The sequence below is a fragment of the Megascapheus bottae genome, chromosome 19 (genome assembly GCF_031878675.1).
Source record: "Megascapheus bottae isolate mThoBot1 chromosome 19, mThoBot2.hap1, whole genome shotgun sequence".
Classification (NCBI taxonomy): Eukaryota; Metazoa; Chordata; class Mammalia; order Rodentia; family Geomyidae; genus Megascapheus; species Megascapheus bottae.
Genome location: NC_143527.1, coordinates 36,315,109 through 36,387,197, shown reverse-complemented (window position 1 = coordinate 36,387,197; position 72,089 = coordinate 36,315,109). Strand labels below are relative to the sequence as shown.

At 36.4% G+C, this 72,089-nt stretch overlaps 1 protein-coding gene across 3 annotated transcripts; it reads left to right on the top strand.

Annotated features, from left to right (window-relative positions):
- Positions 1–14,462: 14,462 nt before the first annotated feature.
- On the top strand, positions 14,463–68,060 carry Rbbp8 (RB binding protein 8, endonuclease). 3 transcript variants are annotated; one of them, XM_090353344.1, is made up of 19 exons: positions 14,463–14,669; positions 18,988–19,181; positions 27,182–27,224; positions 32,609–32,704; positions 34,623–34,735; positions 40,966–41,032; positions 44,784–44,968; positions 48,443–48,547; positions 50,179–50,255; positions 52,245–52,357; positions 53,555–54,437; positions 54,519–54,642; positions 57,094–57,182; positions 58,308–58,422; positions 60,684–60,827; positions 61,773–61,842; positions 64,625–64,721; positions 65,478–65,619; positions 67,684–68,060. In XM_090353344.1, the coding sequence occupies exons 2-19, from the start codon at positions 19,073–19,075 to the stop codon at positions 67,779–67,781; spliced, it is 2,670 nt and encodes an 889-aa protein (XP_090209470.1). In that variant the 5' UTR covers positions 14,463–14,669; positions 18,988–19,072; the 3' UTR covers positions 67,782–68,060. The 3 variants fall into 3 exon arrangements, with proteins under 3 accessions (XP_090209470.1, XP_090209471.1, XP_090209473.1); XM_090353345.1 differs by lacking the exon at positions 14,463–14,669 and adding an exon at positions 18,214–18,229; XM_090353347.1 differs by lacking the exons at positions 14,463–14,669; positions 18,988–19,181; positions 27,182–27,224 and having other exon boundaries at positions 32,660–32,746.
- Positions 68,061–72,089: the final 4,029 nt, after the last annotated feature.

Genomic DNA, 72,089 nt, shown 5'->3' with positions numbered 1-72,089 from the left:
GGTTAGTACTCTACCATTTAAACCACAGAGCTCCATTTTATGGCTTACTTTTTAGGTTCAATTTCTTAGCTTCAAACCATGATCACCAGTTCTAGCTATTATTACAGGCCTGAATCGCTGGAGCTCAGCTTGTTGGCTTTGCTTTAGTTACATATACCTAGATATAGTTTAGGATTTGCCTAAGAGGTTAAAACTCCAAAACTTGATTTGAACCAATAAGAAAATTTGAATATGTTTATGAAGACCAGAGCAGTACAACTCAAACTCATTTTATAGAGTATAGAGCCTATTTTTAAAGGGATAAGCTCTTAAAAAAATGTTTTGTAAGGGTTGGGAGTTTAGCCTAGTGGTAGAGTGCTTGCCTAGCATGCACGAAGACCCAGGTTCAATTCCTTGGAACCACATACATAGAAAAAGAGCCAGAAATGATGCTGTGACTGAAGTCCAAGGACAATGTTCAAGCCCAGGACTGGCCAAAAAAAAAGAAAAGAAAAAAAAAGTTGGAAGTGATGCTGTGGCTCAAGTGGTAGAGCTCTAGCCTTGAGGAAGACCCAAGGACAGTGCTCAGGCCCTGAGTTCAGTCACCAGGACTGAAAAAAAAAAAAGACTAAGTTGGGGATTTATCATAGTGGTAAAATGCTTGTCTGTTAGGTACAAGACACTGGGTTCCCACATAATCCGACTAAATTAAAAATTAATTTCAAAGAAGCCTTTGTAAACATATCTTGAGAGCAATATATCAAGATGATTGAAGTTTAACTGCTTTAAAAAATTCAGATTTCCATCATACACAGTACAATTGGCAGAAAATACAATCTACTAATCAACTAATCTAATCAACTAATCTACTAATTCAAATACTCTATATGTGTCTATTCATTACCTGAGGTTTCCGAAAGGTATTTGTATCTGTTATCTTATCTGACATCAAATTAGTTATCCAAGGATGTCCATATGCTATAAAGATCATGCTATTTCCATTGCTGATTGAATTACTTCCTCAGGACTTTAGAATGTATTTATTCCCCAAAAAGATTGTTTTACAATTAAATTTATTGTAGCTAATATTAAATTATATTGCATTGTCGTAATATAAGTCAAGATAATGAAAAGTGAATCCAAACTATATTCAATATAAAAGGTGTCACAGAGTAAGATTTGACAGTTTCTAAGGATATTTATCTCACAATGACTGGTAAGCAAATATCACACAGGAGCTTTTCATAAAACAGTGAGAAGGAAGCTCTAGACTACTGTGTCAAATATCCTAAGAGCCAATCTATCAGCAAATCTTTCAACAAATGAAAAGTGGAGAATTAGTTGAATTAGAAACAACTAATAAATCTTATAATATAAAGTGAACCTATACAGCTATTGCTATCAACTTCAATTTCCTGAAAGATGTTTAATTGAAATACATAAAAGCTTTTCCAAAAAACATGGTATAATTTAATTTAAATCCATGGTAGGTGAATTTGATTTTCCTCTTACATTATAGAGATTCTATGTAGATGGGATACTAAAAAAGTACTGCCTAACCAATATCGACTATTAATTATATAGTGTTCTACTTCTTTGAGCCACAGCATCACTTCCAGTTTTCTGGTGTTTAATTGGAGATAAGAGTCTCATGGACTTTCCTGCCCAGGTTAACTTTGAACTCATATCCTGTAATCTTAGCATCCTGAGTAGCTAGTGCTACAGCTGTGAACCACCATCCCCCCGCTAAAGTTATATTCTTATTAAAACTACCTTGTTTCCAGGCATTGATAGCTCACACATATAGTCCTAGCTACTCAGAAGACTTAGATCTGAGGACCATGGTTCAAAGCCAGTAAGGGCAAGAAAGTCCATGAGCTTTATATGTCCAATTAACTACCAAAGGGCTGGAAGTGCAATGTGGCTCAAATGGCAAAGCACCAGCCTTGGGTGAAAAAGCTAAGACCCCAGTATTAGCACAAACACACACACACACACACACACACACACACACACACACACACACACAAAACAAAGATAAAACCTACTTTGTTAGAGATATAAGTAATATAGCCTATATAATCAGTCATTTAACTAGCATTTTATTTCTAGTTGCTTATTTCATATATTCAGAGTAGATATTACTAGAAGCAACTGAAAAGAAAGAAATTTAAGTGTTTTTTAAGTGTTTTAAAAACATCTCTACATACACAACTAATTTGTATAGTTTAGGATAATTCGGAACAAAACTATGAATAAAAACCTAACTGGGAAATAGTATCTTATTTTGTTAAAGATGGTATGATAGTTTTTGCTTATAATCCCAGCTACTTGGAAGTGCAGACAGAAGGACAATCATCTGATGATCTGGAAAAAGGCAAGAAAGCTTATCTGAAAAGCAATTAAAACCAAAAAAGCTGGAGGTATGGCTCAAGTGATAGAGCACTTGACTAGCAATTTCTAAGCTCTGAATTCAAGCTTAACACCATTTCCTCTTCCCCCGAAAACAAAAAACTTACAACATTGTAAGTAACCAGAAAATTGTACTTGGAAAGTAATATACCACTGCATATAAGTCCTTCAAATCTAACCCATTAACACTATCAGAAAAATAATCTTGAATGAATGTACTCAGCTAATCTTGGGTAGGCATCATCAACCTTACAAACAACTTCATACAATTATTCTGTCTACCCTTCACCCCAAACTTTCACAAATTTTAAATTTCCATTATTCAAAATAGTGAAATGGAAGTCCTGTGCTTCTATTTTATCTCAGTGAAGATTTACGCATGGAAAACAAACTTGAGTCCTATAATATATGTAAAAGTTCTTTACTTACAAAGGCATCTAGGAACTGGAGTGAGAGATTATCAGGAAACAGAAAAGGAAGGAAATCAATACAAGACTGAATGTTTTATTTCATTTTCAAACACACAAGCCTTGTGTGTTTTAGGAGTGGTGAAACTACTCAGAGTTGCCTGCCAGAGGGCAGAAGAGAGAAGCACATATGTGCCAATTCTGACTTCCGTGAGTTAAGGGTGGCCTCATGCATAATTAATTTCTTACATTCGTTCCAGAGAAGGCCCTAGGCCACAGTCAGGTGAAGGACTGTCAGGTTTCACCTGCAGGAATCTGGTTGCTACTAAAATGGTAGAACAATCAAGGCCCCAAAAGCATCCAGTATATCATATGATAGAACAAATATTTTCTTTCTTTCTTTTTTTCTTTTGTTCTTTCTTTCTTTCTTTTTGTCAGTTGTGGGGCTTGAACTCTGGGCCTGGGTGCTGTTCCTGAGCCCTTCAATTCAAGGTTAGGGCTCTACCACTTGAACCATAAATATTTTCTTTTATTATGCTCTTTCTTTAGCTTTACCAGTATAAATTTTAATACACAAAACAACAGAAATGGACTTTCTGAGAAATGGAAAGTAAGGAACTCTAGCCTATTTTTTGTCTGATGTATTTGATCCATTCCCACAGAACCTGAGATGTACTGGAACTTGATATTTTGTGAGAAAAGTGTTTTCTAATAAACCACAATTCATTTCTTGAATTTTAAAGAGCAAAACAAACAATACATACTACAATACATTTAGACCCAGTATCGATGCAAAGATGATCATTTAAGTTTATATAAAACCAAACTGACCACACTGGACCCTCAAGTAACACTTTTCATTGTAGTGAGACATAGATTTTTATTGGAACAAGTTTGTTTTGGACTATGTCCAAGAAGGTTTAATTACAAGAAGTAATTCATTATATCTTACAATGTGATCTTGGAGCTTGGTTTTGAAGAATACATTATGTGAAAGCTCTAGTGAATCAGACTAAAATGGAAACACTGAACAAGCTAGTCATATGCTTTAATTGAGTAAATGTTATTTTTGTTTGTGTAATGTACAACGTTAGAGAAAGTTAAGGAATAAATTGGTGTAAAAACATTTTAAAAATCTGACAAAGCGGGGCTGGGAGTTTGGCCTAGTGGTGGAGTGCTTGCCTAGCATGCACAAAGACCTGGGTTTGATTCCTCGGTACCCCACATACATGGCAAAAAGCTGGAAGTGGTGCTGAGGCTCAAGTGGTAGAGTGCTAGCCTTGAGAAAGTCCAAGGATAGTGCTCAAGCCCTGAGCTCAAGCCCACGACTGGCAAAAAAAAAAAAAAATGACAAAGCATATCTTCTCATTTAACTTCTGTTATAATAATTAAATATCTGAGCTTAAACAACTCTTGGGTTGCAAAGTAGCCAGTGAAATAAATAAGAATAAGAAAATGGAGCTAAAGAGTACATAGCAAATAAGAACGACTGGAAACATGTGCTGCTGAACAAAGCCTCAAAGTAAGAAAGAGAAGAATATTGGCTTAGATCAAAATATATCAGCATTTGTAATATTTCCTTCCTTGAACTTAAGCTGCATAAGCTACATATCACTATTAAATAAGGATTTCTTATATATACTAGTCCCTAAAATGAAATTCATTTTCCTTTCTACATAATTTTTTAAAAATATAAACTTCTTAATCTTCAATTGGCTGTACAAGGGGGTTACAATTTAACATGCCATTTTTGTGTTCCTTTCTATATAATTTTGATGTTCTGGATAATTGTGATGTTCTGCATAATTTTGAATTTCATTGAATGAAAATAACATCAATCATGTAATACTCTCTGCCTTACTGAAACTTAAACCAAATAAGGTAATATGCTGTACATCTATATTCAAACATGTCCAGCTTTTTCTGAGTAGTTTATGTGGGATAATGGTCTCACCAACTTTCTTGCCCAGTCTGGTTTTGAACTGCACTCCTCAGATCTCAGCCCCTTGGATAGCTAGGATTACAGGCCTGAGCCACCAGCTCCCAGTTACATTGGGTAATGATTTAATAGTTTAAAAGGCCTTTAATTTCATTCAGTTCTATCAACAATTCTTTGAAATATCCAACATAGGTGTGTGCATGTTTGTCACTTTGTTAATAAAAATCCAAAGAAACATTATATCTTATTTTGTTAGAATTAATAGAATTTATCAGCAAATTCAGTGAGGCTGTTACTTTCTCAATGTGGTGGTATGGATTTGTTCCACCACAGCAAGCCCAAGTCTTCTTTAAGAAATTTCAAATGGGGCTGGAAATGTGGTTTAGTGGTAGAGTGCATGGATAACAAAAGAGCATTTAAATCTTCCCTGTTTGGTTAGTTTATATTTAAAATGCCTTAAAACTTTTGACCATATGATGCATCACACAAATCAAAATACATTTTTGAGAGTCAAAGGTAGTTCTAGTAAGAATTAAAGTAGAATAGATATTAACTGAGACTATGCCTGGTATGACTGACCATGTGGTTCACCTCACCTAAGAAGTCTACTAGACATGGGCAGAGGAAAACTATTTCACCCTTGGGATCTTAAATATCCAACAAAAGTGTGAAGTGGATCATGGCACAATTTGACACAAAAACTAAATACTTATGATTATAGCAAAAAAAAGTACTGGCTAAAACTCAAGGTCTCCTTAACTTTTTAAGGGTGTGTGTGTGTGTGTGTGTGTGTGTGTGTGTGTGTGTGTGTGTGTGCATGCACACACACACACATGCCATTATTGTAGCCGTAACTGATAGTCTTTATCTTGCTTAGCTTGATTACATACTGGGTTGGTGCTCTATCACTTGAGACACAGTACCAATTCAGCTTCTTGTTAGATGGAGTCTTGAAGACTTTTCAGCAGGGCCTGGCTCTGAATAGGGATCTTTTTATCTGACTCATAAGCAGCTAGGATTACATGTGTGAGCCACTTGGTACTGTGTGTGTGTGTGTGTGTGTGTGTGTGTGTGTGTGTGTGTGTGTGTGTCTGGCCTGGGCCTGGGCCTTGTCCCTGAGCTTTTGACAAGTCTAGTGCTGTACATCTTGAGTCACAACTCCACTTCTGGGTGTTTTGGTTTATGTTTTTGTTTTGGGGGTGGTGCTGGTTAATTAGGGATAAGACACTAATGGACATCACTGCCTAGGCAGTTCTCAAATCTCAGCTTCCTGAGTAGCTAAGATTACAGGCATGAGGAACTGCTAAAGGGCTATTTTGTAATTGTACATATTTATGCAGAAAAATGCAATAATTAAATTCATGTATGCAATGTATAGTAATCAAGTTAGGGTAATTTACATATCTAGCTCCTTAAATATTTATTCCTTGTACTAGGAAACTTCAAACTCCTCTCTTCTAGTTCTTAGTTCTAGTCCCTACCTTCCAGTTAAATCTTCCCTATGAAATGAAATAGCTCAGTAAATGATGGTTAAAAACAAATGAAACTACTCTAATAGTCCATTGTAATTTTAGCTATATATTTTTCAGAATAAATAAAGCTTTTTTATCTATGTTGGAACTTGGCCAGACTATATGATCCTATTTGTAATTGAAACGATATATAATCGTTAAATGTATCTTTAAAACAATTATAAAACTATTAAATCCACTTGGAATCTTGGCACTATCAAGTCATACCATAAACCAAGCATTTTGGCACTTAGAGCAACATCATGAGTGATATATTCTTCAATCCACATTTACTAATTACTATAAACAATTTTATAAAAATTAAATCAACTGTTCACTTAAGTTGATACAAATACTGACAGTGTACTTCCCTTTAAAGTTTCTCTTCCTATTATTTCCAACAACATTTTCCTTTTCTTTTCTTTTGTGAATCATGGGGCTAGAATTCTGGGCGCTGTCCCTGAGCTCTTCAACTCAAGGCTACAACTCTACCCCTGGGCCTGGGCGTTGTCCCTGGGCTCTTTAGCTCAAGGCTACCACCTTATCCCTTGAGCCACAGCTCCACTTCACCTTTTCTAATGATTAATTGGATATGCGTCTCACATTCTTTAGTTCCTGGACTAGCTTTTGAACCAAAATCCTCAGATCTCAGCCTCCTGAGTAGGTAGGATTATAGGTGTAAGCCGATTCCATCAACTTTTTGTGCTGTTCTTAAAACAACTCTGATCACCTTAATTTATCAGTATTAGTGCTCACATAAGAGGTGCTGAAAATTTAAACTGATAGTACTGGATTTAAGCAATCACTTTTTCTTTTTTGGCAGTATTGGAGTTTGAACTCAAGGCTCTGCATTGGCTAGGTGAGTAATCCCCCAGTGATTATTTTTGCAATAGGAGTTTCATTTTTTTCCTTAAGCACCCTTCTGAACCAATATCTACTTAAATTTCTCAAGAGGATAGCATGGGAGGTGCATGCCACCCTATCTAGCTACTAATAAAGAAAAGATTTCACAACCACCTTCACCCTCCCACTCCATCCCCGCCACTGGCCTTAAACCTGACACTTCTATAAGACTTTCTAGTACTTAGTGTAATCACTTACTTTAAAGTTTTAGGTATAGCTATAAAGTTATTCAGTGTTAGGGAAGAGAAAGGGATGACATGGATAATGCAGAGAGGTGAGAAAAATCCAAAGAATTACCATTACTGAGAATCAGACACTATGTCTTATTCCAGCTTCATCTTGGTTCTACTTTGTTTATTCAACATTAGTGCGTAATTATATGTGGTAAGCCTATGATGTCCAAAAAAAATAGTCACTTGCCACATGTAGCCTTGAGCACTTGAAATGTGTCTAATCAGAACTGAGAACTAGTATGGGGGAAAAAAAGAGTGTAAAAAGCTTCATTAACTTTTAATAAATTACATTTAAAAATTTTAGATGACTTGAGTTAAATAAAACATTTATTTCACCTGCTCCTTTTTATTTTTTATTTTATATTTATTTTTTGTAGATCATGAGATTTGAACTTGGCCTGGGTGCTGTCCCTAAGCTCTTCAGCTCAAGGCTACCACCCTACCCTTAAGCCAAGCCCCCACTTCCCATTTTCTAGAGATTAATTGGAGATACAAGTCTCAGGTCCTTTTGTGCCCCAGCAGTCTCTGAACCTTGACCTTCAGATCTCAGCCCTTCTGAGTAGCTAGGATTACAAATGTGAGCCACTGCACCCGGCTTCCTTTTTATTTTTTAAATGTGACTCCTAGAACATTGGAAATTACATATGCGTTTCTGAGATAATGCTGTGTTAAGACTGATAAGAACTAGAAAATTTAAGAAAATTAAAGAAAGTATTCTCTGATATTGAGAAGTCCATAGCCTAGATGAAAAAAAGGGAAACTGAAAATAATGTCAATGTAATGCATCAGTGCACTGAAAAGCTATGTATTGAGGAGTATGGGAGAATGAGAAAGACCATTTGTGGAGGAGACTTGGAAGGAGGTAAAGAGAAATACTAGGTTAATCTACTGGAACTGCCTGAGCTAAATCTTTTTTTTTTTTTTTTAATTTAAGCCTGGCACTGGTGGCTCACACCTGTAATCCTAGCTACTCAGGAGGCTGAGATCTGAGGATTGCGGTTCAAAGCCAACACAGGCACAAAAGTTCGTAAGACTCTTATCTCCACCACTAGAAAACCGGAAGTGATGCTGTTGCTCAAGGCTACTGCCCTGTCTCAGAGTTCAAGCCTCAAAACTGACCCCCCCCCCCAAAAAAAGAAATTAAATTTCTGAGCCAAATCTTAAAGGATATGTACAAATGTGAAAAATGGATTGGATGAGCAAAAAAAAAAAGGTGCTGAACAATAAATACTTTTTCTATTGATAAAAGATGATAATATTCAAGGCTAAGAAAGGTTTCTGTAACATTTTAAAGGGATTTAATTTTAACTTTTGGCAAAGGAGGATTTTAAGCAAATAGTAATAAGATTACACATCAAGGTTTAGATCTGAGGCAGCTGTGTGGAGACCAAATTAAAGGGAATAAGACATCAGAAAGGCAGACATCTAGGTAAGAAATAGGGCTGGAGCCAAGGCAGGAAGAGCAGGGAAGGAAAGAAAATACGAACTTTAAGAGATAATATCAGTGGAGTATTGTGACTGACTTTGTCCTGATTTTATGGAACGGTATTAGGATGTTCTAAGGTGATGGAATACTCTATAATGCTTTGAAGAAGGAAACATGATGTCCTGGCAGATTGCTTTTGTTTTTGTTGTTGTCTGTTTGTTTTGCTGGTCCTTGGGCTTGAACTTAAGACCTGCGTTCTATCCTTGAGCCTCCTTGTGCTCAATGCTAACAGTCTACCACTTTAACCACAGCACCACTTCCAACTTTTTCTCAGTAGTTTATTGGAGATGAGAGTCTCATGGACTTTCTTGTCCCAAGTTGGCTTTGAACCATGATCCACAGATCTCAGCTTCCTGAGTAGCTAGAATTACAGGCATGAGCCACCAGTTCCCAGCAGTCCTGGCAGATTTTAAGGATGAATCTGACTGTCATTGAAGAATATGTTATAAGTGGAAAGAGTAGGGGGAAAGGGTTAATTTTTGTCAGTCTTGGGAGCTTAACCTCAGGGTCTGGGTGTGTTATCTTTTACTCAAGCCTAGTGCTCTACCTCTACCACTTTGAGCCACTACTCTACTTCTGGTTTTTTAGTTAATTGGAGATGAAAATCTCACAGGGACTACTCTGCCCAAGGTCCTTTGAACTGCAATGCTCAGATCTTAGCCCCCTGAGAACTAGGATTATGGGCATGAGCCACCAGTGCCTGGCAATGTTTTTAAATGGAAGGTATTGATGGTGAGGTGACTGCTGGGTAACATTAGGTAGATGAAATGAGGTGGTGAGAAGCATTTGAATTACAGTTATATTTTTAATATGCAATGTGAACTGCCTAGTTCTCAAGGTTGGGAAAGGAACAGGGGAAGCTTAAAAGGCTAACATCTTTTGACTTAGTTGTCTCATTAATCAAACTAGCTTTTCAACTATAGTTAAAATATTATACAAAGGAGCTTGAAGAATGTAATGAAGATTTGGAAGAGAGCAAAAGAAACAGAAGCAGCTGACCTAAGGCTATTTTATTTCATGGGTAGCATGAAGTTTAAAACCATGTAATTTTAGTGTTATCACTCTAACCTAATACATGATTTTCCCCCTTCACAACAATATAGGAGTTAATCATAGACTGTAAAATTAAGTTTCACTTATAAAATGTCTTGAGTTAGATAGCTTCGTTGTTGTTGGAGACTGGGATTCGAACTGAGTATCTGAGGCTTACTTTCACTCATTGGTTGGTGCTGTATAACTTAAGCCATGTCTCCAAGCCCAAGTTGGATAGATTTAAAATCTACACAGAGTTCCTCAAATTTTAAGAACCCTAGAGTTTTACTGCTATCACACAACTTTCTTAAAATTGTGGTTAAATACATATTAATAGATTTTTACCACCTTAGCCAATTCTCCAGTTTGAAAATTGAATATACCAACTGGAGACTTCCAATGGGTTGTAGATGTGCAGAGCTTTATATTCCCAGCTCTGAAGATGGCAATGCTGAGCATGAGATAATGAGTTGCAACTTCTGTTGCCTTTGAATGAAAATAGCTTTATTATGTTATCATAGTATATAATAAAAGTTCTGATGCCTCTACTGATAATGGAGCTACATCTCAATAAACCCAGGATGAAAATACTTTAATGTATTTTCAGTGGTTAGTGCCTTTAACACACACCTATGAATGTCCTAGTTTAGCCATACGATTCTGTAGGGCATTAACTGGGGGAAGGAAGAAAGGGTATATGCCTAGCTATGGCTGACCAGTATCATGACAGAGAATTTCACTGCCTGTGGCTAGCCTGGGGAAAGATAAAAGGCCAAAATTTGAAGTTTGGTTTCTATTGAACACACATATTCCCTTCATACATAAAGAAAAAAATCATAAATCCAACAGTCCTGAGTCAGGGACCATCTGTATTCAGTTTCTAGGTATTTCAAAATCAAAACCATTTGAAAAGTAGTTTTAAGGTACAAAATATGAAAAACTTATAAAATGTTCAGAGTGACTGCTTTTCTGATAAAGATATTTTTGTTGCTGTTTCAACAGATCTTTGGGATATCATAATTTATTCCGATGGTAGATTATAAAACTCTTTATTGAGGGCAGATACCTATGATTATGATCACTATTTCTAAGTTAAAGAGATCATTATACAATGTTACAAGATAATTATTTTGTTGCTTGTGTGTTGAGAGTCAAAACAGACTGTCTTCAAATTCTCAGTGTTCTTGCCTCTACTTCCTGAGTGCTAGGATTATAATTGTATGCTACCATAACCAGCAATCTGAAAATATTTGAAGGTATCCAAAGATTTTCTTTTTTCTTTTTCCCTTACAGGAATCCATCAATGCAGAATTTATTTATTTATTCAGAGTACTGGTTCTGTGACAGGCTTTGGGTTACAGAGCTAGTGGGAACAAAGGATAAAATGGTGAACAAAATATGGGGAATCAAATTAAGAGTGAAACTGAGTTAATTAAAACTGGAAAAGATGAGCTGTATGATAGTGAGGTCAAGGATGCTATAAAAGCAACTAAGAGATTGAAACAAAAATAAGATGATTAGTGAACAAATAAGCCAAAGGTAAGAGTAGGTTTGGTAGAGAATTCCAGATAGGAAACAGAATGCAGACTAAAAGGCAAGTGATGGGGTTTGGAGGCATGGCTCAGGTGGCAGGATGCCTGCCAATGAGAAATAAGCATTGGATACTGAGTTTGAGTCCCAATCTCTGATAAAAGAGAAATGTAAAGAAAAAGCAAGTGAAGTTAAGAGCAGAAAACAGAAATGAGGCTGGAGAAGTAGGAGAAGCAGACTATAGGGGCTTTCAAGAGCAACAGGAAGCCACTGAGGGATTTGTGTAGTATAACAACATGATCAGATCTACTTTTCAGGATCACAATTGCTATACTGGAGAAAAGTCTCAAAGTAAGCAGATTTTAAGGTGTGGGAGAAGATACTATGTTTTTATTAACTTTTTTTTTATTCCTTAAAAATGTCTTGAAGTCTAGAGGTGGTGGCTCACACCTGTAATCCTAGCTATTAAGGAGGCTGAGATCTGAGAATCATGGTTCAAAGCCAGCCTGAGCATCAAAATCCATGAAACCCTTATCTCCAATTTACCACCAGAAAACTGGAAGTTAGCGCTGTGGCTCAAGTAGTAGAGTGCTAGTCATGAGCTGAAGAGCTCAGGGATAGCCCAGGCCCAGGGATAGGACGGTTGCCTTGAGCTGAAGAGCTCAGGGACTGAGGCTAGGCCCAGAGTTCAAGCCCCACAACTGTTAAAAAATTAAAAAAGAGTCTAAAATTTTATAATATTCAGACTGTTAGCTCAGTTGTACTAATAGTAACTAGTTTATTAATTTTTTAAATGTAGGATCTTGCTATGTAGCCCAAGTCAGCCTCAGACTCACTATGTAACCCAGACTGGCATCAGGCTCGTGGTCTTTCTGTCTCTGCTTCCCAAGTGCTAGGATTACTTGCTGTACCACTAGCCTGCCTACCAAATTGATTTTTATTAAGCATATGTTATATAATATAAAGATTGCACTATATGGCTTACATATATTTGTTTAATCTTTATACCTTATGAGGTTTGTCCTGTGAGAATCCCCATTTTGCAAGAAAAATGTGACACAGGCTAAGTAAGCTATTAATCCAAGACCATTATGTCAGGAAGTATTACTGCAGGGAGGATTTAATGCTAGGAGGTCTGGCTCCAAATCCTGTACCTTACTCATTAGACTCTATACGATTTTATTATTTTTAGTAATACACATGCATAATTTAAAATTTGATTTGTGAGCCAAACTAAAATAGATACTCAAGTATTCTCCTGAAAACCAGAGAAGAAAAAGATTTAAATCAGGTGTAATGGGTTGGATATAGAAAGTTGTCTAGCTGTAGATTAGATAAAAAGATAAAAAGAATTTGAGACAATTGAAATAGTGATAAACACAAGGAGATAGATTTAGAAGACACTTGGTAAATATGATTAACAGGATTTGGTGATATATTGAATAAAGGCAGGCTACTTTGGGTTCTAATTTGCATAAATGGATTACAATATAATTGTAAGGAGTTAGCTTCTACTCAGTTTTTCTGCAGACAATTATAGTTCTTTCAATAATACTACACTGATCTCAGATTCTTCCCCAACACTTAATAGTCCAGTTCTCCATTTCTCTTGTAAGAATTTATACAAACTTCACTCTGCCAATTATCCATTCTATGTTGGATAGGTGAGCTTGAGACATCCCTTGGTGCTATGTAGAGACACTAGGTTTGATCTCTAGCTCCACACACACACACAAAATAAAAAACAAAAACAAAAAGGCATAACCATTTTTATTTCCCTTTAAAAATGAGTTATGATGAAAGTTATAAAACTGGGAGATTCATTACTGTAATGAGGTAACCAATGTTCAGCAGACCTTCTTTAAAGATAACAATGTCTGGATACATCGGTAGGGCATTGGTATACAATGTTGCAAGGAAAAACACTTAACCACCCCGATCAGTATCAATCCCCTCAAACTAAATTAGGGTACATTATTAATCCTTAAGATCCAGGATAGGTGCAAAAAACTACTTTTCCACCTGGTATAGATGGTTTTATAAACATTACTAAAATGTTAAGCTTATAATAGTATCGTCAGCCCTTGCAAGCAGACTTATTACAGATGTGAACTGACACAGATGCCTAGACACACCTGCCATTCTAGTGGCCCAGGAAGCTGAGACCTGAGGGTCTCGACTAGAAGCCAGGAGGGGCAGAAAGTCCGAGAGATTATCTGCAATTGCCAGCAAAAAGCTAAAGTGGAGCTGTGGTTCAAGCGCTAGAGAGCTATCCTTCAGAGGAAAAAAGCTGAGTGCAGGCAGTGCTGGGTTCTTGAGTTCCAGCCCCAGTACCAGACCCCCCCTCCCCCTCCCCCCCAAAAAAAGCATTGTGGCTTTTCCATTCTTTTTGGATACACTTCGTTATGGTATGAAAGTCACTTCTTTGAAAGTCACTTCTTTGAAACTCGAGATAAGCAGGTAAGCCTCCTCCTGCCAGTTTGAATAGCAAATAACAGCCAACAGGAAAATTTGACTGATAAACAAAACACAAGAACACGTTACCTAACAGGATGTTGGCCCAACACATAACACTGGTCATTAGGATTCCTTCTTATTCCAGGTCTACCTAGAGACATCTCTTTGGACCTCAGCGAAAGAAACTTCCTTTGGGAAAGGTGGCGTCAGGGCCACTCGCGGGCCTGAGCTGAGGCCGGAAGGAGCGTCCATTCCCATTCCATTCAGCCAGGGTCACTCACGCCCGGTTTCCCGTCCGCGTGCGTGAGTCAGACAGTTAAAGACAACTTTTCACCCGACACCCCGAACTTGGAGTTTCCCCCCGCCATTTCTCCAGCGCACCTCAGAGGCGCGCGGCTGCCGTCGCCGAGGTCTCTGGGAGGCCGACGAGAGCGGCTCTCTTCCACTACAGACCCGCGCCTCCGATCGCCCCCGGGCGGGGGGGGGGGTTGGGGGCGGAGAAAGGGGCGTGGCGCCAGGGAACTCCCGCGTGACGTCACGCGACGTCGCAGGCCTCCCGCGCGAGGTGGGGCGGGGGCGGCAGCCTCGGAGCCGGGCTGGGCTGGCCGCCCTCCGGCCTTCCCCCACCCCGGGAGGCACAGGCCTCCTCACCCGGCTGTCTGGCGAGGGAACGGGACAAAAGGAGACCCGCGAGCTGTCCATCTCCTCGCACCCCTGGAGGGGGGGGGCGTTCGCTTCCCTCCCGGAGTTTCCGGGAGTGTCAAAGGAACTTCGGTAGCTGTAAGTAAATGGCATCTCCTCTCTCCCCTCCCTCTACGCCGAGCTGGAGGTCCTGGCGGCTACTTCCGGTCCGCGGCTGTGAGACTGGCCGGGTTTGTGGGAGCTGTCAGGCCCTCGGGTGCCGTTGGCGGACGCAGGCTGGCTGGCCGGGAGGTAAATTCTGTGGAAAAAGACCGCACGGTCCCTAACACCTCGGCGCCTCCGGTCGCCCGGTCCATCCGCGCTTGCGCCTAGCGCTGGGCGCGCCTTTCCAGCGCGCGGTCTCCTTCACGGCGTTCACGCGCGAGCCTGAGGAGAGGCTGCTGCCGGACGGGCAGGAGTGAGCCCCACGGCGCCTCTGCCTTGCTTCCCTGTGAGGGAAGGTTCGGATACTCCGTGCGGATTTTCTGGACTCAGCCGTGTGAGGGGGGGGTCCCTGTGGGGTTGATTGACAAGCGGCCCCCGGGGGAGGTGGTCCCCGGTGCCACCGGCAACCGGCTCCGACAGCGCTAGCCTTGCAGCGCGCAAAGCGACTTGGCAGTCTTGCAGCGAATAACGGTCCCAGGCCGAAAGCTGTGCTCAGAATGTTCTGGACCTGCAGAGTAGGCGGAAGGGGCCTGGGGAGCCCGAGTTTGCAAGCTTGGTGGATTAATATTGATGTTCCTAAGTTTTTATTTTAAAGCATTTTTTAATAGAGTACCTCAAGATAGCGACATTGCTTTAAAAAAAAAAACAAACTTTCGTTTACAGTATTGTGCATGCGTGCACGAGTCAGTATTGGGACTTGAACTCCAGATTTGGGCTCCGTCCCTTAGATTTTTCAGCTCAAGGCTGGTACTCTACTGCTTGAGCCACAGCTCTGCTTCCCGTTTTCTGGTGGGTGACTGGAGATAAAGAATGTCATGGGCGGGGCCGGGAGTTTGGCCTAGTGGTAGAGTGCTTGCCTAGCATGCACCAAGACCCAGGTTCGATTCCTTGGTACCACATGCATAGCAAAAAGCTGGAAGTGGTGCTGAGGCTCAAGTGGTAGAGCTCTAGCCTTGAGAAAGTCCAAGGACAGTGCTCAGGCCCTGAGCCCAAGCCCGGGACTGGCAAAAAAAAAAAAAAAAAAAAAAAAAAATGAATGTCATGGGCATTCCTGGCTGTGTTGGCTTTGAACTAAGGTTTTCAGATCACAGATCTCTTGATTAGCTAAGATTACCACCCGAGCCCAGCTAGTAATGAAGCTATTTAAGCTACTTAATAGGAATAGCATGCTTTTTGTTAGCGTAGTTTATGTTTTTGCTACAGGAATCTATATTGTGGATTCAACCTGAATCCTAGTCATAACATAACCATGTTCTTGGGCAAGTGACTTAATTTACTGTATCTTTTCTTCAACTCTAAAATGAAATTAATAATGTTTTAGAATTGTTCTGATGATTGAAATAACGAATATAAAATGGCATTGCTGTTTTTTACATACAATAATGATTTTTTTGAGTTAACAACAGTACAGACCCATTAATTTATCTGACTTTAAAAAGAAGTTGGGGGCTAGGAGTTTGGCCTAGTGGTTGAGTGCATGCCCAACATGCACGAAGACCCGGGTTCAATTCCTCCGTACCACATACATAGAAAAAAGCCGAAAATGGTGCTGAGGCTCACTCAGAGCCTTGAGAAAGTCCAAGGACAGTGCTCAGGCACTGAGCTCAAGCCCAGGCAGGAGTGACAAAAAGTAGTTGGACACAGTCTCTTTAGAAAAATCCTCACCTAAACTCACTTAAAACAGGTGTGTTGGTATTGGGGCTTGTGTTCAGGACCTTAACTCTCTCTTGGCTTTTTTTTTTTAAGCTGGTGCTCTGCCACTTATGCCACCCTCCACTTCCAGCTTTTTGCTGGTTAATTGGAGATTCAAGTTTCACAAACTTTTTTTGTGCAGGCTGGCTTCTTATCTGGATTCTCAGAAGCCTTTTGACTATCTAGGGTTGTAGATCTGAGCCACCAGTATCTGTCTTGAAAAAGAAAAGAAACTAAAACAGAAATAGACATTAAACAAGGGATTAGGCCATATGCTTTTGGTCACTAAACTCAGTGAAGCTCCACTGTTTTTGTTTTATATCTCCATTCAGCACTTCTTTTGTCTGCTGATTCTGGTTGACATTGGAATTCTGGGCTTCCAGTTCTTTGCTCAGCAATTTTACTCATAACTTGTTCTCCACCACTAGAGCCACACCTCCCGTCCCCCCATCCAACCAACAAATGATGGTTTTAGCTGAGTACTTTTAAGGCAGTTATAGAGAATATATTGGCTTACCTTTAAGTATACACACACTTATACATATACACACACATACACATACACACATATGCCTTAAGGTGGGGAACCTTTTTCTGCTAAGGACCATTTCCGTCTTTACAAATCCTTACTGGCAATACAAAATAATCAATACCAGAAGACTGGCTATAATCTGAGAGGAAGCTAACAGGTCTGTCCTGTTATATTCTAAATGGTGTGTTATCACAGGCCTTATATGGCCTGAGAGCCAAATGTTCTCCACAACTGCACAGACAAAAACCTTTATGATGGGTCAGGAGTTTGGCCTAGTGGTAGATTGCTTGCCTAGCATGCACGAAGACCCGGGTTCGATTCCTTGGTACCACATACTTAGAAAAAGCCAGAAGTGGTGCTGAGGCTCAAGTGGTAGAGTTCTAGCCTTGAGGAAAATCCAAGGGCAGTGCTTAGGCCCTGAGCTCAAGCCCAGGACTGGCAAAAAAACAAAAAAAACCCTTTATGATGGTAATTAGGCCATTATTTTACATGAGAAGACTGATACTAATTTTCTAAGTCTGAAATCCAATTATGCACAGTTTTGCTATCTTTTGAAAATTTTAATTACAGTTTTTAAAAGAAACTTATAGTACCTTACTGCTTACCAATTGGTTGCATACAAACTTGTCCTGTGTAGAAATTTTCTTGCTTATTTTACCTCCATCAACTACCTCAGTGTAAGGTTAGCAAGAGACCCTTAAGTCAGTTTGAACACTTGCTGACAGTGGCTAGGTGTAGAAATTGAGCTTAGTAAACTTGCTGGTAAATTTACTCCTGTCCCTACTTTTTTTTTTTTTGAGCTAGGATCTTACTATGCAGCTCAAGCCAACTTGAAATTTGGAGTATTCTTGCCTTGTTTTATACATTTAATGGTAGTTAATCAGTTTGTTTAGTTTAAGAACACACATTAGAACATTAATTAATCCATCTGAATTTTTTAACATCTGTTACTTTTCAGAGGCTACATAAGTAATACATTTAGTTATTTCCCTTTTGTTTGAAAGAACCATAAAGTAAATTACCCTAAATCACCTTGTTCCTTATTTCTTTGATCATAGATCTTTGCTATATCTGTCTCTAACTTCTCCTGTTCTCAAAAAGATATACAGATCCTTCTATCTGTCTATGTCAACACTTGTCCTTTTTTTTTTTTTTTTCCCCTGTGCAGGTCCTGGGACTTGATCTCAGGACTGGAACTATCCATGAACTTTTTTGGTCAAAGCTAGCACTCTACCACTCAAGACACAGCTCCACTTTTGGCTTTTTTCTGGTAATTATTTGGAGACAAGTCTCATGGACTTTCCTTCCCAGAATGGCTTTGAAACACGATCCTCAGATTTTAGCCTTCTGAGTTGCTAGGATTATAGGAGTGAGCCATCAATTCCCAGGCTTGTCTTGTTCTTTTATGACATGTTTCTGTATATGTATATGTGTGTGTGTGTGTGTGTGTGTGTGTGTGTGTGTGTGTGTTAAATCAGGAATATTTAAGAATATTTTGTTTTCTGGTTTTTAGATTAGTAAAGTGTTGTACTCCACATCAATTCAAAAGTTAAAAAAAATGTATTTTCATCCTGAGCATTCCTCTTGAGCACAAAAGCCAAATGTTTTACCAAATCCTTAGGCTTTGTTGTTGTTGTTTTTTGTTTTGTGGGTTTTTTTGGACAGGGTCTCATTATATAGTTCAGGCAGGCTTCAAACTCTTAATCCTTCTGTCTCTAGCCCCAAAATGCTGGATTAAAGGCTTGTGAGATCAAGCCTAGCCACTAAAGTCTTTTATAGATCATGTCTCTTATTATCCTAGTCCTTTACAATTTAACATAGTTAGATAATTATTCATTTCTAGGTGGCATAAAGAAATTTTCCTGAAATTTTACATAAAGGCCAAATAACTAAAATTATAGCTTTTCTTGATATTAACTTCTTTTATCACTTGGCCCCTCCCCACCAAAATTCTCAAAATGACTGTAGGTAAATAACAGAATCTTAACAGCAGGGCAGTGTTATTTATGTTGTATTCTATCATTTCAGCTATCCAAAGACAACTTCATATCTATATAATGTAACAGGAAAGGCCAGAACTCATTAAGTGGAAGCGTGGAGCCTTCTAAGCAAGATGAATGTCTCTGGAAGCAATTGTGGAAGCCCTACTTCCGCAGATGTATCTAGTGACTTCAAGGAACTTTGGACAAAACTAAAGGAGTATCATGATAAAGAAGTACAAGGTAAAATCTATTCTTAAACATTTCATTATTTTGTTGGAATATTAATAGCAAAAATAGATAGTTTTGCACGTTTTTGGTCTGCTACTGATACCGAGGCTTGGACTGAGGGCCTTGAGCTCTTCCTTGCTTTTTTCCTTTAAGGACGGTGCTGTAATATTTGAGCCACATCTTCATTTCTAGTTTTTGCTGGTTAATTGGACATTTGAGAGACTCATGGCTTTGAACTGTGATTCTTAGATCTCAGCTTGGTGATTATCTAGGGTGAACAGGCATGAGCCTCCACCATCGGGTTTAGTTTTACATATATTATAGAAGATAGACATTACCTTGTTGAGGTTCAAATGTCCTATCTTTTAAAAAAATTATTTTAATGTATAGAGGAGTTAGAGTTATATTCACCAGATAGAAGGTGCATTACTTCTCATACATTGATACCCCTTTTCATGTTTTTGTCCCTTTTTCATGTTTTTGTCCCCATTTCTCTTCCCCCACCCCTCCCCTCATTTTTCCCTTCCTATTTCAAATAAACAAGTAAACATCTATATAATATACCAGGTAACAAAGTGGGATACTGTAACAATATGAGATTAACCAAAGGGCAACACAAGAGAAGAGAGAAAAACATAATACATTAAGAATTGGGCTGGGAGTTTGGCCTAGTGGTTAAAGTGCTCGCCTAGTATGCAGGAAGACCCAGGTTCGATTCCTTGGTACCACATATATAGAAAAAAGCCAGAAGTGGTGCTGAGGCTCAAGTGGTAGAGCTCTAGCCTTGAGAAAGTCCAAGGACAGTGCTCAGGCCCTGAGCTCAAGTCCAGGACTGGCAAAAAAAAAAAAAGAATAACAGTCACTCATAATTAAGCTCTTGTTTCCATGTCCTGAAGATCCATTAATTTGGCCTCATCCTATATGGCCTTGTGTATCCAGAGTTTGAGCTATTGTAATCCTCTGCTAGGAGAGTCCTAGGTTTGTACTAATTATTTCAAATGAGGGAAACCATTGAGCCTGTGTTCCTTTGAGTCTGGCTTACTTCACTTAATATGACTTTTTCTAAGTCTTTCCATTTCCTTACAAATGGGGTGATGTCATTCTTTCTGATGGCAGCATAGAATTCCATTGTGTATAAATACCACATCTTGTTGATCCACTCATCAACTGAGGGGCATCTGGGTTGGTTCCATATTTTTGCTATGGTAAATAGTGCTGCAGTGAACATCGATGTGCTAGTGGATTTAGTATGTCCTTGTTTCAGGACAATTGGGTAAATGCAAAGTAGTGGAATTGCTGGGTCATAGGGGAGTTCTGTGTTTAGACTTTGAGGAACCACCATACTGCTTTCCATAGTAGCTGAATGAGTTTACACTCCCACCAGCAGTGTAGTAGCAATTCCTCCTGGCCACATCCCTGCCAGCACCTATTGTTATTAGATTTCTTGTTCATGGTCATTCTAACTGGAGTGAAATGGAATCTCAAAGTTGTTTTGATTTGCATTTCCTTTATGACCAGAGATGTGGAGCATTTCTTCATGTGTCTATAGGCCATTCTTATTTCTTCTTCAGAGAAGTTTCTCTTTAAGTCTTTGGCCCGTCTTTTAATGGAACGATTGTTTCTTTGAAGATTTGTTTTGGAGAGATTCAATTTTTTGAGCTATAGACTCATTTTAGATATGAGGCCTTTGTCTGTTGTATGGTTAGTGAAGATCATCTCCTACTCTGTGGGCTTTCTATTTTAACTTGCTAGAGATTCCTCTGCCTTACAGAAGCTTTGCAATTTAATGCGGTCCCATTTGTCAAAACTTTCTTTAATTTGTTGTGTTTCTGGGTCTTTATTAAGAAAGTTTTGACTGTGCCAAGGAAGCCTAGTGTATCTGCTATTCCTTCTGGTAAAGTTTTTAGGGTGTCTGCTTTTACCTCGAGATCTTTGATCCATTTGGAATTAATCCTGGTGCAGGGTGACATAGAAGGATCCAGCTTTAGCTTTCTGCAGGTGGTTAATGGACATGCCCCCTTTTTTAAAAATAATTTTTTAAATTGTGATTAATAGAAGGGTTACATTATATTCACCAGATAGAAGATGCATAACTTCACAAACATTGATACCCTTTCTCATGACATGGTCCCCATTTTCCTCCCACCCTCTTCCACGCTTATCTTAATTTCCCCCCTTCCCTATCCATTTTCAAATAACCAATTAAGCACATATAAAATATGTCAGATAACAAGGTGAAATATTGTAACAATATGGGATAACCAAGGGATGGCAAAAGAGATGAGAGATAACAGTACATTAAGGACAACAGTCACTCATTATATGGCTTTTGTTTCCTTATCCTGGAGGTCCTTACATTTAGTGTCATACTATTTGGCCTAACGTCTCTAGATTTTGTTCTATTGTAAATTTCTGCTAGGAGAGCCCAAGGTTTCTACTGATTATGACAAATGAGGGAAACTCTTGGGCCTAAGTTCCTTTGAGTCTTGCTTACTTCACTAAATGATTTTTTTCTAAGTCTTTCCATTCTCTTACAAATGGGGTGATGTCGTTCTTTCTGACAGCAGCATAGAATTCCATTGTGTATAAATACCACATCTTGTTGATCCACTCATCAACTGAGGGACATCTGGGTTGGTTCCATATCTTTGCTATGGTAAATAGTGCTACAATGAACATTGTTGTGCTAGTGGATTTAGTATGCTCTTGTTTCTAGACGGTTGGGTAAATGCCAAGTCGTGGAATTGCTGGGTCATAGGGGAGCTCTATGTTTAGTCTTTTGAGGAACTGCCATACTGCTTTCCATAGTGGTTGGACGAGTTTGCACTCCCACCAACAGTGTAGTAGTGATCCCTCCTGGCCACATCCCCTCCAGCATCTGTTGTTGTTAGATTTCTTGATCCTGGCCATTCTAACTGGAATGAGGCGGAATCAGAGTTGTTTTGATTTGTATTTCTTTTATGGCCAGAGATTGGACATGTCCCTTTTTGAGTGTGTATGCCAGTCCTAGAGCTTGAGTTCAGGGCCTAGGCACTGTCTCTAAGTTTTATTTTTTTGTGTGTGCAAGGTTAGCACTTTATCACTTGCAGGAGGAGGGCTGGGGGGGCAGGTAGTTTATTGGAGATAAGCTTCTCATACTTTCTGTGCAGGCTGATCCTCACATCTCAGCTTTTTGAGTAGTTAGGATTACCATGTGACCTACTGGCACCCAGCAGGACATAGCTTTTTAAGGGAGCAGTGAGGCCCAGTAGTTCCTTCCTTTTTTTTCTTCTGCTTCCCCATCATGAGATGCACACATTGCTCTGCAGGGTGTTGCCCATATTGCCATTATACTCACCAGAGGTTCAAAGCAATGGGCTTACTCAGCTTTGAATGGTAGCCTTCAGGTTTTGGAGCCATGAACTGGATATGTGGCTCAAGTAGTAAAGTACTAGCCATAGGCAAAAGAGACAAGAGGGACTGTCAGGCCCTGAATTCAAGCCCAGTACTTGCATAAAAACAATGTAATATACACTGAAATGAAAGCTATCATTTTGCTGGGTGCTGGTGACTCATACCTGTAAACTTAGTTATTTAAGAGGTTGAAATCTGGGGATACAGTTAGCAATCCCACAGTAAAAACTATGAAACTCTTCTGTCTTATTAACTAGCAAAAACCCGAAAGTGAAGATATGGTTCAAGTGGTAGAGCTAAAACCTTGAGTGGAAAAAGCCTCTTGAGACCATGATTCCCTGAGTTATATAAAGTCCCAACTAGATTGCCAAAAACAGAAAAAGAATAAAATAAAAATCAAACCTTAGAGCCAAGATCAGTGATTTCATTTTATAAGTTTGTTATTTCTAAAAGTAGGCCAGTTTTAGTTTTCATCTATTAATTAATCTACTTGTATATTTATTTTGTGCTTGTCCTAGGTCTTGAACTTGCTGCCTGTTTTCTGAGCTTTTTTGCAAAAGGCTCTAGCACTGCTACTTTGAGCCACAGTTCTACTTCCAAGTTTTTGGTGGCTAATTAGAGTTAAGAGTCTCATAGACTATCCTGCCTGGGCTCGATTTGAACCATGATTTTCAGATCTCAGCCTCCTGAGTAGCTAAAATTATAAGCATGAACAACCAGCACCCACTTTATCTATTAATTTAATGGAGAAAAATATTTTTCCAGAGGGGCACAGTGGCTCATGCCTGTAATCCTGGCTGCTCAGGAGGATTGGGGTTCAAAGTCAGCCCTGGCAATAAAGACAAGATGGTAAGACTAATCTCTAATTAACCACTAGAAAAAGGGAAGTGGGGCTGAGGTTCCTGGGATATGGTGGTAGCCTTCAGCTGAAGAACTCAGGGACAATGCTTAGGCCCAGGGGTAGGGCTATAGCCTTGAGTTGAAGAGCTCAGTGATAGCACCCTGGCCCAGAGTTCAAGTTCCATGACCAAAAAAAAAAAAATCCCTATGAAAGTAAAAGTTTTGTTTATGTTCTCCAGTGTTAAAGTGTTTTTAGAAGATTTCTATTTTGTAAGAGGAAGCATTGAAAAGAATGTAACATTAATAGTAATTTGCCATATTCAGCAAATTATATAATTTGACAAATATTACTTAGTAGATGACTCACATAATGCATAGTAGATCAAAATTACTTTAGCTGAGCTGTTGACAGCAAAATTATGTAATTCTGTAGCTATGCTCTAATGTGCATAATGTTCCCAGATAAGTTAGTACATTATAATAAATATGAAGGGAGAAAGAAAGTATTATGTGGTTAATATGCATATCCATGTGTCTTATAAATGACTGGTTAGTATTGTATATGTCTGAGTGAGAAGAAAAGGTAAATGTACTGTAGTATAATGATTAGGTCATTTTCCCCAGTTTCCAGGCTGCTTTTTACCAATTTTAAGTCATCTAATGGGTTCTTGAAGGTTTTAAATGAATAAGTATATTTTTCTCCTACCTCCCCACCTCAGCATTATTTTTTAAAATTACTATGCCATTAAAGTCATTTTGGTTAGGGCCACTGCAGATTTGCTGAGTAGAGAACTTTCGTGATACTACTTGTTTGTCAAATGTGTTGCATAGAAAATTAGATCCATTCAGTATATGATAACATCAAACACATGCCTGAAGGGTACTTTGTAAGTGGGGGATCCACTTACAAAAACCAGTATTAAGGTGCTATTTACAAGACATCAAAAAGGACTTGTCTGGACATTGAAGGTTTTGAAGTTTATATAGAAATCAAAATTGGCTCACTAATTTTTGGTTTTTTTTTGGTGCCAGTCCTGGGGCTTGAACTCAAGGCCTGGGAGCTGTCCCTGAGATTTAACTCTAGGCTAGTGCTCTACCATTCAAGCCACAGTTCACTGTCTGACTTTTTAGTGTTTAATTGAAGATAAAAGTCTCACATATTTTCCTCCCCAATTGGCTTCCAACAATGATCCTTAGATATCAGCCTCCTGAGTAGCTATAATTACAGGTCTAATTCACTGGTACCTCGGTACTTTTAATACTTCATGTTTCAGTACAAGACAAAGAATAAATAGTAATGCTTGAGATATATAATCTTTACTTGGATTACATATCTAAACCTAGATAATCTTTGCTTAACTAGCCAAGAAAATATACCCATGTAGACTTGTGTAAAATTTTGGTATTTGATAAAACATAATAAAATGATAGCAAAATATGCCATGTAAAAGGCAGTCTTTTTTCTAAATATATTTTTATTATAATTAATAAGGAGTTACAGTTACATTCACCATATAGAAGGTGCATTACTTCACAAGCATTGCTACCCCTTCTCATGTTTTTGTCCCTATTTCCTTCCTCCTAACCCCTCCTCGCATCTTGTTTCCTCCCCTTCCCTTTCCTATTTCAAATAAGCAAATAAACGTACATACAAGGTAAGACACTGTAGCAATATGAGAATAACCATAAAAAAGATAAGAAACAGCATAGTACATTAAGAACAACAATCACATTATATAGCTTTTGTTTCCATATCCTGGAGGTCATTTCATTTAGCCTCATCCTATATGGCCTTATGTATCTAGGTTTTGCCATATTGTAAGTCAGCCAAGAGCCAATGGCTTATACCTGTAATCCTCAGATCTCAGCCTCCTGTGTAGCTAGGAATACAGGGATGAGCCACCACTCCTGGCAGTATTAGTATTTTTTGATATTTAAACTATTTGATGTATAAAGCCATTTGCCAGGAAATGTGACATTAATCTTATATATAATTCAAAACTATAAGTAGGTACATGCATTATATATGCTTTCTTCTAGGTAAAGAATTAAAATAATTAACACAGCAATGATTTTTATTTATTTGTAACAAATTGATCTCCATTTTGAACTCTCAAACTTGTTTGGTGCATTATAACTACATATACATGTTCTTGATTATTTCATTTTCTCCAAAATTTATTTATGAGTAAGTGCAGGGTCAATTGTATTCTAATGCTTGGTTCTTTGAGCACTATTTCCTCAGTAAGTATCTCAGGTTGCTAATGTTACAATCCCACATACTCTTTCAGCAGACAACCTGTTCATACAGGAACTGCATTGTTGTATAGCCTCATTCCTTCCGATGGGTGTGGAGCAGGATTAAAGCACACTTTATAGGGGTTCTAATTGTAGATGCCTAATTGATTTGATGAATAGCAGATGGTAAAACTTAAACACACACACACACACACACACACACACACACAAACAAACACACAAACCTGTTTTGGCACTGATCTGCATGACAGAACAAATGCCTTGCAGGTGTTAAATGCTTACAAGATAAAAGAGTAATCTTTGCATATTTCCCAAGAATTTTCTTTTGAAGTTTATATGGATTTTCTATCTCATTGTTTCTTTCCTTAAAATGATTCTTGGCAAGAATCCATTTCATTTGTGGATCTTTGGCTGCACTTCTACTTCCAAAGACAGATCTGAGTTTTAAAAGTCAGCCAAAATTAAAAACAAGAAAAAATGCATGCTTTGAGGAAAGGAAAACTGCTGACTAGACTTTAGTCTTGGGCTTGATAAGGGTCACAAGACTCTTATCTCCAGTTAACCTCTAGAAAACAGAAAACTGGAAGTGGGGCTTGGCTCAAGGGTAGGGTGGTAACCTTGAGGTGAAAAGCTTAGGGATAAATGCCTAGGGGTAGGGTGGTAGCCTTGAGCTGAAGAGCTCAGGGACAGCACTCTGGCTGAGTCCAAGCCCCATGAACCACCCCCTCCCACACACACAAAGTCCATCTAATAAGCCCTGAGTCCAAGCCCCATGAAACACACACACACACACACACACACACAGAAAGTCCATCTAATAAGCCAGGCACTGGTGGCTCATGCCTGTAATCCTACTTAGGAGGTAAGATCGGAGGATCAAAGGTTCAAAGCCAGCCCAGGCAGGAAAGTCTACTAAACTCTTACCGCCACATCATCATCAAAAAGCCAGAGCTATGGCTCAAATGATAAAATGCCAGCCTTGAACCAAAGGGCAAGGGAGACTGTGATGTTTTGAGTTCAAGCCCTAGTACTGGAAAAACAAAAACAAAACAGCAAAGTAGCAAATAGGGACCTTGAGATGATAATCATAATGCCCTTTGATAATTATTTTTCTGTAAATTTGTTTACCCATAATCCAGGACTTCTTGCTAGAACTGGTTTAATCCCAGAATATATAAGCCTATAAAATACTATTGTTATTGGCAAACATGTAGGCTATGTCAGAACATTGACCTGTATTTATAGTGATCTTCTAATTACATGTTTGTGCTCACTATTAGAAAAGAAATAACTTACTTTAGGTAAGGAAAATTTCATTCTACTTTGCTGTCATATAATAAACTAGAGGCAATAATGTTGGAGATTTACTTTTGTGACTTCAGTGCACAAGTAAAGGAAATACAAATAAGAGGACAGATTTACTTAATAGTATAATGTTTGACTTATAAGGGATCTTATAAATGATTGCTTTAAAAATAATACAGGTATAAATAAAATACTGTTCATTTTTTTCTTTTTAGGTTTACAAGTAAAAGTAACCAAACTGAAAAAGGAAAGAGTTTTGTAAGTATCTTTTTATTGTAAGAATGATAAGTAACTCTTTTGTTTTTGTAAGTATCTTTTTATAGTAAGTAACTATAAGTAACTTTTTTGTTTTTATAAGTATCTTTTTATTGTAAGTAACTATAAGTAACTTTTTTGTTTTTGTAAGTATCTTTATTATAAGTAACAATAAGTAACTTTTATTTTTGTAAGTATCTTTTTATTGTAAGTAACTGATACAGAACTTTTGTGTTTTAGTTACAAAGTAATTGGTGCTGATATTCTGTTTGAATTGGTGCTTTAATTTAAAAGAAATTAGTGTTAACAGGTCATTTGAAATATAATGTAAAAATCAATGTTAATAAATTCTTTAATAAAAAAGAAATTAGTGGTATTTTTAAAAGAAATTAGGCCATATGTGAGCACTTTTTAAAAAGTTCTAAAGTACAAAGAACAACATCATTTTAGCCTTAGTTATGTGAACATATATATATTTTACTATAACGTGATTTATTTCATTGAGTATTTATAGTGAGAACTGATCTGTCCAACTCCTTTTGAAATGTCAGTAGTAGCTTTTGATATGCTCATACCTGAATTCAAAGTACTGCAAAAAGTGAAGCAGAATAATTCTGCGATTTTTTTTTTTGCCAGTCCTGTGTCTTGAACTCAGGGCCAAGCACTGTCCTTGGGCTTTCTTAAGGCTACAGCTGTACCACTTGATCCACAACACCACTTCTGCCTTTTTCTATGTATATGGTACCGAGGAATCTAACCTGGATCTTTGTGCATGCTAGGCAAGCACTCTACCAGTAGGCCAATCTTCTGCCCCCCTAATTCTGGGATTTTAAACAATTTAATTTAAGGAACCATGGTTAATTAGATATTCTGAGGTCAATTTTAAATAGAGATTACTGGAGGATCCCCTAATTATTTGTTGTTTCTGTTATTTAGTACTATATTAGATCTGGTTTTCTAATTTAGAAGTAGATTTTTCTCATGGTTCTTTAGAAACTTTGACATTCAGGACTATTAAACAGATGGTGTAGTAGAATTTTAATACATTTACAAAAATCAGTATCATTATGATAAGTGATTTTATATTTGTTTTACAGTATATTCCTACAGATCTCAGTTTTTTCATGTCTCTATAAATTCTAAAACTGAAAGCTAGAGTAACTAATCACCCATTAGTACACACCCAGTTGATTTGTTATAATCTGAATAAAACCTGAGAACTTTTCCTTCACACTTTCAAAGTCATTTCAAGGTATACAGGTTGAATCAGAAATATAAAACTGTAAATTTTAAAAAATTGTTTCAAATGATAATTACTCTGTCTAAATAAATCACACTTTAAGTGTTTTGTATTGTTAAAATGGCACATGTTCCCAAGAATGATATTTTAGGTAGAATAATCTATTTCTCTACTTTCTGTGATAGAGCTAGGTTTACTTCTCACATCTGAGAATTGTTTCTTTACTTAAGAAATTAAATAAGCCTTTTCTTAGAAATAAATTTAGGATATATATTCTTCACACACATCCATTCAAATGGTTTTAATTTTGACAGTGAACTAAAGTTGAATTAGTACCATGAGAATTTGTGTGTATGTGTGTGTGTGTGTGTGTGTGTGTGTGTGTATCTGTGTGTCCATGTGTCTCTGTGTCCATGTGTCCTGGGGCTTGAAGCCTGGGACTGTGCCTGACCTTTTTGCTCAAGACTAGCCTTCTACCACTTGAATCACTCTACCACAGCTTCACTTGTAACTTTTTGATAGTTTATTGGAGATAAGAGTCTTATAGAATTTCCTGCCTCCTGAATAGGATTACTGATGGCACCCAGTCAGAGAATTCTTAATTAATTCATGATACATCTTAATTTTTTTTTTTTTTTGGTGCCAGTCCTGGGCTTCAGCTCTGGGCCTGAGCACTGTCCTTGGACTTTATCAAGGCTAGAGCTCTACCACTTGAGCCTCAGCACCACTTCCGGCTTTTTTCTATTTATGTGGTATTGAGGAATCGAACCTGGGTCTTTGTGCTTGCTAGGTAAGCACTCTACCACTAGGCCAAACTCCCAGCTCCCTTAATTTTTTAATCAGTCATGGGATTTGGACTTAAAGCTTGGGTCCTGAGCTCTTTGCTCAAGACTAGAACTCTACCACTCCACTTTGAGCCACAGCACCACTTCTGGTTTTCTGGTAGTTAACTGGAAAGAGTCTCATAACCTTTCTTGCTTGGGCTGGTTTCAAATCAGGATCCTCAGATCTCAGCCTCCTGAGTAGCTAGGATTACAGATATGAGCCACTGGTGCCTGGTTTCTAGCATTCATTCTTAAACCGAATTTTAACTATTTACTAAACAAGAAAAAAATGTCTTTTTTTTTTTTCTTTGTGGGTCATGGGGCTTGAATTTGGCCTGGGCACTGTCCCTGAGTTCTTCAGCTCAAGGCTACCACCCTATCCTTGAGCCAAGCCCCACTTCTTATTTTCTAGAGGTTAATTGGAGATAAGAGTCTCTAGTCCAGGGCCGGGAGTTTGGCCTAGTGGTTAAAGTGCTTACCTAGCATGCATGAAGACCCGGGTTCAATTCCTTGGTACCACATATATAGAAAAAGCCAGAAGTGGTGCTGAGGCTCAAGTGGTAGAGTTCTAGCCTTGAGAAAGTCCAAGGACAGTGCTCAAGCCCAGGACTGGCAAAAAAAAAAAAAAAAAAAAAAAAGAGTCTCTAGTCCTTTTGTGCCCAGGCTGGCTTTGAACCTTGATCCTCAGATCTCAGTCTCCTGAGTAGCTAATATTACAGGCCTGAGCCACTGGTTATCAAATGCCCCAACTTGTTTTTATTCTTTATAGGGAAGCATAAGGAGCATTTTAAAAAGTGAGAAGAAAAGTGTTACAAGGTGAAAATTATCACTTGTGACTGAGAACATAAAACAACCCTTGTAGGGATTAGCATTATTCAAACACATAGCCCAATGTGGCAAACATGGGTAGGGAAAAGGAGAAGCATTAACAGTCCCAGCCATAAATATCTTATGTTTATATAAATATCTTATAGGTGCATACTGTGGGAAAAAATCCAGAAATAAATTTTCAGTAGGGGAAAATACATTCTTTCACATAAAAGGCTAGACAAAAACATTCTTGCATTTCACAGTCTGTAACATAAAATCACTAAGAATTGAGTTACTTCTGCTTTCTGCTATGGTTGGTGTTTGGCTTTTCTTAACAAAATAAATCATTCTTAGCATCACTTCTATAATGTCTTTGTGTCCCCTTTATTACTTGTAAACATTTCCTAGTATAGACCGTTTCCCAGTATAGACCATCAGCAGATTTTCTCTGACTTACAGGCCATGATGGTGTAGTTATTCCTAAATCATAGCTGGCATGATTGGTTTAGGATAATATGATTTTGACACTGCTCTATCAGTATTCCAGAATAGCACAAATAGGTTCATGCATTGTTGACAATGAGAGTTAGGATCCTCCCCAACAAGAGAAAAGAGTTAAATACAGAAAGGGAGAAGACTTGTATGAATTATATGCCAGTCAGGTAGGAATTGAAGTTAGCAATATAACCTTTACAGTTTTTAATAAAAGAGATAGAGTAAGGATCTTGGTCAGTGTGGTATGCTTGGTCTATTGAAAAGGCATAGAAACAGTGAGCCCCCTATAGTCATGAACACACCTTCATCTTAAATCTTGCTCTCTATTCAGTGTTTTCCAGGAAAAGGAATTTGTGTTCTTTGGGAAAATGGCTTTGAGAGTCTTCATGACAAGCTGGACTATGTTACTGTGCCAGAGAATAAAAACTTTCTTAAAAAGCCAGCGTATTAAAACATAATAGAAGCAACTTGGGGGAAAAACATCCCAGTGTCAATCTTCAGGACAACTAAAGCAGGGAGATAATGGTGATAATGAATTATACTTTGCATAGAGTAGGAACACCTCTTCTTTAATAGATTTCCAATTAGTAAATGTTGAAAACATAATAGAGAAAATCACCATTTGACAAACACTATATTAATAATTGTTAAAGGAAAAAATAATCAATAGAGGCTAAAATAAATGGATGACAGGTTCATGAGAAAAAGTATTTTCAAATTTTGTAAATGATGATATTTCAAGAAGAAATGTTATGATATAACAGCAGAAAAACTTAACAATGCCGCAAACAAAGATCCAGGTTAGCATCACTAGTAATGAGATATATCTACTCCATGTGTCTCTTGATGTGGTGTGATAAGAAGAGCTCATTGTCTCTATTGTATTTCTAACTAAATTTCATAATGGGAAATATCTGACAAAACCAAATTAACTATTTTTCTGCTAATAGATTGGAGGGGTGTGGTTCAGTAATCAAACAATTTGAATCATCAAGTCACTATACAAAACAGCAGAAGCTATTTCAGTTGCTTAAATGCAGCAATTAAATTCGTTAATGTTAATCTCTAACATTGGTTAATCTCTAAATGAAGAAATTTACATGGATCTCTCATTCTCCCTACACAGTGTTACGTAGATCTTTTCTACTCATCTCAGTCCACATTCTCTTTAGTCAATTCTATCACACGTAGGTCTTACCTTCCTTCTCTATAGAACTGCATAACTAGTAGTATTCATTTGTATTATTCCCACCATCTCCTTCTTATTATTCCAAGATCACATAGCTATGTCTTTGCTTATATATTAATGTAAAGATGTTGGATCAGTAAATGACTATTCTTCACTTAGAGATTGCCACAAACATTAACCAATTTAATCACTGCATTTAATTAATTGCAATAGCTTTTGCAGATTTTTCATAATGGGACCATGAACTTGGGTTTACCTATCGTACATAGATCCATTACTTACCATGACATGACTATCAAGATGATAGTGAATCTGATAGTTTTATTTACTAGCCATTATTTAACTTCTTTTCTTTTTGCACTTTCTTTCTGGTGCCCATCCTGGGATTTGAACTCAAGGCCTGAGCTTGGCTTTTGTACTCAAGGCTAGCACTCAATCACTTGAGCCACAACTTCACTTCTTAGTCATTAGCCATTATTTTAGAAAAAGAATGGCGTATTTTACACTGAGGGAATAGTGACTATGACATTTAATGTAAAAATCTAGTTTTATAATTCTTGCTAAGAAAATCCCATTTCTAGACGCTGAGAAATAGATTGCTCACCTACAAATAAACCTTTTCTTTTCAATTGTTAATAAATTAGAATTATAAGTAATCACCTTTTTAGTTTTCTTGATATAGGCAATTCATGGCATATATATGTATGTGTAGCAAATATATAAATACATATGTAGCAAGACTAAACTTCAGAGCTGTAATAATAAAATGATCTTTTTCAAATATTTTTCCTTAAAAATTCTGTTTACTTATTTTTTTGTTGTTTTTTAGAGATGCACAAAGACTAGAAGAATTCTTCACTAAAAATCAACAACTGAGAGAGCAACAGAAGGTTCTTCATGAAACCATTAAAGTTTTGGAAGATCGGTTAGTCAATCTGATGCATAAGTCAGGATGATTTTCTTCTCAGTAAGATGCATATTGTCTTCAAAATAGTGTTTTACCTATAACTTAAATTATGCTTCTAGTTTGGTTATCCTTTATATCTTTTTTTTTTTCTTTTTGGTGCCAGTCCTGGGGCTTGATCTCAGGGCCTGAACACTTTTTTTTTTCCCCTCAAGGGTACAGCTCTGCCATTTGAGCCTCAGCACCACTTCTGGCTTTTCCTATGTATGTGGTACTGAGGAATTGAACCCTGGGTTTTTGTGCATGGTAGGCAAGCACTCTGCCACTAGGCCAAACTCTTGGCCCATTTTCTTTTTTCTTTTTTTTCAAGTTTATTTTCCCTCCTAGATCTCTGTGAGAAGAAATGTCAGTGAGTATCCCTCATTCTTCCCATTGTTTTCCTTTATGCAGTTGAAATATTAATTTGAAAAATATTTTATAATTTCTTTAGAACTAGATTCTTTCTCTTTAGAATGTATTCTACTTTTGCTAATTAATTTCATGCAGATGTTATGTTTTACTGCTGTGTCTCATCTGTATTCAGTTTACAGGTAGTTTATTGGACAATGAAATTCTAGACTTTTCTCATTATTCAGTATTCTTAGTTTTTGTCTACCACCTGCCTTTCTACCAACTCTTAGATGCTCCATTCTAGAAATTTTAATTTGATTAGTATATCCTATGGGTCTCTAGTAATTATTATTATGTTCATGTCAACCTTGTTTGTGTTTATTTTCATATAAAATGTCCATGGTTTTTGTTTGTTTTGATTATGTAGTTTCCCAGTTTTGTCTTCTGTGATTCAAATACTATTATTCTACTGATGTAGGTTATTAAGTTAAACATAGAGGAATGGCTCAGTGGATAGGGCACATGCTAACGAGTAATAAGTATCAGATACAAAGTTTGAGTTCCAGCCTCAGGCGAAAGAGAAAAATAAGTAAATAACCATATTAAGTCAAAATCATTGTAAAATGTATTTCTTAAATTCCTAATGTGGTATGTATGTTTCTTTTTTAAACTGTTTTTTCTAATTATATAAGTAATGAAATTGGAGAAGTTTCCATTAATAATTTATTCAGTGACAAAAAGATGTTCTATATATGTATTATATGCTATACTTGGAAAGTAGATGTCAAGTGGATGATTTATAGTTTGACTCCTAGGGGTTGGATAGGACTCTTTATTTTGACTACAATAAGTGAAAGCGAGTTTCTTCAATAGAAGAGTTACTTTGGCTTTGGAAGATGAGGGACAAGGATCATAAACTTGAAGCCAGGTTGGACAATGTAGCTAAGACCTTGTCTCAAAAGCAGTATATTTCTCTCTTGCCTGGTACCAGTAACTCACACCTGTAATTCTGTCTACTCAGGAGGCTGAGATCTGAGGATCACAGTCATGCCAACCTGGTCAGTCAAACCTGAAATACACTTAATGTCCAACGACCCACTAGAAACCAGAAGTAAAACTGTTGTTAACTGGTAGAGTGCTAGCTAGCAACAAGGCTTAGGTATAGCACCCAGGCCCTGCGTTCAAGTGTGGGACTGGCACAAAACTGACACACAAAAAAATGATTTTCATTATATTTGCCAATTGTTTAGTTTTTCATAAAGTATAAAACTGTTGAATTGCAAAGATGTAGATTATCACTAATTAAAAATTTTAGTATATTCTGAAATTCCAAACCTTTTTCAGAATCCTGTGATTTTTAAAATTCAGATTTGGGAGTTATTTCAAATTTTAGATTTTCGGATTTGAGATGCGCAACCAGTAAATCTCTGCAAACTAAAAATTTCTACAAACTGAAATCTCTGGTGAATCCCAACCATAGGAAGGATAATCAACTTATATATGGCAGTGTCTTTTAATAAATGAAAAATATTTTGCTTTTGTTTTATAGGTTAAGAGCAGGACTCTGTGATCGTTGCGCAGTAACTGAAGAACATATGCGGAAAAAGCAGCAAGAGTTTGAAAATATCCGGCAGCAGAATCTTAAACTAATTACAGAACTCAGTGAGTTTTCTTTCTTAACTTACTAATACTTAAGAACATAATATACTTAATGGTTAAATCATGCTAGTGTTTTGATTATCATCATCTGAGTTCTTCATATAAATTTTTCTTATTTAGGTAAAGTGTAAATTTTTTTCTGCTCTTTTTGTAGATTAGATTTTTTGTTTATTTAGTAAGAAGTAGGGTGTAGTAATTGGGCGCTGTGGCTCACGCCTGTAATTCTAACTACTCAGAAGTCTGAGATCTGAGGATCCTGGTTCAAAGACAGCTTAAGCAACTAAAGTCCTAGAGACTTATCTCCAATTAACCCCTGGAAAACGGGAAGTGGGGCTCTGAGGAAGTGGGGCTCTGGCTCCACGGGAAGGGGAAGGGCAGTAGCCTTGAGCTGAAGAGCTCAGGGACAATGCCCAGGCCCAGGGATAGGGTGGTAGCTTTGGGCTGAAGAGCTCAGGGACAGTTTTCAGGCCCAGAGTTCAAGCCCCACTACCGATGGGGAAAAAAAAAAAAGAAGTAGGGTATACAAATTTTGTGTGTTCACATTAGCCTTAAAATCTTACCAGTTCTAAAATAAGCAGCTGATTTATAGCATAATTTATCTTTGTTTCTTTGGCTTATTTTTATTTCCTGTAATTGATGGCATAGTAAAGTTAAATAGAGGGCCAAGTTTAGTGTTCTCTAAAGATGTATACCTTTGTGATTTTTGTGATATACTATTACAAATATGCTATTTTCAGCTAATTCATCTTACCCATTCAATATAGGAAGATATTCTTAGCTTTCTGCTCGTACCCTTCTTCTCTTCTAAAATCTCAATTAATTTTCTACTCTTAACTATTTATCACCAATAGTGAATACTACCTGGATTCCCCATAAACAATTAAAAAATCAACATATCCAAAATTTAGTTAAATGGCTTCTGTTTTTTTCTTTTCCTTTCTTTTCTTTTTCTTTAATATATTTTTACTGTAATATTTAATAGAAGGGTTACATTTCATTCGCCAGATAGAAGGTGCATTACTTCACAAACATTGATACCCCTTCTTATGTTTTTGTCCCTATTTTCCTCTCCCACCCCTCTTCTCATCTTGTTTTTCCCCCTCCCTATCCTATTTCAAATAAACAAACATATATACAATATATCAGATAACAAGGTAAGATACTGTAATAATATGAGATAACGAGGGGACAACAAAAGAGATGAGAAATAACATAGTACATTAAGAATAACAATCACATGTTATATGGCTCTTGTTTCTATATTATACCCTGGAGGTCCTTTCATTTAGCCTCATCTTGTATGGCCTTATGTATCTAGGTTTTGCCCTAATGTAAACCTCTGCTAGGAGAGTCCAAGGTTTATACTAATTATTACAAATGAGGGAAACCATTGAGCCTATGTTCCATTGAGTCTGGCTTACTTTACTTAATATGATTTTTTTTTCCAAGTCTTTCCATTTCCTTACAAGGTGATGTCATTTTTTCTGATGGCAGCATAGAATTCCATTGCGTATAAATACCACATCTTGTTGATCCACTCATCAACTGAGGGGCATCTGGGTTGGTTCCATATCTTTGCTATGGTAAATAGTGCTGCAATGAACATCGTTGTGCTAGTAGATTTAGTGTGTCTTTGTTTCTGGACGATTGGGTAGATGTCAAGTAGCAAAATTGCTGGGTCATAGGGGAGCTCTATGTTTAGTCTTTTGTTCCTTTCTTTTCTTTTTTTCGCCAGTCCTGGGGCTTGAACTCAGTGCCTGGACATTTTCCTTAGGCTTTCTCAAGGATAGTACTCTACCACTTGAGCCAGAGCACCACTTCCGGCTTTTTCTGTGTCTGTGGTACTGAGGAATCAAACCCAGGGCTTCATACATAGCAGGCAAGCACTCTACCACTAGGCCACACTCCCTTCCTTCTCCTTACTCTCCCTTTTCCATTCTTTCAGCAATACTAGGGATTTTTTTTTACTGTGTTCTTTTTTTTTGGAGGGGGGGGGATGGAACAACTTTATTTTTTTTAATTGTGAAAAGGACATGACTTTTTGGGTCAGGGATGGAATTCAATGATTTGATTATTATACAGTTTATGTACTGGGGGCACATGTAGCCCAGACTGGCCTTGAATTTGCAATCCACTTGTATCAGCCTTTGGAGTGCTAGGATTACAGATTTATGCTACCAGTTGTTAGATGAATTTTTACAAAGCTATACATATATATACATATATATATATATATATATATATATATATATATATATATATATATATATATATTGTGGGGGGGGGGTCATGCAGCTTGAAATCAATCTAGGCGATGTCCCTGAGCTCTTCAGCTCAAGGCTACACCCTACCCTGCAGCCAAGCCCCATTTCCCATTTTCTAGAAGTTAGTTGGAGATAAGAGTCTCAGATCCTTTTGTGCCCAGGTGACTTTGAACCTTGGTCCTCAGATCTCAGCCTAATGAGTAGTTAGGATTGCAGGTGTGAACCACTGTGCCAGCTAAAATGACATTTTTTACATCAGTTTATTTACACAACACTTCAGTGTTTTAATAAAAAAAAACCAATATTCTTGAATAAGAATTAGAATGGTAATTTAGCAAAGGCATATAGGTTGCTAAGAGAAAGCACTTTATTTGGGATAGAAGGAAGTTTTATTGGGATGAGACATTATATGCTTTAACTTCCTTACTCATATGAAAATTCCAATTATTGTTAAACTAAAAGAGTATTGCAGCTATCTACCAATATTCTATACAATCCTAGTATTATTCAGCAATATAACTTCAAGATAATAAAGAAAACAGCTACCCTTAGTTTTTGCACAGGAGAGGCATAGAATTGGTTTGAGACAGGGTCATCAAGGAAGGGAGTCCTATGGAGTTTACAGAAGCTCTTCCTTTACTGGAAGCTGTCTGTATATCCATGCACTTTTCAGAGCATGGTTCCTGAAGGCCAGAGAAGATTCATATCTTCTTGTGCACTTTCTGGTGCTGGATCAGGTACCCGTGCTGATTGAATGCATGCCCACACTCTCCACACTCATAGGGCTTCTCCCCTGTGTGTAAACACTGGTGCTGGATGAGCACAGAATACTGGCTGAAGGCCTTGCCACAACTGTTATACTCGTAGGGCTTTTCACCAGTGTGAATTCTCTCATGCTGGACCAGAGACTGGGAGCACTGAAAGCATGTCCACACTCCCCACACACATAGGGTTTCTCTCCCGTGTGCACCCTCTGATGCTGAATGAGATATGAGTGCTGCACGAAGGCCTTTCTGCACTCATAGTATGCATAGGGCTTCTCAGTGTGGATGCGCTCATGGTTCAGGGTTGACCGGTGGCTGAAGGTCTTACCGTACTCACTGCACTCATAAGGCTTTTCCCCATTGTGCACATTATGGTGCTGGATGAGGACAGTGGTCCCTGAAGGCTTTGCCACACTCGCTGCATGTGTAGGGCTTCTCATCTGTGTGGACCCGCTGGTGCTGCAAGAGGGTTCTCTTCACACTGAAGGTCTTGCCACATTCACTGCACCCATGAGGCTTCTCCCCAGTGTGTACCCTCTGGTGGCTCCGCAGCACAGTGCTGTGGTTAAAGGCTTTCCCACACAAGGGACACACATATGGCCTCTCCCCAGTATGGATCCGCTGGTACTGGATGAGATGTGAGAGCTGTGTGAAGTCCTTGCAACACTCCAGACACTCATGGGGCTTCTCTCCTATGTGTATCTTGTGATGCTGAGCAAGGTCTGAGCTTACCCTAAAGGCTTTTCCGTAATCATTACACTCATAGGGTTTCTCACCCATGTGTATCCTCCTGTACTTCCTAAGAACTGAGCTCTGGCTGAACCCTTTCCCACAAATGTTACATACATAGGGTTTCTCACCAGTATGGATTCGCTGATGCTGAAGGAGATGGGAACTCCAACTGAAGCATTTCCCACACTGGATGTACATGTAGGGTCTGTCCCCACCAGAAGCTGTCTGGTGCTTTGTGACTGGACCCTCATGGGGGCCAACAGGGTTTGAACTCAGGCAGAAGCTCTGTTCTGTTTGGTAATGTTCTTGCTCAGTCTTCTCCAACTGTGTTTTCCCTATACTCACTGTTACTTCATCAGAAACTAATGGCTTTAAATTTAAGTCTATATTTTGGTTTTCTTCCTGGGTTTTGCATTCTGTGTTCTTTTTGCTATACTAGGAATTGAATCCTAGGCCTTACGATTGCTAGCTATGCACTTGTGGAGCCTTTTTGCTTTTGCATTTTATTAAGATAAAATGTTGCTAATTTTGCCCAGAATGGCTTTAGACTTTTGGTGGTACCATGGTTTGAATTCAGGGTCTTGTGCTTTTTAGGGAAGCCTACTATTCCTTCACCCCAGAAAGACTTATAAGGAAATGAGCCACAATGGAGGCAATAGTAATTCTGAATCCTAAGGCCCTTGAATTTGAGCCATACCTGTAGCCCTTCTTTTTGCTTGTTACTTTGGAGAGGAAGTCTAGCAAGCTATTCTTCTCAGATTGAACTTAAACCATGATCCTGCATATCTCAATCTCCTTAGTAGCTAGAATTATAGGCATAAGCTAACAACACACTACTATAAATCATTTTTTATTGAAGAATTTATTAACATTGATTTTTTTCTCATATATTTTATTGTAATTAATAGAAGGGTTACATGATATTTGCCAGATAGATGGTGCATTAATTCCCATACATTGATACCCTTTCACATGTCTTGGTCCCCATTTCCCTTCCCCCCACCCCCACCCCTCATCTTGTTTCCCCCGTTCCCTATCCTATACTACCATGCCCAGCTTGTTTTTGTTGAGATATGGTTCCTAACCTTTTCTCCAGGCTAACAATCCTCTGTTTTTTCCAATAAGATTATAGTTGTGACCCACCACACTTGACCTAATGATTACCTGACATAATATCTTGTCAATATTTTCTTCTCACTTTGGTGTATTCTATATATGCCAAAAAATCAATCTTTCCATCATTTATCTATATAAAATGTTGTGTGGTATCTTATAGGCAAAGTCCTGATATATCATGGTATTGAAAATCTTCTACCATTAATTCTCAGTCTTCCTTTCTCTCATTTTCTCTATATAATAATCCTTTATCCAACTCATTTTTCCTTTGATGAATCCTTTTATGACTTCATAGTAGCTAACGTAACTTTCCCTCCTTGAAAATATCTTAACGCATCCTTTATACTTTAATATATCAACAAACATTTAAATTACTGATACTGTAGCTGTTATGAAACAGTATGCCTAACGAATAAAGTTTGATTTTATAAGTGAGCTTATATAATAAAAATTATACCAATATTTAGTGAGGTTTACATAATTACTATTTGCAGTGCTGACAGTAGAACCCAGAGCCATAAGCATAGTATGTAACACATTGTTATGATCAGATCTATTCTATGAAAAATAACTCACTGAAAAGTTATTTAGAATTAGTAGGACTAAGTAACCCAGATGGAAGTCTTTATTGTCCTCTGTGAATAATTTGAGTATATTCCCTGATACATGAAGTAGGCTTTTTTTTTAGATTCAGTTTTTCTTCAGTGTTTAAATAGATAAACTTTACAATTATATTAATGGTATTTAGGTATTTATAATAATCTGGCAAATGCAGATTTTGTTTACCTAAGTTACATACTTTGCATAAACAAAGGGAGAAGACATTAGAAAAGTAGAAATAATGAGAACAGAAGGAAATTACAATTTCCAAATGAGAGATGTAGTGTGATAAGCATTGACAACACAAGAAAACATTTAATATTATTTGATGAATGCATACATTAATATTTTCTAGTAATCACTGAAAGCAAAATCTTCAATGGTAGATCTTTTACATATTGTTTACAATAAATCATATTTATATATACTCCTAAACCACGTATCAAATTTAGGTAAACTATAAGAAACTGAAAAAGTTGTTTGTTTTCTTTTTTTCAAAAAGTCTGTAACAGTGAAGTAGGCTTTTTTTGTCCATAAACATTACATAAAATTATTAGTAAATTGCATAGAAAACTGGCACAACATGAGATGTAGTAATCTTTACCTAGTAACAAATTTGTATTGTACAATAAAATTACCCCTTAATAACATGATTTGAGATTTGAAATCTTAATTTCTTCACAAATGTTGGCATTTTATTTTAAAAGCCTGATATGAATACCAATTATATGTCTTACCTTTCACATTGCATTTTAAGTGAATGAAAAGAACACTCTTCAGGAAGAGAATAAAAAGCTTTCTGAACAACTGCAACAGAAAATAGAGTAAGTATTATTCCAAAACTATAGCAATAGTATTTTCCTCCAACTTTTATTTCATTTAGCTATACAAACTAAAAATATATTGTTATAGGTAGCATTTTAAAAAAGTGCTGCCCTACAAAAAGAAAGACATGTGTGTGCTTTGGAAGAGCATATGAAGTGTTCATGCATCTCTTAGATTACTTTGAGATTATACAAAGTATCAACATTGTTTTTTGTTTTGTTTTGTTTCCAGTTCTAGGGCTTGAACTTGGGGACTGGGCACTGTCTGGGCTTTCCTCAAGGCCAGCACTCCACCACTTGAACCATAGCACCATTTGTCGCTTTCTATGTATGTGGTACGAAGGAATCCAACCTGGGTCTTCATGCATTCTAAGCAAGCTCTACCTCTAGGCCAAACTCCTGGGCCCATCAACATTGGGGTGTGTGTGTCCGTGTGTCCTAGGGCTAGAATTTAGGTTCCTGTATGCTGTCTGTGAATAGCTGGGATTACAAGTATGAGCCACTGGCACCTGGTTCTTATTTTCTAGGTATTTGAGATCCTATTCAGGAAGTAATTACCTGTGTTGTAACTTCAAGAGTTTTCTTATGATTTTAAGTTTCAGATCTTACCTTGGGTTTTTTTTTTTTTTAATTCATTTGGAGTTGATTTTTGCACAGCATGGTTGATAAGAGTCAAGAATCAAATTTCTATTTACTTGGAATTGATATTCTTTTAAAAGTATACTTTTAGGTAATGGGTGTCCTAAGGAATTCTCATATTCTTCCCACAAGATCAATCCACAGAGCACGAATAGACAAAGGGAATTTTGAGAAAGAATACATAGCCAGATGAGTTTTGGTTGTTATGAGATTAGACTAGGGCTATAATAAATGAATGGGAAGGGGCCAGGAGTTTGGTCTAGTGGTAGAGTGCTTGCCTAGCATGCACAAAGACCCCAGTTTGTTTCCTTGGTACCACATACATAGAAAAATGCTGGAGATGGTGCTGTGGCTCAAGTGGTGGAGCTTGAGAAAGCCTAAGGACAGTGGTCAGGCCCTGAGTTCAGGGCCCAGGACTAGCTAAGAAAAAAAAAATGTCAACAGTTTGGGCTTTACTCAGCCTCTCTGAACATACACATAGGGTCTTTTAGGTATGATTCCAAAGCCTAAATAAATTATTTTGAAATGTTATTCATAAACTATATTGATCTCAACTGCCAGAACACTACTTGTTGCCTTTATCTTTTTTAATGTGTTTGTATGCTTTGCAGTGACAATATAAATGTGCTTGATTATCTGATTTCTCAGATTCTACTGGAAGTGTCATATATTAGTTTATATATGCTATATATGACTTTTTATTTTAAAAAATTTGAATTCTTTCAGGCATGGGTGACTCATGCCTATAATCCTAGGAGGCTGAGATTTAAGGATTACTACTCAAAGCCAGTCCAGGCAGGAAAGTCCAAGGAGATTCTTACCTCAATTAACCACCCAAAACCCTGAAAGTGGAGCTGTGGCTCATGTGGTAAAGTACTACCTTTAAGCCCAAAATCTCAGAGACTGCAACCTGGCTCTAATTTAAACCCCAGAACTGGAAGAAAAAAACTTGTTCACAGAGTCCTTTTGAAGAGATACTCAAGATCCTTACAGGTTTTGGAAAAAAAGAACAATTAAAACAGTTTTGTTTTTGTTTTTGTTTGTTTTTTAACAAACGTGCTAAAAGCTGGGCACCAGTGGCTGATGCCAGTCTGTAATCCTCGCTATTCAGAAGGCTGAGATCTGAGGATCACAGTTCAGAGGCAGCCCAGGCAGGAAAGCCTGTGAGACTCTTAGCTCCAGTTAATCCCCCTGAAACCAGGCATGTGGTGCAGAGACTCTGGTAGAGTGCTAGCCTTGAGTGAAAAGGCTGAGGCCCTGAGTTCAAGCCCCACAAACAACAACCAAAAAAAGACAAGTAATAACCCTAGTACATTTTTTAACTTTCGAAAATATTTTAAATGTATTTAAATAGTTGTAGAAAGAGGTTTCACTTGAACAGTTTTATGGGAATTTAAGAGGAATAACCCAAATAACCCAACAAATGAACTGAAGCCACGAAGCCTTAGAAAATCAAGAACTAATGTTTTAGTTATCATCTTAAAATAAACTTGGTTTACACATAGAAATTGTATTCTTTCCCGTTTATGACAAAGGAAGACAAAACAGACAACTTGTTTGCTTAGTTAGATTAGAGCTAGTTTAGGCTTCTGGTGTAAATTCTAATTTTTGTTCTCTTTTAATTTTTTTTTTTTTTTTGTCAGTTGTTTGGATTGAACTCAGGGCCTGGGTGCTGTCCCTGAGTTTTTTTTCACTCAAGGCTAGTGCTTTACCATTTTGAGTTACAGTGTCACTTCTGGTTTTTTGTGGGGTGTTAATTGGAGAAATGAGTCTCACAGATTTTCCTGCCCTGGCTGGCTTTGAACCAGGATCTTCAGATCTCAGCCCCCTCAGTAGCTAGCATTACAGGCATGGGCCATTGGCATCTGCCTTTTGTTTTCTTATTTTGTAATACCAGACAATTGGTTTCTTTTTATGACTTAATCATGTTTCAGATTGAATTTTTATTACTAGTAGGAAAGTAAGCTATAATCTGATTAATTAAAGCTAAGCCAGGTAGATTTTACACTTCATTAATTTGTAAGGCTTTCTTGTATGACTGTGGCTTTTTCTTTTTTCCAAAGTAAGAGTAGAACTGCAGGAAGAGATTAGAAATTAGATGTTAAGATTTTTATACAGGAAGGTGGCTAAAACATAATAATGCATTATATATTTTTAAATGTTAGAAAATAAATTTTAAATATTGTACCATATAAATTTGTGAAGTGATGGATCTTTTGATTTATTTATTACTTAGCTTTATTTAATCATGCCACAGTCTATAAACATTTGCCAAAACTTTCATTTTACTTCCAAAATATACTTTTGAATTATTATTTGCTAGTTAAAAATAAAATATTTTGGTCCAAGTAGTTTGTTTGCATGTATGAAAATAAACCTTGACCTTATCTTAAGAAGCAGGAAGGTAAGGAGAGTGATAGAAGAAGAGATATGCATGAATGGGATGCATTGGGAGTGTCACAATGAGCCCTCTTAGTGTGTAATTCCTATATGCTAATGAAAGAAAACGAAACTTAAAAATTAAATTATGTCATCGCTTTAAACATTTTTCCTCACTGTAGTATGTACAGTTATAGATCACAAGTAATGTTAACATTATCCAGAAATTAAAATAGAAGTTCATGTTAGGAAACATAGTTATTAATCTTTGCCTATATTGACATTTTAGAAATCTCTGCCTATATAGTTTATAAAATTCTCATATACTTTTCTATTTGAAAGATTATATTTAGTATTATAGAACTAGTTTGGTCAAAGAAAGATGAAATTGATAACAGAATGATAAGAATTGGTTGACCAAAAAGGCTAATAATAACTTGACATGAAAAAAATAGCACAGTACTACTGAATAATCACTATTCACTCCAAACTCAGTGTTTCTGTTATCACTGGTCCAGAATTGGCAAGAATATTTGCATAGGAAAGCATAGATTTACCGCTTAATGGATTCAGTAATGTCTCCTATTCATTCATTTGACCAAAATGAATATGTAGTACTTATTATAGATCTACTCTTAGGGAAGTGCCAATCACATCTTTCTACTTGTATTCTGTAGTTCTATATCATATAATTGTTGCATTCATTTTTCTCTCAATTGTCATTTTCTTCTAGGAATGAACAGCAACATCAAGCAGCTGAGCTTGAGCTTGATGCTGAAGAAAATATTATTCCAGATTCACCAATAACAGCTTTTTCATTTTCTGGCATTAACCGGCTACGAAGAAAGGAGAATCTCCATGTTCGATATGTAGAACAAACACATACTAAATCGGAACACTCTGGTACAGATGATAAAGGTTAGAGTTGTATTTCAGTTACCTGCCTTTATTCATCTGATGTTAATCTGGTGGAATGGAGTTGGTCATTGTTCAGGTAATTTGTGGTACTCATGAATTTAACTTCCATTAGTAAAGCATTGCCTACCTGTATTATAGATAGATGTTTCATATCTAAATTGTACTGAGTACTTTATAAACAATTATTTTTGTTTGTGTTTTTAAAAAAATATTTTATTATCTTTAAGTAGTTGTACAAAGCATTTGCCATTCAGCAGCAGTTTATGAGTATAGTGCACCTTGATCAATGTCACCCCTTTCAACATTCAAACCATCCCTTTGGGGACACAACCAAGTGAGTACTCAGAGCAAGATTTATAGCTGAGTTCCTACATCAACAAATGGGAGAAATTTCAAATCAGCACTAATGATGCACCTCAAGTTCCTAGAAAAATAGAACAAGACAAACCCTAAACCAGTAGATGGAAAGAAATAATACAAATTAGATTAAAAAAAAAGAAAAGAAAAGAATTAGGAAGTGGGGCTTGGCTCAAGGGTAGGGCAGTAGCCTTGAGCTAAAGAGCTCAAAGACAGCAGCCAGGCTGAGTTCAAGCCCCATAACCCACCAAAAAAAAAAAAAAAAAGAATTAGAAACTAAAACAAAAAAGTAGGTTCAGTAGAAAAAAATTAGCAAACCTTACTAAAAGAAGAGAAACCACCAAATAATAATAATAATTATTATTATTTTCCAGCAGAGTTTGACTGGCTCAGGCTGGCCTGGAACTCAGACTGTGTAGCCTAGGCTGACCTCAAATTCCCAGTCTTCCTGACTACACTGAGCATTTTTGTTCAAGGTTAGCCACTTGGGCTAAGCTCTATTTCCAGCTTTTTTGGTGGTTAATTGGAGATAAGGATCTCACCTCGTTCCTGGCTTTAAACTGTAATCCTCCAATCTCAACCTCCTGAGATTGATTACCAGTATGAGCAAGCCACTAGTGCCCAGCCATTATTATATTTAATATATAACAGGCATATTAGATAGCTATTAACTCCTTAATTTTGAAGTCATTCTCCACTGGCTAATAAGATATTGCGATTATAAATTTAAAATTCATAGCATTTGGTTGAGAAAGGTTAAAAACTCACTGAAAGTCACTGTCCAGTAAAGACATGGGTAAGAATTCAACTATCATGTTGATTTAAATTTTTTTTTTTATTTAAAATTTTTGTAAGGTATTCTAAACTTTCCAAAGCTTGCTCTACAGGGTCTCCTGCCATTAAAGCTCTATGTATATATGTGTACAAATGCACACACCAATACTGGAGCTTAAATCAGGACCTGAGTACTTTTTTTTTTTGGTGGGTCATGGGACTTGTACTCAGCCTGGGCACTGTCCCTGAGCTCTTCAGCTCAGGGCTACTGCCCTACCCCTGGGCCTGAGCATTGACCTGCGATCTTCAACTCAAGGCTACCTCCCTACTCTTGAGGCTAGACCCACTTCCTGTTTTTTAGAGCTTAATCATTTTCTAGAGCTTAATCGGAGATAAGAGTCTCAGGTCGGGGCCGGGAGTTTGGCCTAGTGGTTGAGTGCTTGCCTAGCATGCACGAAGACCCAAGTTTGATTCCGCGGTGCCACATTCATAGAAAAAAAAAAAAGCCGGAAGTGGTGCTGAGGCTCCAGTGGTAGAGCTCTAGCCTTGAGAAAGACCAAGGACAGTGCTCAGGCCCTGAGCCCAAGCCCAGGACTGGCCAAAAAAAACAAAAGAGTCTCAGGTCCTTTTGTGCTTGGGCAGTCTTTGAACTGAGATGCTCAGATCTCTGCCTCCAGAGTAGCTAGGATTACAGGTGTGAGCCACCGTGCCTGGCTCTCTTAGCTTTTTTTGCTTAAGGCTGGTGCTCTGTCACTTGAGCTACAGCTCTAACTCCAACTTTTTGGTAGTTAATTGGAGATAAGAGTCTCTTTCCCACATGAGCATCAGATTCTAGCCTCCTTGAACTAGCTAGGATTATAGGTATGAGCACCAGCATCTGGCTGGAGCTGTCTTAACTGGTTATTTTTATTTGTGTATAATTTGGGGGTTTTAATGTATATGCTTCGTAAATTTCGTAAATTATCCATGAACTCATTTCTAATTCCAACCCAGATTACTATTTCTGCCAAGTGTTTTGGAACTTTTTACATTCAGCTCTGAAATTTATGTTACATGATCCAGTGACTATTTATTTCAATGTTAATACAAAGTAAATGGTGAAAATTTTGAAACAAGAAAAGCATTTGGGAGAAGAAAGTTTGAGAAATATTTGTATAGTAGAGTATATTATACTCTTCAAAAAATAAATATTTTGTGAAATTGGAAAATTGGCTATTTTTTCCCTCATTTTAGGAGTGTGCATCACCATCTAGTGGAAATCTAAAGAACTGTTTTACAAAAAACTTATTAATTAGGAGAGCATAGCTCTTGAATGATTATTAAAAACAGGCCTGTTAGCCTACCATCAGACAGGGCATGAATCATTATAGATAGTCACCTGTATAAATTAGAGCATATTTAAATCCATGCATATGTGTATCCAAAAAGCAAAACACAGTAGGAATGTCTTCCTTTAGGTTCCAGTATAAGATTTCTCATTTATTTCTTCATTTTATGAAAGCAGCACATTAACATTTAAAAACTTACTAGTTTTTATCTTGTTTTGATCTTTTTTTAACTTTGAAATTTGGGTTTTGAAGCCAATGAACTTTTTTTTTTTTTTTTTTGCCAGTCCTAGGCTTGAACTCAGGGTCTGAGCACTGTCCCTGGACTTTCTCATGGCTAGAGCTCTACCACTTGAGCCTCAGCACCACTTCTGGCTTTTTTCTATGTATGTGGTATCAAGGAATCGAACCTGGGTCTTCCCATGCATGTTAGGCAAGCACTCTACCACTAGGCCAAACTCCCAGCCCTGAATAAAAATTATTTTAAAATAAACTTTCCTTAACTGCTAAGTTTTACTTTCAAAACACATTTACTTGTTTATTTTTAAAATTGTAGCACTTTTTAGTATTTTTTTTCAAGTTTTCATTAAAAATAAAGCTCTCTTTTCCTTGACTTTGTCCTGGTTGGTGTTCTTTGAATTAAATCCTTTAACAATGGAAAAATCCTTTATCAATGGAAATATTTCTGATAAAATATGGTTTACAGTCTCCTTCCATAAAATAAAAATTTAAAGAGTGTGTAGATGCAGTACAGTATATATTTTAAATCAATTTGCTGATTTGTAATAGATACCCAAGGCAACTTAGTCAAGAAGATATTTGGCCTAGTGCTGTTTTTTTTTTTTTTTCCACAGCCTAGCTTGTAGCTTTACAATGAAACTGAAGAAGCATCTTAAAATGTGAGAATTAATTCCAGTAAATATATTTGTAATTCATATAAAGGCAAATTTATATTGGCCTGTCAATATTTCAATATTTTTGGTTATTAACTATGTAATTTCTCATTTTTTCCTCTTAGATTTAAAAAACATTCCTAAGACTTCAACTCATTCACAACATAGCTCTAAGGAAAATGAAATTCTAGTAGCTGACAGTTGTGATCAAAGTCATTCTCCACTGGCTAGTAAGTAAGATACTGAGATTATAGGTGTATATATATGTATACACACACACATATATATGAATTCATATATACGTATACGAGCTTATATGTTTATACATACAGAATTATGAAATTATAATTTGTAGGAGTTAATTGAAAGACTGACCAAGAGAATGAATACAAGTTGTATTATACACCCTCTCTCATTCATTCTGCTGGCTCCTGTTAGTAGTACTTGGTTCAGAGCCTGTTATTGTCTTGTTTTGTCTTTCTGAGGGGGTTGTCACCTAGAATAAGTACTGTCCTACCAGCTATATCCCAAATCTCTAACTCTGTCTAAGATTTTTCTCCTGGATTCAGAACCAATATATCTACTTCCTAGATATCCTTCATCTTCAGTAAGTCCCAAATAGAAACTTTCTTGTTAGACTTAAAACTTAATCTTGTATTTACAATCTTGGTGAATGACGTTGTACTTATATCTTTGTGTATCCTAGACCTAGAATCTCATTTTGTGTTACTAATCATTCTTTATGTATTAATGATTCTGCCTTCTACATGTCTAGTCCACATATTCTTGTATTGATGCCCTTTTTCCCCAACTGCACTAGTTTTGGCTATTTACATCTCACATCAAGATTGTTCTAGGGTTTGGGAGAATGGTTCAAATGACAGAGAAAGGATCTTTTGTCAAACTCCAGTATGATCAAAACAAATAAAAAAGGTTTTAATAATTCTAATTAGTCTTCCTTCTGTTGGTAATTACTTCTTACCTATAAGCCAACATAATCAAAATTAACCTTTTTCGCCCAAATGTTGTATCTGCCCTCCTTTTAAAACTCTTAGCTGTCTCTTCATTGTTCTCTGGAGAAATTCTAAGATTTCTAACATATTTGACTCCTCCCTGACAAATCGGGGCTTATGTCCTACTACTTCTATCTTCTGTGATTGGCTTTTGTAATTTAAACCATATGTCATTCTCTAAGTAAATGTGTTTTGCAAACCTGGAATCCTTAAACATACCTGGTTCTATTTCCAGTTAAAGCGCATACTCCACTTGCTCTTAAGGATTAGCTTAGACATCACTTATATAGTTTGTCGTGATTTTCAAAGGCAGATGTAGTCCTGTTTAAATCACTCCTTTCATGTACTTTTATTATGTTTTTCATATTCTATTTCAAATTTTCTTCCTACTCTTTCAGCTGTCGTTCATGAGCTTCTTGAGAACAAGTAATTTGTCTTTCAATTTAGTGCTTGTTAGCACAGTGCCTGAAGCATAGGCACTCCAAAAATACTTAAGTTATAGACACTATATGCCCCGAACTTTATGAAATACTTACTGTATAAATCTGTTAGTTAAAACTTGAAAATAATAGTGCTGAAATCCTCTCTGCTTCATTTGTACCTTAGATCATTATAAATCTATTTTATGATTTTTCCAGTGTCAACAAGAAAAAATCCATTGCATTCAACTTATTTAGAAAAAAATTGAAAAATTAGATGAAAATGCTTAACAAGTATAGATGCTAAAAAGCTGAAAATGGACCTCATGAACAGAATTTTAAAATTTGTCCTAGTAGTTCTTGGCCTTTCCTTTGTGGTATGTATATAACTAGTTCCAGCAGTAACATAATTGTATTTCTTTTTCTTAGAAACACGGGGAATGAACAATTTTAATCTAGCTACAGTTGTTGCTGAAACACTCGGGCTTAGTGTTCGAGAAGAATCTGTAAGTAATTATTCTTGATGATTAACATAGATTAACTGATGTCTGTTTAAACCAGTCTTAGAAAATTGTGCAACACAAGAATTATTTTATCCAAAGACAGTTAAAAAATGCCTAGGATAAAATTAACATGTTGGAAAGGCTCACTTATATTATCCAACCCAGGCAGTCCCCAAAATGTAGAATTATTTAGATTACTGTGTTATACACTGAGTCAAAATTTTGGAGAGAAATGATAATATAGAGAATTAATCAATGCTTGTTCGTATCCTCCCCCCACTCATTTCCTCCTTACCTTCATTCTAAGAAAAGACCTAAACCTTTCAATTTGTTTCATTATGTATTGAGTCTTTCTGACATCCTTTAAACCTGATTTGATTTAGAAGAAACTAAATTCTTAGAACTACCAAACCTGATTTGATTTGGAAGAGACTAACTTTTTAGAACTGCCAAGCACTGCCACTCTAGTTAGGTCTTGTTCTTAAGAACTGGATCAGAGACTGACTTAATTTTTGTCTTTTCATTACTTCCTTACATCATTCATGTTTACATTGTTTTGTTTTGTTTTAAATTTTGTGCCAGTCCTGGGGCTTGAACTCAGACACTATTCCTGGGCTTTTGCGCTCAAATCTAGTGCTCTACCACTTGAGCCATAGCTTCACTTCTGGCTTTTTCTTGGTCAATTGGAGAAAAGTGTCTTGTGGACTTTCCTGTCCAGGCTGGCCTTGAAACAAGATCCTCAGACCTCAGTCTCTTGAATAGGTAGGATAATGCATGTGAGCTACAAGCTATTTTTTTTCTCAATTGATACTTAGAAAAATTGGAATTTTTCAATATTTTTATAATTTAAGTTTTTATTATCTTCAAAGTGTCAAAATAATGATTCCTTTATTTTTGTTAATAAATGTAAATTTGCCATTGTATAGTTGTTTTGCTATTGAATTTCTGGAAATTGACTTAATTTATCATTACTTTTGGAACTTTTTCTTTTTTTTAACTTTATTCTCAAATGATAATGAGTTTGAAATGTGTTTAATAATTTATAATTCCCTCCTGCCCATAAACCTTACAAGTCAGTGGTTTAGACCTCACATATATTAAGGGAGCTGATATCCAGAGGCACTGCTGAAAGTGTGATCCCAAGCTTCAGCATCACTTAGACCTACTCAACTTGCCTTTTTAGTAAGATTCCCAGTTGTTTTGTATAAACATTATAAATTTTGAGAAGTGCTTTTCTTTGAGGATCTTTTTAAATTTACCTATATTCTCTCCTTTTACTCTTAACGTGTTTGGGGATTGGTACTTTATAAGCCAATAGTAAAATGGACTTACATACATGATTAAAATATTGATGGTCTTCTTTCTTTAAATTTAACATACTTTGTTTTTAAAATTTTTATTAAATTCTCATAACAAAATTAATCAACTTAAAACAATTCATAGGAGCTGAGAATGTGACTTAATGATAGAGTGCTTGCCTAGCATGCATGAAGCCCTGGGTTCAATTCCTCAGTACCACATAAACAGAAAAAGCTAGAAGTGGCGCTGTGGCTCAAGTGGTAGAGTGCTAGCCTTGAGCAAAAAGGAATCTCAAGGACAGAGCCCAGACTCTGAGTTCAAGCCCCAGGACTGGCAAGAATTTTTTTTAATTCCAAGGTATTAGGTACATTCACAGTATTCTGTAACTACCACCTCTGTCAAGTTGCAGAGCACTTTTTATTCCTCAGAAGAAAACTCAAATATTTCAGTCTCCATTCCCTCCTGTGAAGCCCCTTGCAGTTACTGACCTGATTGCTATCTCTATGGCTTTATCTGTTCTGGACAATTCATATAAATGAAATCATACTTTATATATCTGTCTTAGGAATTTCGCTTTTTTCACTTAGCATATTTTTTCAGATTCATTTACATTGCACAATTTATCAGTTCTTTATCCTTTTTAAAGGGCTGAATATAATATTGTTTGGGTGTTTTTCCTATTTACTATTGAAGGAACCACAACGTCCTGTGAGCCCTCTTGGTGATGAGTTTTACCACTGTCTGGAAGAAGATCACAAGAAACAGACTTTTGAGGAATGGATGAGGAATAGTAAAGATAGTTCAAGGTAAATTTTTAAAAACTATTTCAGTTTATGACCAATTGAGAGCTTTAGGCATTACAGTAAGATAAGTGTTTATCCTTTTTTTTTAACCATCTAGCAATATTGAAGAGCGGCCCTGTTATTTTACCCTTTTAGAGATCCAGTATTCTCTCTTGGTGTATATTTTCAAATACTGAATGTTGTACAAAATATGTCTATAACTGTGAGTCAGCTTCTAAGATTGTTCTTACTAATTTCAAAACAAATATTAACCAATAATACCTGTATTGGTATAAACTTTTGTTTAATTGATTTTTAGATCTCTATATCCCATTTAATCTGTTGTCATAGTAGCCCATTAAGTTTTTTTAATTACCTATCCATTTTTAAAAACAATTGTAACAGAGACCTCTCCAGGGAGATTAAATGTCTTGTTTTAAGATGATACAGCTATGAAGTACCAAATTCAGAGTTGTTACTAAGCCCACATCTTAAAATTTAAACCTAATGTTTTTTCTAAGCCTGTCTCCCTTGTTCATTTCTGTAGTATAAGAATTTTGTTTTCTGGTAGGCACTCAGAAGCTAAGATCTGAGGACTGAAGTTCTAAGCCAGCCAGGGCAGGAAAGTCCTTGAGACTCTTAACTCCAATTAATAGCAAAAAGCCAGAAGTAAAAGATGTGCCTCAGGTAGTTGAGAGCCAGCCTTGAGTTAATGAGAAAACTAAGCAAGAGAATGAGTCACTGAGTTTAAGCTCTAGTAGTAGGAAAAAAAAAAAAGTTGTCTCTTGTAATTACTTCCAAGATTTCATAATAAGATTGAGTCCTCAATAGAATTTATTAAATTTTTATATAAGTTATTTTAATAATTTAGGGGAAATTATGATAGCATGCACCTTTAGTCTTAGCTGCTTAGTCACATAGGGTCACTTGAGTCAAGGAGTTTAAAGCCAGCCTGAACAGCAAGTGAAACCCTGTCTTTTAACACAAAAACACATAACACACAGATGAAGGGGCATGTTTCATAGTTCATGTCCCCCTTTTTGCCTCCAAATGAGAAGGCTGACGGTTATACTGTATCTTACTCTGTTTTGATTTGTCATCTGCCTATAATAGGTAGATAAGACCTTACTATTCTCTATCAAGGAAGCTTTTCTTAATAAGTCTTTTAGTTTTTATCAAATTTCTTTATTAGGAAAAGGTCATTATTCTTTATTTATTTAGATTTTCAGATTCTACTTCAAAGACTCCTCCTCAAGAAGAAATAAGTACTCGAGTGTCATCTCCTGTTTTTGGAGCTACCTCTAATTTGAAAAGCAGTTTGGGCTTGAATATAAGTTTGTCCCCTTCGCTTTTAGAGACTGTGAAAAAAAGTCTGAAAACTTTCCCCTTGAGCAACATTTCTATTTCTAGATCAGAGAAAGTTAGGTCAAAATCTGAAGATAGTACCCTTTCCACACATCATGGTCTTGGGTCTGAAATGAGCAAGATCATTAACCAGTCATCACCTAATAAACAAATACTTAAAAATGTAAATGAATCCATAGATGAACAGGATAATACTGAGCACATTAAAGAAGCTATTAGTGATAAACATTTCATGCCTCTGAAATCATTGGGAAGTAGACCATCTAAAAGGAAGAAGATTGAGGAAGAAAATGAACATGAAATAAACTGTCCCCAAGCCTCTTTTGATAAAGAAAATACTTACCCTTTTCCAATGGTTAGTCAGTTTTCCATTAATGGAGACCACATGATGGATAAACCTCTGGATCTGTCTGATCGATGTTCAGCTATTCAGCGTCAAGAGAAAAGCCAAGGAAGTGAGATTTCTAAAAGCAAATTTAAACAAGTGACTATTTATGAAGCTTTGAAGCCCATTTCAAAGGGCTCTTCCTCAAACCGTAGAGCCTTGAGTGGGAGCTGCATGTTACCCAAAGATTCCCCAGAAGAGCCCTGTGTACAGGAGTGTATTATCCAGCCTTTGAGTAAATACTCTCCAGACCATAAAACACCATCACAAATAAAAGAAGAAAATGCTGTCTTCAAAATCCCTCTGTGTCCACGTGAAAGTTTGGAGACAGAGAATCTTTTTGATGATGTGAAGGTTTGTTCTAGCTATTCAAAAATTTGTACTGAAATTATTATTTGTGATTTCATCTAGGTGCTAATAAACATTTCTATTTAGGATGCAGGTTCTCTTGAATCAAAAATGAAAACCAGATCAGTCAGTGGAGGATGTGAACTTGCATCAGTTCTACAGCTAAATCCCTGTAGACTTGCTAAAACGAACATCCTGCAAAACAACCAAGGTATGTACACTGTAAGTAGGAATTCTACTTTTTAAGGGGTTTAAGTTAGGTCTTTATTTATATTCTTTGAGTAGATTAAATTACTTTAAGTGAAGAGTCTCATTTGTTCTTTTATATATCAGATGATTCCCATTAGTTTCATTTTACTTACTGACCTTATGTTTTATGCAAAAATGAATTGAAATATTTGATTCTTGCTTTTGTAGGTGACATTGTATATTACTTACTTGGTTATTTTTTATACAAAAGCTTTGAAAAAATTTAAAATACAACCTGTAATCTTAACTAAGATTTGAGGATTGCAGTTCTAAGGCAGGCCAAGCAAAATGGGATTGAGACTTTATCTCCAGTTAACCACAAAAAAAACTGAAGTAGAGCTATCATTCAAGTGGTAGAGCTCTAGCCTCAAAAAAAGAAAAAAAAAAGAAGCTCAGGGTCAGCCCTAGGCCTGACTTAAGGCTCCAGTACTGACACGCACAAAATTTAAATACCTTGTCCTTTCTCTTTGCTTCAGTGTGTTTATTAGTAAACACATATGTATATACATTTATAAAGATTTTTGAATTTCTTACTTAAATCACAATTTGTCCTAATATATATTAATATTTTTGTAATTCTAGTGTGTTTTAAGAAAGTTCTTTTTTTCTGTTGTTCATACATAATATTTATTATTTTTCATTAGCAAGTTATCCCCTATTCTAGTTTATTTTTTCTTTATTCCCGAAGCAAGTTCTTGTTATTTTTTTAGTGGGGGTTTCTGTTTGAAAACATTTTTTCCACTTTCATTTTTCTAGATTCTTTTTAACTTAAAATTTTTTCATGATTCTGCTGGTAATTATATGATAATGTACTTATTTAACCTTCCACAACCTACTTGGAGTTAATATTATATATGTTCTTCAGTAACAGTGCAGTTACCCGGTATCATATTTACATAAGACACATTCAACATCCAAGTTACAATTTTAACGAGTTAAAAAAACTCAGACAGGAGTTTTGCCTAGTGGTAGAGTGCTTGCCTAGCATGTACAAAGACCCAGGTTCGATTCCTTGGTACTACATACATAGAAAAAAGCCAGGAGTGGTGCTGTGGCTCAAGTGGTAGAGTGCTAGCCTTGAGAAAGTCCAAGGACAGTGCTTAGGCCCTGAGCCCAAGCTCCAGGACAGGCACACACACACACAGAGCTCTTCTTTTTTTTTGTGGTACTGGGATTTAAGCTTGAGGCCTCCTACCCTATAGCTAAACCATGCCTCCAGCCTTAAAAATCATGTTTATTGAAACACAAATCACATACATACCATAAAAAGCAACCATTAAAGTGTCTGCTTTTCCAGTCAGAGGGATACTCTATACAACTCTCTCTACATTCTTTAGAACACTCCCATCATCCTCTATCCCTTTTCCACACTCCCTAGTTCTAGGTTCCATTGATCTCCTTTTTGTGTCTATAGATTTAACTGTTCTAGCTTTAAATGGAATTAGTCAATGTATATTCTTGGAACTTATTGTTTTCACCTGGAATAATTTTTTTGCATTTTTATCCATTTTGTAGATATCATTCTTTTTTATTGCTGAATGCCATTTCATTGTATATGTTTTATTTATCTTTTCATCAGGGAATAAAAAAATTGAAGTTTCTTATCCCTCTTTACAAATAATGCTGCTATGAACTTTTTGGCTATGGAGATTTGTATACAAGTTTTTGTGTAGATGCATAGATTTTTATGGGGGGTGATTATACATCATAGAATTGCTATACTAGCATATAGTACAGTGTGAAACACTCTATCACTTTGTACCTACCTTTTTTGATTCTAGCTATCTTTAATGGGAGTGGAATAGTATCTCACTGTTTTCTATTTTCCTAATGGCTAATCATGTTGAGCATATTTTTATATAATATTGCCATTGTATTCAGATACTTTGTTATAAATTGGGATATTTTGGGGGGGATATTTTTTTAAATTATATGTTTTTTAAGTTTTTTTTATCCAAGATACAAGTTCTTCACCAGAAATGTGATGTGTAAAAGATTTTACAACAAAAGCCATATAATGAATGATTGTTGTCCTTAATGTACTACATTATCTCTCATCTCTTTTGCTGTCCCTTGGTTATCTCATATTGTTACAGTATCCCCCTTTGTTATCTGATATATCGGATATATTTGTATTTGGTTATTTGAAATTGGATAGGGGTGGGGATGGGGGGGAGGGAAATGGGGATTAAGACATGTGAAAGGGTGTCAATGTATGTGAATTAATGTACCTCATATCTGGCAAATATCATGTAACCCTTCTATTAATTACAATAAAAAATATGAAAAAATAAAATAAATAAAAAAGAGAAAAAAAAGATTTTACACCATTCTGTGCGTCTCCTAACATTTGAAAGTGATGAGACTTGTCAAAATAAATCAGCTTTCAATTTTTACTTTTTTCATATCTAAGATGTGTCCTTTGAAAATATCCAATGGAGTGTAGACCCTGGAGTGGACCTTTCTCAGTATGAAATGGATATTTCTGTAATAGATACAAAGGTAAGGAAAATATAGAACTAATGCCTCTTAGTCCATGTTCTAGAGTTTTTAGCCTTTTCTCTTAAGTCTCTCTATGACCTTGTGATATGCAGTACAAGCTAAACCAGAATTGTTTATTCAGAAAACAAATTTTAAAGAATCTGTTCTTCCTAACTTTGTTAATCTTGAAAGAACAGTAATATTTCTGACTTTAAAAGCCTTTGCCAAAAAACATGAATATAGTTTTTTAAATATATAAAATCCTAGTTTGTGTGACTTAAATTTATTTTTATCAAAATGATCCATCATATGCCTTTGTATTTTTTTGTGACAGGATGTTGCTAGGTCACCCCAGGCTTTCCCCAAACACAATAAGTCTTCCAAATGCTTGGATAATAGATGTCTCCCACCATACCTCGCTCCATTATACATCCTGATTTACTTTAATATACAGTCAAGAAAAATATCACTTTTTTTCCTTATTAAGTGCTTTATTCTGTTTTAATCTAGTCGTTGGGCTTGAACTCAAGGTCTGAGCACTGTCTTTGAGCTTTATCAAGGCTAGCACTCTACCACTTGAACTACAAAACCATTTCCAGCTTTTTCTGTGTCTGTGGTACTGAGGAATAGAACCCAGGGCTTCATGCATGCTAGGCAAGCACTCTACCACCAGGCCACACTCCTGGCCCTATGTACAGTATTTTAAGTTTATACATGTAGTAGAAGTACTTCTTTTCCTTGTGATTAGATTCTATATAGGTTGAAAAATTCTCTTCACTTAATAGTACATCCATAATAACATATTTAACAGTTGCTACAAATATATCCATCAGAAAAATCAAGTTTGAAATTCTTGTTCTTAGTGTACATTGATGTTCATTAAAATCAGGTAGATTTCAAAAGAAGGTAGGAAAATGGTTCAGCATTAAATAAGTCTTCTTTTCCTAGGCTTGTATATCAAAGCTGCAGTGTTTAACAGGTAATAAAACTTAAATCTCTGTTCTGAAGATATGAAAGTAAAAATATTTAATACTTGAAAATAGTAAAAATTTGTTTTAAGTACATTTTCCCAAAACTTTTTATAAAAACTAAAATACAAAGCCATAAAAAAATAATTCAAACATTTTGTATTTTTAAACTACTCAGGATGGCAGTCAGTCAAGAGCAGGAGGAGAGACTGTAGATATGGACTGTACATTGGTGAGTGACACCATGCTTTTGAAATCGAAGAAGCAAGAACAAAAAGGAGAAAAAAGTCCAAGTAAGATTCTTTCTTGTTTTGGTTTGGTTTTTTTTAACTGTAGTTATGTGAATCAGATTTGTAATAATGCCACTGTATCATGGCATAATGACTTCTTCACAAATCAAGTTTCTTCCTATTCTCTTAAGTTAATGTTCCTTTCTAGGAAAGCTTAGTTTCAGTACTTTAGAAAAGAAATTTAGTCAAAATAATTTTATTTCAGAAATTCACATGATTTCTGCATGTCAGCACACTGTAGCCAGCATCCAATTTTGAACATAAAAAAGTTTAGCAGAACATAGCCTCATTTGTTTTGTGTGTTGTCTGTGGTTGCTTGCTTTTATATAAAGGCAGACTGAGTAGTTGGTACAGAGACCGTATGACCTAATAAGCCTTCAATACTTACTGTCTGGTCTTTATACAATCACTAGAAAATGGGAAGTAGGGCTCCGGGGTAGGACGGTAGCCTTGAGCTGAAGAGCTCAGGGACAGTGCCCAAGCCCAGAGTTCAAGTCCCATGACCCACAAAAAGAAAAAAAGAATGCCTTTATCAGCCAGGCTCTGGTGGCTCATACCTATAAGCTTAGCTACTCGGGAGGCTGAGATCTGTGGATCATGGCTCAAAGCTAGCCTGGGCATGAAAGTCTGGGAGACTCTTATCTCCAATTAACCACCAGAAGTAGGGCTATGGCTCAAGTGGTAGAGCACTAGCCTTGAGCTGAAGAGCTCAGGGACAGTTCAAGCTCCTCAATTGACTCCCACCTCCAAAAAGGCCTTTATCTACTTCATATATTGCAGTTTGCTATCCAGTGTACAACTAACATTCTTAAATTCATCTGTTAGACATTTATCTATAAGCACTTTACACAGCTATTCTTTCAAAGAGCACTGTTCAAAAGAAAGCCTGTGTACTCCACATGTAAGAGTCACCTTTGGTTTTTTGTTTGTTTGTTTTTTCTCCTGCTAGTCCGGGGGCTTGACCTCAGGGCCTGGACACTATCCTTGGACCCTTTTTGCTCAGGGCACTAGCTCCTGCCACTTGAACCACAGCACCACTTCTGGCTTTTTCTGAATATGTACCCACTAGGCTACGCTCCCAGCCCCAGAAGTCATGTTTTAAATAAAGCCTTTAATAAGGCCTTTAAAGATCTTGTGTTAATCACATGTCCAGGTTGTGGTAGTTCACACCTAAAGTTCTAGCTAAGCACGAGATAGAGAAGTAGGAGAATCTTGGTCTAATGCCATTCTAGGCAAAAATGAAATACTGTATCTGAAAAATAGACCATAGTAAACTGGGTGCAGTTGCGCACACCTATCATCCTAGTTACTCAGAAGCTGAGTTCTGTGGATGAGTGTCTAAAGCTAGCTAGGGCACAAAAGTACCCTGAGAGACTCCATCTTAACCAGTAAGAAGCTGGACATGGTAATGCACAACTGTATTATTCCAGTTATAATAAGAAGCAAAAAATAAATAGTATTATAGTCCTAGTACACACTTAAGCGGGAAGTGAGAGACTTTCTCAAAAATAACCAGTAATAAAGAGAGCTAAAGGTGGTATAGCTTAGCAATAGAGCATCATACCTACTTAGCAAGCATAAGGCCCAGAGTTCAAACCCCAAGACTGTCTCTCCCCACTAAAACCCTTATCACATTTTGTAATAGCTACTACAAAGTTCATTTTGTTTCATAAAAAGCAAAAAAGTGCCAAGTGCCAGTGGCTGAGAAGATGTGAGGGTGACAATTTGAAGCCATCTGGGGCAGGAAAGTCTATGAGACTCTCTTTTTTTTCTCTCTCCTGTCAGTCCTTGAATTCAGGGCCTGGGCACTGTCCCTAAGCTTCTTTTACTCAAGGCTAGCCCTCTACTATTTGAACCACAGCACCTCTTCGAGCTTTTTTATGTTTATGTAGTACTGAAGAATTGAACCCAGGGCTTCATGCATGCTAGGTAAGCACTTTACCACTAAGCCACATTTCCAGCCCCTGTGAGACACTATCCAGAAAACTCAGAAAAGGCCAGAAGTGGCACTGTGGCTCAAAATGGTAGAGTGCTAGCCTTGAGCACAAAGGCACAGAGGCAGTGCCCAGGCCCTGAGTTCAGAGGGGCTGGAGTTGGCTGGGGTAGGTGGCAAGGGGAGGGGGGACATGAGAAGGGATATCAATGTTCAAGAAGTAATGTACTCACTACCTGATGAATATAACTGTAACCCCTCTATACATTACCCTGATAATAAAATATAATTTTTAAAAAGTTTGTTCTAAGCCAATGTTTTTTTCACATAGATGGAGGAAGGAAAATGAATGATAGCCTGGATGATATGTTCGATAGGACCACACATGAAGAATATGAATCCTGCTTGGCTGATAGTTGCCCCCAGGTAGCACATGAAGAGAAGGAATTGGTGCCTGCCTCCAAGAAACCAAACAGTAAGGCTGTTTTCTATTTAATTACAGCTCTTCCCTACATGAATTCACTTGAGTCATCAAGCTAAGTAACAGGATTGATAAGATATACTGAAAAAGTTTCTTGTATAAATTTCTTTTTTCAATTACTTTTTACATTTTTGAAAGAATTTCAGATTGATGGAAGAATTTCAAAAAGTAGTTCAAGGGTTGGGGATTTAGCTCAGTGGAAGAGCACTTGCCTGAGTTCAGTCCTCAATTCAGGAGAGAGGAAAATGTACTTTAAAGGGTTCTTTTGTATTATCACTTACTTCCCCTTTGTGAAAACATTTTAGTCATGTCCCCTTCATATCCAGTCTAACACTCTGGCAGTAGGACTGTCTCCCAAATGTATTTTCACTTTTCCCTCCCTGCAGACTTGACTTCCCTAGTCCTTTTGGGTTTGGTTATTTTTTAAAATTAAGGTCTCAATGTTTTCTCAAGCTGGCTTGGATTGTGATCCTGTCAGTCTGTACTTCCAAAGTAGCTAAGATTGCAGATATAATCCACAGTATCCTGCCCAATAAAATTCTTTCATCTTTTAATTTTCTAATCATAATCTACCTTGAAGACATATCAGATTCAATGAATAGATAAGTAGAACTTACTAAAGGCTGTTCTTTTTTTTCTTGCCAAGTGTTAGCAACAGATGGATAGTTCTTTTAAAATATAAAATCTTTTCTGGGGTATAACTTGTAGTAGAATAATAACTGAAATAAGACAATCTGAATTCTCTTCATTACTGAAATTAAAAGAAGAAAAGTAGTAACAGAAAATTTAAATGAGTTGCTCCTGTGCCTACAGTGTAAAGTTCAGTAAACAGGTTAAGTGTTGGTGTACATCAGGTTCTTACCTACCTCCCCGAACAAACTAATTGTTATTAAATTCTGTGGTAACTCTATGATAAATTTATTTTGTTTATGGTTTTAGTACAGGGTGATAAGCAAGATAAGGTCAAACAGAAAGCATTTGTGGAGCCATATTTTAAAGACAATGAGAGGTAAGTAGATCTTGATTAATATCAACAAAGTGATTGGAAGTACAATAGACCTTTTTTTTTGTCAGAGTAACTATTAAATTCCCTTTTTTTTTTTTTTTAAGTAGAGGGGTTATTTAGAACCAGACTGGTAAAATATACTATAATTCTTGAACTTGAGGCCAGCCTAAGCAATGCAATGATTTTGAAGTCAACATGGGCTATAGAGTATGATCTCCATCTCAAAAACAAACAAAAAATAGAATTGTTTACTTAGGATCATAACCAAAATATAAACTATAAAAATAACCAGTTTTACATATAACAACATTTTTATCAGCCACAAGAAGCTCCATTACCTTTTTAGGTGATACTTCATTTGAAGTCTACTGTGAATGACAGCCTATTAATGAGTTTCCTGCTTAGTTGTAGTATACTTCAGAAGCAGAGTAGATTAATATTCAGAAAATAGATATACCCAATATATGTTCCATAAAATCTTAGAATTTCACAACTCTGAAAAAATATATATGCCTGGGACAATATATTTTATCTGTTTTTTTGTTTCCCTTTCTAAGAGTTGAGGGTTCTTTAGTTAAAACATGTATAACTTTTAGCCTATACCTGGAAACAGCAATTAAAACTACTTAAAGAGTCGTTTAAAAACTCAGTTTTAGAAGCAGAGCTGGGGCTCAAGTGATAGAATTTTAGTCTACATCAAAAAACCCAAGCCCTGAGTTCAAACCCCAGGATTAGCACTCAGAAAAAGTCAGTTTTTGTGAGCCAGACTGTTAAAGCTTCACTAGGCATGTTTCTACTAGAAATAAATGCATATGTGCCTCTGTGTGTGTGTGTGTGTGTGTGTGTGTGTGTGTGTGTATCCATCTTCATTTCCCTGGCTCATAAATATTGTATATTGAGCTTTTTAGAGCTGGGTAAAGTATACTGGGTTTTTTTTTAAATTATTATTTTGTGCTTTTTCTTTCTCAAAATACTCCATTGTACATTAAAGCCTACCACATTAATCTGTATCTCAGGTTCACAATAGAACCTGATCCACTTACAGATAAATGATAATTCTGCCTGATGATATTTTCAAGTATTTAGGATGGGTAAAGGCAGGACAAAAGTAATGTTTCTTATAGTCAAAGTGCCAGATAGATAATCCATTCTAAGAAAAGAATAGAAGGAGGTTAGGTGAGTTCTCAGTGTTAGAAAACTGAGATGTTAGTCTTTTCCTTAGTTATGTGATATAATATTGTCTCCTGAGTTTAATAATGTAGCATTCATTTTTTAAATGTTTCAGTATTTTACTTTCTAACCTTTATTTTCAGGCAAAGACTAACTGCTCATTAGAAAAAAAAAATCTGTAAAAAACAGAGGGTTGCATGTGGTGGGTCACATCTGTAATTCCATCTATTGGGGAGGTAAAGACAGATCATCGTCTGTCTTGCCTGCCAGCTTAGGGAGAAGTATAAAGCTGAATCTGAAAAACAAACTAAAAGTAGTGGGACTGAACGTGTTCAGTTGGCAAAGGTGCTTGCTCAACAAGCATGAGGCCCTGAGTTCACTCCCTACTATCACTCCACCTCTCCTCCCCCACAGAAACAATTGGATACACAGTAGGCACTTAGAAACATTTGAGCTGACACCATGGGCTCACGCCTATAATGCTAGCTACTCAGGAAGCTGAGCTCTGATGATATACCCATTTTATTTGAAATATTACTTCTCATATAGGTACTGTACTATATATATAAATGTACATATGTAGTAAATATATTTTATGTATAGATAATTTATATTACCTATAAATATACACATATATAAATTAAATACATATATATATATGTTTATATATATTGCCAGTTCTGGGGCTTGAACTCGGGGCCTGGGTTCTGTCCTTGGGCTTTCTCAAGACTAACACTCTACCACTTAAGCCACAGAACCGCTTTGAGCTTTTTCTGTGTTTGTGGTACCTAGGAATCAAAGTAGGGCTTTATGCATGCTAGGTAAGCACTCTACCACTAGGCCACACTCTGGGCTCCAAATAAATGTACATATATTTTTTTTCTTCATTAAAATTTGTATTAAAACTGAGTTTTTACATCATATTTCAGATGTCATGTTCTGCAGTCAAGTATTTAGGAAAAAATCTATATGCAATCTCTGGCACACAAATTTATGAACATAAACTGAATCTTTTTATGTCCTAGGTACATATCAACCTATAAAATATATCAATATATGTGTCTAGAATATATATTATATATTTTATCATAGACCTATATATCTGTATAGTATATTTATATCTCCAAATTCATGTCAATGACCTGGAATACCTGAGTATTCAATCCTCACTCTTGGATTGTTTAGACCCGCATATCAGGGAGACCATTAGCCTTTTATTCCTTTTGTCTTAGCTTATCTCACTCAACATGGAAATTTAACATATTTTATATATGCAAATAATATATTACCATATGAGAAGGAATATTTTAAATAAAATGAATACATTTTCGAGATTGTTTTTCCTCTGAGTTCTCATTTTTGTTAATTCACATTTTATTTATTTTTGCCAGCCCTGGGGCTTGAACTCAGTACCTGAGCACTGCCCTTGGGCTTTCTTAAGGTCAGAGCTCTGCCACTTGCGCCACTGTACCACTTACAAGACTCAAACCCGAGTCTTCATGTATGCTAGGCAAGCACTCTACCACTAGGGTGAACTCCTGGCCTAATTCATATTTTAAACAAAAGACCTTTGTAGTGGCAAACTGTTTAATTTTCAATTCATTTTTTCCTCCAGAGAAACTAGCTTGCAAAATTTCCCTCATATTGAGGTGGTTCGGAAAAAAGAAGAGAGAAGAAAATTACTTGGGCATACGTGTAAGGAATGTGAAATTGTGAGTACCAATGCAAAAAATTTTTTTCCTTTTAAATACTGCTTCATAAAATACAAATTCACAATTTAAAAACCATAGCCTGAGGCCAGGAGCATGGCCTAGTGGTAGAGTGCTTGCCTAGCATGCACACAGCTCTGGGTTCAATTCCTCGTTACCATATACACAGAAAAATCCAGAAGTGGTGCTGTTGCTCAAGTGGGAGAGGGCTAACCTTGAGAAAAAGCCCAAGGACAGTGCCCACGTCTTGAGTTCAAAGCCCTAGGACTGGCAAAAAAAAAAAAAAAATTTAGCTAGGCACTATCACTCACATGTGTAATCCCAGCTACTTGGGAGTTAGAGGTAGGAGGATCATTGTTTAAGGCCAACACAGACAAAAGCTAGGGAGACATTTTCTCAACAACAAAGTTGAGAATATTATTATAGCCCTATAATCTTCACCATGCAGGAATCCTTTTTGTAGAGCTTGAACTCAGGGCCTGGGTCCTGTCCCTGAGTTCTTTAGCTCAAGGATAGCATTCTATCACTTGAGACAGCTCCAGTTCCTTTTTTTCCTGGTTAAAAGGTAAGTATCGACTTTCCTGTACGATATAGCTTTAATCTGCAGTCCTCATATCTCAGGTTTCTGAGTAGCTAGGATTCATTTTCTTAGAACGCTGACTCTGTTTTAGTAAATGCCTTATAGCTTCTAATTTATAATTAGTAAGTTTGACGATTTACTGTTCCCAAATTTAAAAACTTACCAATTCTTATTGTTAGTATTATGCAGATATGCCTGCAGAAGAAAGAGAGAAAAAGTTGGCTTCCTGCTCAAGACATCGATTTCGTTACATTCCACCCAACACACCAGAGAATTTCTGGGAAGTTGGTTTTCCTTCCACTCAGACTTGCATAGAAAGAGGTAAAAATAGAGATTATAACATTATCTGTTCAAGTTGAGATATTAACCCTTTTTCTATGATACTCTTTTTTTTTCTGTTTCAGATTGGGTACTACTTCCATGTCACACATAAAAACAAATTCTTATACATAAAAGATTTACCTTGATTCTTCTGTTAATTGTACTAAACATTGTTTATAATCACTTTAATGTACTTATGTATGTATTAGCCAACTATAACATTCAGATTTCAGAAAGAAATTTCAACCTGTCTTCAAAATGGCTTAATAGAGTAAAAAACTTTACAGAAGTTATGTTGCTAAAGTTGTTAAGAAAGAGAGCTTGAATTTTCTGTTTGAAACCTCACTTATAAACCATATCTGAATTAAAAGTGAATGTTGGTTGTGTAGCTGGCATGCTACTAGTTCCTTTATACTTGGCATTTTATGGAACGTAATTGGATAATACATGCAATTTTCAAGGAATTTATAAAAAGTCAGGAGTCAGGATTTTTGTTTTGCCTTACCGCCATTATAATTCACAATATGACGGTCCTAAAAATATGGGGTTTATGAACATGTGAGATTTTTTTGTGAACTGTGATGTAAAAATACAGTGTTCAGGGCTGGGAGTTTGGCCTACTGGTTAAAGTGCTTGCCTAGCATGCACAAAGACCCGGGTTCGATTCCTCGGTACCACATACATGCAAAAAAAAGCCGGAAGTGATGCTGAGGCTCAGGTGGTAGAGCTCTAGCCTTGAGAAAGTCCAAGGACAGTGCTCAGGCCCTGAACTCAGGCCCAGGACTGGCAAAAAAAAAAAAAAAAAAAAAAAAAAAATACAGTGTTCAGCATATTTATTATTTGACTTAAAGTTAACAGTATGTCATTAGTATTTGACTATTTGGCCTCTATTTATATGTTATAAACACCCAAAACAATTTTACCAGTAATGTACATAATAATATATCAATGAATCTAAATGTCCATAGAATCACCACTTAGACTTTTAGCTCAACTACTTACATGACAAGCAATTGTGGATATCTTCTTTACTTTTAGAGAAACCTTCAGATAATTATTTGTAAGATATTTAGCTTCAGATGTTTACCTTTGTCCAAAAGCTAGAAAGTCTCTGCAAGTGTTTTTCACTTTCCCCATGAAAAGTCAGCTTAAGTCCCCTTTGACTTATCTCTGCCTGATTACCATATAGAATCAGACAATCTGACTAGAGTTTGTTTTTACACTTTGTGTGGTCCCGGGGGTATGGCAGGCCACAGTCTAACCAGAAGGTTATATGATTGGAGACAACCTTGGGGGAGAACCTGAATGTGTGAAGAGTGTAGAGGCATGTCACCCAATGAAGTAGCTACTTAGATAAAACCTTTTTAAATTAGCACTCAAAATTTACCCATGATTATAATTTCTTTTTTTTCATATATTTTTATTGTAATTAATAGAAGGGTTACATGATATTTGCCAGATAAATGGTGCATTAATTCCCATTCATTGATACCCTTTCACAGGTCTTGGTCCCCATTTCTCTCTCCCCACCCCCACCCCTCATCTTGTTTTCCCCTGTTCCCTATCCAATTTCAAATAACGAAATACAAATATATATCTCATATTGTTACAGTATCTCACTTTGTTACCTGATATATCAGATATATATGATTATAATTTCTGTTTAGCAGTTTGTTCCCGTTTGTAACCTGTGAGAGAAAGAATAGGAAAATACCGAAGAATTTCACTCCTAAAATTAGCACTTGTACAATTCTTTCTCATTTTGTGAACTATTCAGTTTTACCACATCTCAGTTACCTCACCTGTGAAATACACGAAGTAGAAGCTACATAAAAGGGAGTGTAAGAGTTATCTGAGACAAGTCATAAGCATTCAATGAGTGCTTACTGTTTGTATTTTTAGTGTGCATGAAACTGAGAGTGATATTGTTATCAGTATCACAGTTAAAATCTAGAACCATATGTAAACTTAGAAGGCATTAAATAAAGTAAATATTTATTAGATACATGCTAAAGAATGCATATTGCCAGTATAGTCTTCTAAATTTATAATTTGTTTTTTCAGGTTACATTAAGGAAGATCTTGATCTTTGCCCTCGTCCAAAAAGACGACAGCCTTATAATGCAATGTTTTCTCCAAAAGGCAAGGAGCAGAAGACCTAGGTGTTACAGCAAAACCAGATGATTGAAGACAAGTTTTTTCATTTTAGTTATTTATAGTTCAAGGTGGTATCAAGCTTTTATTTTTTTTGATCTTCTGTAAATTGATTTATAAATCAGTTTTCTATTAAAAAAGTGTTTAAGTGGCATTTTTACCACACAAGCAACTATTTAAAATGTAAATATGTTTATGTTGTGTTTTCTTGCTTTTGTCCCTTGGTTTAGACCATTGAGGCAGTTCCATTTTGCACTCTACCTTCAGGATTTTTATTTACTTTATTTGAGAATTACAATTTTGAAAATATGGTAGTGGAATTATGTGATTTCTTCCTTGCAAACTTAAAAAAAATAGCTTACATTTGTTATATAGGTGTGGGTAGGGAAGTTTCATTGTTAAATTTGCACAAGTTAGAATATAATGTATTCCAGTCAATCTCACCCCCTCTATCACTCTCCCTTAACCCCTTCCCCAAACAATGCCAGCAGGTTTCATTGTTCTGTTGTCTCATTGCAAACAGTCTTTCAGTATCTAGCTTCTTCATTCCCCTTGTTAGTCCAACCACCTCCCACATGCTCACTCCTAGTAGTTCTGTTTGGGTTTTTTTCTTTTTTCTTTCCTCTTACCTTTGCTATTCACACTTAGTAGTGATTTCATGTTAATCATTATAGACTCCATTTCTCAATCAGTTGCTGTTTTGTGCTTCATACTAGTGTCTGACATTACATTTTTTGTTTTTGTTTTTAAAGGGGGGTGCTAAATTTCAGTAATCCTTGTAACTGCAGAGTCCTATTTTTGTTGAAAGGAAGTACTCTGTTGTAAACTTCTTTCAAGGGGACTGCAAGTATTAGTATACATTAACATTTTCTGATCTGATCATAATGCTCCAGCTCTTTACATATTTTCTTTACATCATATTTTTTGTTCTGGTCAGTGTTGTAGCTGAATTTCTGAGTACTGCTTTGCCTGTTTGATTAGCTTCAGTTCTTTTATTTTTCCAAATTGACTAACTTCTAATTTGGCTTCCAAGTAGATTTCTGTATTTAGCAACCTATTCTTCTAACTCCTAGTTAACTGACCACATCTGTGACACCTTTTTGAGAGGCATTTTGTTTGCCTACGTCTTTTTTTGTGGGTTTCTTCAGTCTGCATCTTCATATAAGCAGAAATACAAAAGATAGTGGATGGAATACCTCACTGTAGAGGCATTTAAAATCTCTACTTCTCCAAGTTACTTAAATCTCCTCCCATAATCTTCTCTTCTTTCTAGAAATAAATTATATTATTTTGTTCTTTTACAAATTAGGCTAGTAAAAGAGATCACATACATCAGATATACATATCAGACTACTTTTTACTACATTGTTTGACTCTGATAATTAGTCTGAAATTTTTACAACCTTGTCATACTTCTTTTCAGTACTCTTCTCTCTTTCTCAAATTGTTATTTACTTCATTTTATTTATTGGTAGTTAACTGATCTCTCATAAATAACAGCAGTGGACCTGATGCTTGTAGCTTATACATATAATTCTAACTACTAGGAAGCTGAGCTCTGAGGGTCACAGTTTGAAGTCAGCCAATGATTAACACATTGTGTTAGTAACTTAATCTGCAGTTAGCACACACATTTAAAAACTTGGAAAAACTGGATCCTCCCAAGATTCCCTTTTATCTTTTTAGTTATAATTTTTTCTAAGATTGCCTATTTCAAAGGTCAATTACAAAATGTGTTTTATAAACAAAATTATAATTCATTTAACAAACATCAAGTGCTTTATTTCTACTAGGCACAATATCAGGCAGAATTTGAAGTACTCTCACTAACCTGAGATTGTTAGTCCATTGCTCCTGGTGCTGTAATAAGCATGAACTTGGATTTTTAAAATGCTGTTTCTAAAAATCAACCACTTTATCTCTTAAATTCTACCATTCAGTCTTCTCATCTTATTAGTACACCTAACCATTTAAAATACATTTCAAAGTTATTTCTCTGTTAGGATAATGCTGTTAGGAAGGGTTCTTAGTGAAATGAAAGTGTAGTGTCCTTCTGCACATTCTCTCATTTGCACTCATTCATTCTCTCACCCATACATCAGTTGTCTGCTGTCAAACCAGCAGAGGCCAGAAGAGAGCTATTTTTGGAGAATTAGTTGGAACACAAGGGAATAAGTAACTATAAAAGAAAGTAAGTAGAATATGAGCTGGATGCTTTTGATACAATAATGACAGTTCATTGAATAGAATAAAGCAAATGACAAAAGCAAGAATTCAATCTTGAGAGAGGGAAAATGTCCATATATGTCATATACTGGGCATCCAGAGATACAAAGTTATAAAAGAGTCCATTACCCAGTGAGTGATGAAAACAGCATAAGGAAATTTTAAGGGTGATCAAAACCAAAATTGTGCTTTAGATTCATAGATTCATTCAATCTTTGGGGTAGTGAATGTGAATATGAAAATGCTAGGACACCAAAGGAACTTTGGTGATAACTTGATTCTTGTCTCTGTTTTTATTTTTTTTCACATTGAAGATAAATTTTAATTATAAAACAAGAGTATGAACAAAACATTTTAAAATAATCTTGATTATTTGGCAACTTAACCATATCACTCCAAGACAAATTTGACCTTCAGAAAAGTTTGATTTTATGAAAAACATAAGTTGGATAGTATGTTCACATGGGAGTTAAAATGTTTTAAAAAACTGGTGATAAAGCCAGTTTCTCTCCTGAAATAAGTGTGGAAAACAACATAAAATCCAAAGCTCAGTAGATAGGACTTAATAAACAGAAACCTAAAGAATTAGTGCTTGCCAAGGTCCCAAAAGACAGAAATTCGAATGCCTCCATTATAACTCAACCTTAACCCCACTTCAGTCTATGATGAGATTGAGGTTTTCATCCCCAGCTCTGCCTAGTCTAAGAAGGTGTGAGTACTCTGATGGGATATCACCTAATCAGAACCACTTCTTATTCACTTAGTATTCAATAAAAATTGTTAGACAAGCCAGAAAACAACCATGAACTAAAAGAGAAGTGGGGGAGGAACAGAAAACCCACACGGAAGACATAATGTTGACATTGTCAACAATGACAAAAAAGCAATTCCTTCTACCACACCCCTGACAAAGATGAAAAAATAGTTAAGTAAATCCTCAGTGATAATCTTCAATAATTGATTAGATACAATAGAAGAAAAGATTAGTAAAGTGGAATACAGGTTAAAAGAAGGTACCCCCAAAGCAGAAGAGACAGAAACGAGCATAAGAAATATATGCACTACACTGAAAAAGTACATCACATGTAATTAGGGTATCAGGAGAGACAATGAATAGATTTAATACTGGGAAGCTATTGAAACTTCAAAACACAAAAGATGTCTAATTGCAAATTTAAGAAGCTATTCAAGCAGCATGATGAAACCTACCAAATACAGTTTTAAAGCGGGGAAGGAGAGCGAAGGACTAAGTATAATAGGTCAACTTGTTCAAAGTACATTGCATACATCTATTATGTATTGTATAGATCTTTGAAGTCCGAAAAAGAGAACCCCTTCAGATCCAAAGCAGCAAAAATTCAAAACAAAACTTCAACACAATAGTAAGATTTTGAAAATCATAAGTCATAGGAAGAAAATCTGAAAATAGCCAGAAAGAAAAAAAATTCATTTCTTTCAAATAAATTAACAATAGGATGACTGATTTCTTAAACTGGAGTCTAGATAACAATTGAATAAAAAATTTAAATTAACTGAAAGAAAATAGCAACCTGGAATTCTATACCCAGGGAGTCTTACATATTGCAATAAAGACATTTTCAAAGAAAACGTGAGAAAAGTCATTACCACTGTACTTGTACTATAACATCCTGGGTGCTTAAGAGGAAAGGAAAATTATTCCAAATAAAAGCATGTAACTGTACAAAAAGAGCACCAGAAATAGTCTACCTAGTATGTACCTACTGTCAGAATTTTACTGAGTGAATTTTATAGAAACTCAGCATTAACCTCAAGAACATCAGGTAGGCTGTGCAAAAATATTTCATTCGGGCCAGGAGTTTGGCCTAGTAGAGTGCTTGCCTAGCATGCATGAAGACCCAGATTTGATTCCTTGGTCCCACATACAAAGAAAAAAGCCAGAAGTGCTGCTGAGGCTCAAGTGGTAGAGCTCTAGCCTTGAGAAAGCCCAAGGACAGTGCTCAGGCACTGAGCTCAAGTCCAGGACTTGAAAAAAAAAATTCCACTCAACATACCTATTTTTGATCAACAGAATCCTCTAGAAATAATCTGTTCCAATTTCCCATTATGAG

Bases quoted from the DNA above. Each gene is read 5' to 3' on its own strand.
- Rbbp8 (XM_090353344.1), top strand. From the start codon at position 19,073: ATGAATGTCTCTGGAAGCAATTGTGGAAGCCCTACTTCCGCAGATGTA. The intron at 44,969-48,442 runs GTTAGAGTTGTA...TTTTCCTCTTAG, and splicing joins CTCTGGTACAGATGATAAAG to ATTTAAAAAACATTCCTAAG. The intron at 48,548-50,178 runs GTAAGTAAGATA...TCTTTTTCTTAG, and splicing joins AAGTCATTCTCCACTGGCTA to AAACACGGGGAATGAACAAT.